The following is a 72,089-nucleotide window of genomic DNA, read 5'->3' as shown; positions in this document are numbered from 1 at the left end:
CAGACAGTATCCTCTTTGGGTTATATGTTTCTCTTTCATTGTGTTGTCACTAATAATGGAAAAACAGCTTTCAAGTTAAAGAGTAAACTGAGCAGGTATGACCTGTAGGTCATGGAGCAGATACACATATTTTATAAAAATTACCTTAATAACCAGAGCTCCAATTTCAAGACCAGCATTATACTGTATATATTTTACGTTATATTCTAGGACACGTTCTTCATTGCCTTGAAAGAAACTTGCAATTTCTGCCATCTTGTTGTATTAGCTTTGAAAATTCATTATCTGAGCAAGTCTAGGGTTCAGAGTTCAACGACCAATAGCCAGAGGCGCCATTTTTCTTCTGCTTTGTAGTTGTCTTTAAAGTGTCTTTTTGCTCTGTAGCTAGTTAGGAAAGCAAATAAGAATGAGGAAGTAAATCTTTCTGGACCGTCACCTTTCCTTTTACCCTGTTAGCATTAGCTTTAGAAGATGTTCATACAATACATCATGTAGTATGAACATGGTAAAGCACTAGGTAAATCGAGACAGCTTATTTTATAGTGTAATAAAGGTACTGACCACTCAATTCGTTATATTCTCATTCCACAGATTGGTTTCATACAATTTGTTTTGTTCTTTTTTTTTTAAATCCCAAACAACTGAGCAAGTCTACTGACATCAAATATAACCATATAGCTGTTCAAAGTGTTTAATTTTTCCCTGTAACTTAAAGTACCACCATTTTTTTTATTTCATTGCTAGAGTGGTGTTACTAACTAAAGGTCCCTGACCCTAGTCATCTATTTACCAGCTGCTGTCTTCAGCTCTTTCCAGTGCCGCTCCAGTCCCATCTTGCCATCTTGTGACCAAAACTTCTGACTGACCGGAAGTCAGAAGTAATTGTCAAAAGCTGTAAATATAATCTAAGCATAACTTCCTTACCCAACCATGGAGGAGAGGCCAAGGAGACACACAGTTGAGGCAGGGGTACACTGTGAAATGCTTGGGCCACTTTCATGACACCAGTACAACATCTTAGGCCTGATGATCAGGTATTTTTAAAAAGGAGGGAAAAGTTTTTAAAAATGGTCAAGCAATGCCTAGCTGGCATAACCAGAATACTTCCTAATTCCTCTGTGACCTTCACCTATTGGGTCTTAAACCTGGACACCTGGCATGAGCTGTCCCTCTATGTGTTGGAGGTGTTGTGCTACACTGCCAATAGCATCTAGTCTGAGTGAGTTTTTAGTGCAACAGGGGTCATAACACACAGAGAATGTGCTGACAGGCTCACTCTGATAAAATGAACAAGGCCTGGATGAGACTCAACTTTTCCACACCACCAGATGACAGGAGCACATAAAGTGTATTTAATGTTCAATAATTGAATGAAGCCCACCAGTTGTTGCCTTGTAGCATGTATAGATGACTGGATGACCCTCCTTATAATTTTACCCTTGCTTTGCACAAAGTACAAAGCCTGTATGAGGGTAAAAGTACCACAACTACTCTTTCTTAATTTTTTTATGAGGTACTCCAGTTGATGTCTTCCAATGTATACAGATGACTCAGTTTGCAATTATTGGCAAGCATTGCATGATGTGTAGAGCTTTAATTTGTGTATAAGTATCACAACTACACTTTGTTCACAATATTTAAAGGAGGCACTAAATTTGGTGTCTTCAAGAGTGTATGGATGACCCTGCTTGTAATTTTTGTAATTTTTGGCAGGATTTGGACTTAGCGCATAGCCTTTATGACTTAAGTCTAGGAGCACCACCACCTGACAATTTGAACAGAATGTGTATGAGTTCCTCCTTTATGTCTAATACATTAATAAGTGGTGTATCTGAATCCCTAAGAGTCCCTATTTTTGGTACTTCTTGCTTCCATTAAAAATTACACTGAAATTTACAATTTTTTTATAAAAAATTCAATTTTGTTTAACTGTTATGTTATTTTTTTAAAATCCTTTGTAAATTGTGCCTTATATACAAGTCATTATATTATGTTTCTTAACAAATTTTTCTTGTAAACTCCAGTTTCCTATCAATTTTGAATGTTTTATTTTCAGTCTTTAAAGTGGAGTAGAAGTGTGACACCGCTGTTCTCAGCAGTGATCTGGGAGACAGAGATGCTACCAGGGGACTTCCCCATGCTGTTCTCCTTCCATTCAGCACTTTTTCATTCATTTCAACATTTTTACTGCCCCCAAGACCTCATTGTAGGGTCAGCAGAAAAAAATACCCAGATTTCCTATTGACTCCCATAATACTCGTTATTTGAAGCGAGCACCTGAGCATTATATGTTGCGTGGTTTGAGTAACGAGCATCTGAGCATTCTAGTGCTCACTCATCTGTAATTATTAACCTTTCTTTCATGTTATGGTGTAAGAAAATGTTCTATGAAACTCAGTCTTATGGAAATGTTGGAAACAATTGCTCTTGTGTACAGTGAGATATTGATGCAAATCTTACTTTTCAAAGGAGGTGAACTCGCTTATGTTGAAAGCTGTGTGTGTATATATATCTAATATGTAAAGCTCAAAGTGTGTATTTATGTGTGTATGTATGTATGTGTGTGTGTGTGTATGTGTGTATGTCCAGGAGAGGCATCCGCACCGTCGCAGCTACAGCCACAAAATTTGGCACAGTCACACGTCTGGACCCCGAGAGCGTCCTAAGCTATGTTGTGAGGTGAAATTTTAACCCCGCGCGTTCCAATTCACCAAACAATTTTGCCCCTATCTACATACTGGGGAAAAAGTGTGTGCGCGTCAAGCCCCGCCCCTCATTGTGATGTCATAATGCCCCTATTTGCATACTGGGGAAGCAGTGTGTGCGTTTCAAGCCCTGCCCCTCATTATGATGTCACAATGGTTGCCATGGTGACGCTGATGTCATCAAAGGATGCAAGCCCTGCCGCAATGGCTGTAAATAAAGCGAAACTAGTAAATAACCCATGAAAGAATAAAGTTATGTTAAAGCAAAGCACATCATTGTTTTTCTTGTAATTCTCCATAAGTTTGATGTGTCAAATGACCCTCTTCCCATTGATAAAAAAAGTTGGATCCAAAATGGCCGACTTCAAAATGGCCTCCATGGTCACCACTCACCACCCATCTTGAAAAATTTTCCCCCTCCCATATACTAATGTGCCACAAACAAGAAGTTGATATCACCAACCATTCCTATTTTATTTAGGTGTATCCATATAAATGGCCCACCCTGTATATATACGCTAATATATAAAGCTCAATGTGGGTGTGTATGTATGTATGTCCGGGATTGACATCCGCACCGTCGCAGCTACAGCCACAAAATTTGGCACAGTCACACGTCTGGACCCCGAGAGCGTCATAGGCTATGTTGTGAGGCAAAATTTTAACCCCGCGCGTTCCAATTCACCAAACAATTTTGCCTCTATCTACATAATGGGGAAAAAGTGTATGTATTGGCATCTGCACCGTCGTAGCTACAGACACAAAATCTTGCACAGTCACACGTCTGGACTCCGAGAGCATCATAGGCTATGTTGTGAGGAAAAATTTTAACCCCATGCATTCCAATTCACCACACAATTTTGCCCCTATCTACATAATGGGAAAAAGTGAAAGGAAAAGTGTTGGAGGCAAATTGACAGCTGCCAGATGTGAACAAGGGGGACTTAAAGAATGAGAGCAATGGCGCCAAACAGTATATACCGTACAGTTGCTTAGGTGGGGCGCTCACATGGGATACTCACCACGTACGGGGATATGAACACACACACAAAATGCGCCACACACTACCACGTGCTTCAACACTTGTACCACCCTCAGCACACATTTCACCACACATACACCAACCTCGCCACATAAAAGTCGAAACACAAAAGTCGCCACTCAAAACTCGCCACGCTGTCCCAGAGCTGTTTAAAAGATGAAAAATGAGCTGTGATTGGTTGCTATCAGCAACAGTTTTCTTTGTAGACAGTTGTGGTAACTGAGGCCTATTATTCTTATCATTTCTATGGTGTAATCGTCCTTCTGTAAAGCTGGAAATAACACAATTTATTACCGTGCCAACACAGACAACCCTCTGACACAGACTGCAGGGGGAACCCAGTATCACACAGGATAGGATTAGATACACGGCTCAGCAGTCAGTATCACACAGGATAGGATTAGATACACAGCTCAGCAGTCAGTATCACACAGTATAGGATTAGATACGCAGCTCAGCAATCAGTATCACACAGGATAGGATTAGATGCACGGTTTTTATGTGCAATATAATCATTATAATTTGTTATAACTAACCACAGTTGGTTACTATGCCCAGGCAGCGCCGGACTCTTCAGCTAGTATATATATATATATAGGTTATAAAATATAGCATATAACCTGAGCATTTTACATCTACTTCTTGAAGTCAAGTTTAACAAGTATATGCGGCCTCAGGCAATAGTAATTGTAAATGCAAGCATTTCATTTTTGCAGGAACTCTGCCGCCTACAACAAAGAAAATACCCATTTAAATGACTGCATGTTGATGGTTTAATGTTGTAACTGAGTGTAATTAGAAGAATGTTCTCCATCATCTAATCAGCTTCCTTCAATCAACATCTTTCTACCTTCCATGCAACAACACATAACCTTTGTACCACATCCACATATCATCCCATCAGAAAACCTTTCAGTAATTCGTTTTGATATCATCATCCGTGCTGATGTCAAAGCTACCTTATGTCTCCAGCACATCAATGTGTGTTGAAATCTATGTGTTGAGACCTGAATAGCTCCTTTATACTTGACTGCTGAATGGAACCAATAAGTGTTGTAGTGCTACAAAACTATGTCCGTGAAAACACAATGGGACTTTTCAACAACCCTTCCTACCTGTGATGTGTTTCTTTTTCTCAGTAACATCAGTTTCCTGGTATCGGTTTCACTGACAAATGTATTGAACCTGACATTTCCATACAAAACTTTCTTCTACACTTTCCTACAGATAGCCAGAAATACTTTCTTATTCCCATTTTCTTACTGATACTTAGCTAATTATCTTGTCAATACATAGCAGTAGTTTTTGCCATTTAGCTATATCTCTTTTGTTTCCATTGGCTGATGTATCATTTGAAAAAGTTGCAGTAATTTATTTTGGTGCTGAGTCATAAAAATCAAAGAAGTTTTTTGTGTGCTTTAATGAATTTGCTATTGTCAATGTGCTGTAGGTGAGAACAATTCATATTTAAAAAAATATTAAAATATTTAGAAACTATATATATTGTGGTGTAGTGACCACTATGTCCGCTAGGGGGCGCTGTGTGGGTGCCCCAGGACGGGCCTACAGTCATATCCATTATGATAATGGGTATAGGATGCTGAAGGATCGGACTGAGCCTGAAATCATGGACACTTATGCTTGCTTTCGCCTGAGCTAAAGGCTATTCCTTGTGTTATGTGCTGCTTTATGGGTTATGAAGCAATAAACCCTGTGAACTTTTAAAAGGAAAGTGCCTCCTGGTTGCCTCCCATCGCACCTAAGCGAGTAGAATCCCTACAATTGGTGACAGACTGCGGGCAATGGTTCCAAGAAGCACATGTTGCCGTACTGGCGGCTCTGAGCCAGGAGAGCAGACGGTCTGGAAAACCATGAGTAATACTGACCGAGGTCAGAGAAAGTGACTGTGTTGATATTTGTGGGATACCTCTGAGGAGAAGTGGCGTCCGGGAACCTGTGTGGCCGTCACCAACAGGTAACAGACAGGAGTCTGTGGTATGTTGACCTGGGTCAGTGGGAAAGACTATACCTGGAGGGTTCAGTGAGTAAGGTCCTGGAGGGTCAGTGTTGGGAGATTGTAGGAGAAGAATCCTCTCCCTGGAGCACGTGGTATGACCTTGGACCTGGTGAGGCGTAAGTGTTGGGCAGTCTCATTATGATAATGGGTATAGGATGCTGAAAGATCGTTATGTATCTCAAGGCGGGTGGCCTTGAGATGAAGGCTTGCATATATGATCAGTAGAGCTGATCTGTCATTTCAATGTGTCAAGGAGAAGCCTTCAGATGATTGATGAGACGGGCGGGATCAATCATCTACAAATCCACCCAGGGGTGTGTTTAAGAGTGTCATAATAAAGTATATGTGTATGAATGCTTGAAGGACTTGTGATGAGGTCATAGCCTTGTGACCGGCTGGGCGTGGCTACGGACCATATAAGGTGACCAGTTTAGGTCACATGAGAGAGAGTGCATGGATCTGATTGGGCCATGTGGAAGGTCCCGGCAGGCCTATGTGGAGGAAGGTGTGCTACCTTCCTGAAGACCACGTGCTGAGGCTGCTGACCCGGGGAGGCCTATGGATATTGGCTGTATGTGAGGAGCGATAAGCCTCCTGTGTTTTGCTGAGGCTCCAGGACTGAGCCTGAAATCATGGACACTTATGCTTGCCTTCGTCTGAGTTAAAGGCTATTCCTTGTGTTATGTGCTGCTTTATGGGTTATGAAGCAATAAACCCTGTGAACTTTTAAAAGGAACGTGCCTCCTGGTTGTCTCCCGTCGCACCTAAGGCTGGTTTCACACTTGCGTTTTTTTCGCGGTATTTTAGCGCTAAATAGCGCATGCGTTTTTTTTTTCCTATACTTTGCATGGGATGCGCTTATGTGCGCATACACATGCGTTTGTACGTGTTTTACCGCGCATGCGTTTTTTTGCGGTATGCGCTCGGGCGCACAAAATGCAACCTGTTGCATTTTTTGTGCGTCCGACTTGCCTCAAAAAAACACATGCGCGCGCAATGCGTTTTTTTACAGCAAGACACCCAATATAAGTCTATGGGTGCGCATATGTGCGCATTGGCATGCTTATGTATGCGTTTTTTTGCACATGCGTTTTTTTGTTAACCATGGAATTTAGGGGTTTGGGTTAGAGTTAGGGTTAGTTAAGGGGGTTTAGGGTTAGGGTTAGGGTCAGGGTCAGGGTTAGGGTTGGGGTAAGGGTCAGGGTCAGGGTTAGTTAGGGTTTAGGGTTTGGGTTAGGGTTAAGTATGGTTTGGTTAAGGGTTAGGGTCAGGGTTAGGGTTAGGGTTAGGGTCAGGGTTAGGGTTAGGGTCAGGGTTAGGGTTAGGGTTAGGGTCAGGGTTAGGGTTAGGGTCAGGGTTAGGGTCAGGGTTAGGGTCAGGGTTAGGGTTAGTTAGGGTTTAGGGTTTGGGTTAGGGTTAAGTATGGTTTGGTTAAGGGTTAGGATCAGGGTTAGGGTTAGGGTTAGGGTCAGGGTTAGGGTTAGGGTTAGGGTCAGGGTTAGGGTCAGGGTTAGGGTTAGGGTCAGGGTTAGGGTTAGTTAGGGTTTAGGGTTTGGGTTAGGGTTAAGTATGGTTTGGTTAAGGGTTAGGGTTAGGGTTAGGGTCAGGGTTAGGGTTAGGGTTAGGGTCAGGGTTAGGGTTAGTAATTCATGGTTTGGGTTAGTGTGAGGGGCCACCTAATGTTGGAAAAAAACGCAAACGCGGTAAAAACGCACTAAAAACGCATACAAACGCATAAAAACGCTGCGTTTTTTCATGCATGCTCATAAAAATGCTTGAAAAAAACGCAGCAGTTGTATGCTTTTGTATGCGTTTTTTCAATGCGTTTTTTTGCGGGAAAAACGCGCTGCAAAAAAAAGCAAGTGTGAAACTAGCCTAAGTGAGTAGAATCCCTACTATATACATATATATATATATACACTGTATATAGTCCTCAAGATGAAAGCAGCACACCAAAAGAAATCCATTCAAAGTGCTATTTATTAGCCCATCTGGCTAGTTGCCCATACAGTGACGTTTCGGTCCTGGGAGTTGTGGACCTTGTGCTCAAAAGTTTACATATCCCAGCAGAATTTTTGCTTTCTTGGCCTTTTTTCAGAGAATATGAATGATAACACCGAAACTTTTTTTCCACTCATGGTTAGTGGTTGGGTGAAGTCATTTATCGTCAAACTATTGTGTTTTCTCTTTTTAAATCATAATGATAACCCAAAACATCCAAATGACCCTGATCAAAACGTCGGCATTGAGTGGATGAATGTCATCCGCTCAATGCCGACGTTTATTTCCCATTGACTTGCATTGGGGTCGGGTTTCGGACGAAACTCCGACTTTTTTTGCCCTAGTCGGACCAGTTTTATCTGACTCAAATTTTGTTTCATTCAGGTTTCACGAAACCCGATCCAACCAAAGTCGCTCAACTCTAATTACCACAATGAATTTTAAACAAAACAATTCAGATGCAGTTGAAGTTCAGACTTTCAGCTTTCATTTGAGGGTATCCACATTGAAATTGGATGAAGGGTTTAGGAGTTTCCGCTCCTTAACATGTGCCACCCTGTTTTTAAAGGGACCAAAAGTAATTGGACAGATTAAATAATTGTGAATAAAATGTTCATTTCTATTACTTGGCTGAAAACCCTTTGTTGGCAATGACTGCCTGAAGTCTTGAACTCATGGACATCACCAGACGCTGTGTTTCCTCCTTTTTGATGATCTGCCAGGCCTTCACTATGGTGGTCTTCAGTTGCTGTTTGTTTGTGGGCCTTTCTGTCTGAAGTTTAGTCTTTAACAAGTGAAAAACATGCTCAATTCGGTTGAGATCAGGTGACTGACTTGGCCATTCAAGAATATTCCACTTCTTTGCTTTAATAAACTCCTGGGTTGCTTTGGCTTTATGTTTTGGGTCATTGTCCATCTGTAGTATGAAACGACGACCAATCAGTTTGGCTGCATTTGGTTGGATCTGAGCACACAGTATGGCTCTGAATACCTCAGAATACATTCGGCTGCTTCTGTCCTGTGTCACATCGTCAATAAACACTAGTGACCCAGTGACACTGGCAGCCATGCATGCCCAAGCCATCACACTGCCTCTGCCGTGTTTAACAGATGATGTGGTATGCTTTGGATCATGAGCTGTACAATGCCTTCGCCATACTTTTCCCTTTCCATCATTCTGGTAGAGGTTGATCTTGGTTTCATCTGTCCAAAGAATGTTCTTCCAGAACTGTGCTGGCTTTTTTAGATGTTTTTTAGCAAAGTCCAGTCTAGTCTTTTTATTCTTTATGCTTATGAGTGTCTTAAACCGTGCAGTGAACCCTCTGTATTTACTTTCATGCAGTCTTCTCTTTATGGTAGACTTAGATATTGATATGCCTACCTCCTGGTGAGTGATGTTCACTTGGTTGGCTGTTGTGAAGGGGTTTCTCTTCACCATGGAAATTATTCTGCGATCATCCACCATTGTTGTCTTCCGTGGGCGCCCAGGTCTTTTTGCATTGATGAGTTCAACAGTGCTTTCTTTCTTTCTCAGGATGTACCAAACTGTAGATTTTGCCACTCCTAATGTTGTAGCAATTTCTCGGATGGGTTTTTTCTGTGTTTGCAACTTAAGGATGGCTTGTTTCACCTGCATGGAGAGCTCCTTTGACCGCATGTTTCCTTCACAGCAAAACCTACCAAATGCAAGCACCACACCTCAAATCAACTCCAGGCCTTTTATCTGTTTAATTGAGAATGACATAATGATGGGATTGCCCACACCTGTCCATGAAATAGCCTTGGAGTCAATTGTCCAATTACTTTTGGTCCCTTTAAAAACAGGGTGGCACGTGTTAAGGAGCTGAAACTCCTAAACCCTTCATCCAATTTTAATGTGGATACACTCAAATGAAAGCTGAAAGTCTGAACTTCAACAGCATCTGAATTGTTTAAAATTCATTCTGGTAATGTCTAGAACCAAAATTAGAAAAATGTTGTCTCTATTCAAATATATATGGACCAAACTGTAAATGTTGCCAAATCAGACAAGGAGATTTTCTGGATTTGTTTTCTCATTTTGATTCTCATAGTTGTGATCTACCTATGATGTCAATTTCAAGCCTCTCTCATCTTTTTAAGTGGGAGAACTTGCACAATTGGTGGCTGACAAATTAATTTTTTCCCTACTGTATATCTACAACAATTTTGCTTTTATACACACTGACGAGTAAAAGGGTAGCAATGGTTGGAACTTTTAACTTTCAGACTTCATTTCTCACCATCCACTGCTGCTTCAAATGTAAGACTACCATAATTTTATAGCCATTCATCTTGGCTATCTCATACATAAATTTGACTTTCAACTATATTGTATAAGATTAGTTATGCAGATTATTGTAATGTCTCTGCATTGTTACAGTTTTGCTCCTTGTGGTGGAAAGATGTTTTTCTTCCTGTATACTACAAATTCCAACCTGTTCTCTTATTCTCTAATATCTCAGTTTTTTAGTAGTAGACCAGCCATGAAGATTTCCCAATAAAAGAGAAACAGCACCATCCAGCTCATCGATAGCGGTCTCTCGGCCAAGAAAGTTGTCAAACTGCATCATATGAGTGCCATGATAGTTGGAAGAATGTGAAATGAAGTCCTTCCATCCATTCAAAAGCCAAGAGATGGACGTCCATGCAAAAAATTTTGGATCCAACAAGTCGGCTCATCACAAGGTTTATCAGTTCTGGGGCAACAAACACGGTAATAGTGAGATCACAGACATCATGCAAGCACAGTAAACATTGTTGCCCTTTTGCTTGTCAGTGTATTTTAAATAAATCATATATACTCTCTACATTTCACAAATATAATGTTATGAACCATAACTGTGTGTAGGAGACCCACCTCTTCAGCTCCCAACGCATTCCCAATTTTCCATTTCCACTCTATTTTCATGTAGCCAGTAAATATCCACTCATCCAAGTATTATTGGTATTATTATGGTATCTAATTTATGTGAATCAAAATTGTCTATGTTTTATTCAACCAGGACTATCCTGTGATCATTTTTTAGTCTCTCGATTCTGCTTTTGCTCTTTTTATCTAATACTTTAATGACCTAAGATTTCTCTGTCTTGAATCTGGACATTGATATATGATATAGTTGGAAACATATGAAATATGTGTCTTGTAAGACTGTTCGGAATGACCTCTCACCTTTAGGAAACAAACATAAAGATACTAAACATACATTTAGTCAAGTTTTATCAAAGAGACAAACAAAAATTATATATGCATGGAATTATTGGAAGTAAACTCAGCTCTTCCTTAACCCCTTTACGACCTTAGACATATCCATACTTTCAGGTCGCCCGGTACTTAACGACCTTGAATGCATAGATACATCATAACAATTTTGCGCTCACAGAGGCTATACACACGCAATCTTTGCCAGGTGTCAGCTAATTCTGATAAATGTCACCCACTTATCAGTGCCAGGAGGGGTGCCCGCACCGCTCCTGGCACTCTAAGGCTGTGTGCACACGCTGCGGATTTAGGTGCGGATTCATCCGCGTGGATTTTGTAAAATCTGCAGGTGAAACCGCAGGTCAAAATACCTGCGGTTTTACCTGCGGATTGCTCTGCGGTTTTGCCCTGCGGTTTTTCATCTCCTCAATGGAGGAGATGGCAAACCGCAGCAGAATCCGCAGAAAGAATTGACATGTCAATTCTTTCTGCGGATTGAAAACCGCAGATAATCCGCGCGGGAAAAATCCGCACCGTCTGCATTGCGGTTTTTGATTCCCATAGGGAATCATGGTACTGTACACCGCAGCAAAAACTGCTGCAGGTCCGCAGCGGCCAAAACCGCTGCAGAACCGCAGCAAAATCCGCAGCATGTGCACACAGCCTTACCCTCTAAATGTTACGATCGGTGCAATCGCAAATACCCGCGCAGTGCATGATCTAAGTAACTTCTGTCTGCAGGGCTGACAGGCTATAAGGTGAAGCAATGGACCTACATTGCTATACCTATAACGGCGATCAGACTGCAAAAAGTGAAAGTCCCATGGTAGAACTCAGTAAAAAAGTAAAAAAAGGGAACAAAAGTTGTAAAAATAGTTTTTAAAAAAATCACAAAATAATACTAATAAAAAACTACATTGTACTCATAAATAAATATGAATAAGAATTAAAAAAACAATAAAAGTACACGTTTGGTATCACCGGGTCCGAAATGACCCGGCCTATAAAACAGTTCCAGTAGTTAACCCATTTTTGTACACCATAAAAATAAAAAAAAGTTGAGGCATAAAATGATACTTTATCATCTACCACTGAATAAAAAGTGGAATGAAATGCAATCAAATAGATGAATGTAAATAAAAATGGTATCACTGAAAACGTCATCATGTCCCGCAAAAAACAAGCCACAGTACAGCTCTAGCAGACAAAAAATAAAATAGTTATACCTGTCAGAATAAAGCAATGTAATAAAAATTATTCTGTCTATAAAATAGTTTGTGTTGTATAAAGGCGCCAAAACATTAAACAAATATATAAATTGGGTATCATTGTAATAGTACTGACCTGAAGAATAAAGCTGCCTTATCAATTTTGCAATATGCGTAGCAGCATAATAAAGCAAACAATTCTTGAAATATTGTTTTTTGTTTATTCTACCTGCCAAAAATTGAAATAGAAAGAAATCAAAAAATGTCATGAGCTTGAAAATGGTAGCAATAAAAACGTAAATTGTTCTGCAAAAAATAAGTCTTCACATGACTGCCGGGCAAAATATGGAAAAATTATAGCTCTCGAAATATAGGAATGTAAAAATTAGTTGCTTTTTTTTTTCAAAAGTGTTTTTTAGCTTGTGACAGCAGTTAAACATAAAAAACATCTGGTATTGCTGTAATTGCACCTACCCAAAGAATATAGTGTTCTAATCATTTTTACTGTGTGAGGAATGGTGGAAAAAATAAATAAAACCAATTCTTTACCTGCTGTTGATTTGTTCATTCTGCCTCCCAAACATCACAGTAAGGCTATGTGCACACGCTATGGATTTGTTGTGAATCCGCAGCGGATTTTCCACACAGGATCACTGCAGATCCACAAGTGTGAGACTAAACAATGTTATTCAATGAGAAAAAAATTGCTGTGCACATGCTGCGGAAAATTCCACACGGAATCCACAGTGGTTTATTTTCCGCAGCATGTCAATTCTTTTTGTGAATCTGCATGCATTTTACACCCATTGAGTTAATGACATCCACAGTGGTAAAAACGCATGCCAATCCGCAACAAATCCACACTATATCCGCACAAAAAATGCACAAAATCCGCAAAAAAGCGTGGATTTCTATATGCGTTTTCTGGCAAGAGATGCAGCATCCGCTCAGGAAATTCCTGAGCCCAATCCGCAACATGTGCACATACCCTAAGGCGTGGCGCACACTTACCCTGAGCTCTGCATTGAGCACTTTCATCAGGGATTCCATTTAAATCTCTTAAATATGTGATTCAGACATAACCCCCGGCGGAAGATTTCTTATAATGAGGCAGATGTAGTGACTGCGGACACTGTCTGACCTGTGATCTAGCAGTTTCCTTTTTTATTAAGAGTGCATAAAAGTGCCATAGGCCACAGTTTTGTGCATGAAAATAGGGCACTCCTGAACTGAGGCCAAACAGAGGCAAGAGTAACTTTGATGCCTCATTATAGTGAATGGATCCCTCGGGTTTTTCATCTGTCACGTCACTCAGAGATTTAGATGGAAACCCTCAATGAAAGTGCTCAGCAAAGATCACCGGATAAATGTGATCCAAAATGTTATGTAAAATGTTCTCAATAAAAGCTTTAACTAAATCCACAAAAAAGTCCCCACTCAGGTACGTTATCTGTCACTGGAAATATAGGGGGGCTTTAACAATACTGGTAGTGCAAAGGCTGTGAAAAAGCGAAATGGCCATTGTCCCCCCCAAAAATTCAGCAAATTCTGTGTTCCTAAATCTAAATGCCTCCCTCCCCTCTGAGCCCCAGTGTGCCTAAACCACAGTTAGTGTCCATATGTTTGGCATTTCTGTAGAGAGCCCGCCTAATTTACAGGTGTACAAGCTGGGCACAATGTGCGGCACTACAACATACTGATGACTACAACGTACTGCTTATTACAACGGCAGTTTGCAATTTTCACTCAGTAACATCCACTGCTGCTTGTTTCTGGAAAACACCCATAGAATCAAAATCGTCACTACACCTGTAGATAAATTTCCAAAGGGTTAGAATGTCCAAAATGGCTACTTGAGGGGGGACTCTGCGCTTCCAGCCCTTAGGAGCTCTGTATATGGAGTCTGCAAACTGTTATAGAAAATTCTACACTCCAGGATGCCTCCTGTATAACAGTACCACTTAGCCATGCGGCGAGACTCGGGAGGGATGGAGAACTATTTGCCAGTAGCGCACTTAGCTAAGGCTAAGCAGTACTGTACAGTCACATTTGACATATTTCAGCATTCATCAGAAATTGTGGGACAAATTTTGGTGCCATTTTTACCCATTTCTTAGTGTGAAAATGTCAAATCTGGGGCTAAAACAAAATGTTGGTGGCAAAAATGTAATTATTTTTATCTTCATTGCCCAATGAAGTTCTGTGACCCCCCCTGTGGTGTCAATATTATCACTGCACCCCTAGGTGAATTCATGAGAGGTGTAGTTTGTAAAATGGGGTCTCTTATGGGGTTCTGCTGTTCTGTTTTCCCAAGTTTTATTCTTTTTCAAAACAATTTTAGTGGGGAAGGGAAAGCAAAGTTGAAAGAAATGCAAAACATTAGTCAAAACAAAGCAAAACCAGACAATAACATCGAGTCGCATCGCGGCATAAATTGACGCAACAAACGTATGATCATACGGTCGTACTATGTTGAAATCAAGTGCAAGCACAAACTAAAATGTAAGGGGCATCTATTGCAGTCATAGCAGTCATAGCAATAGGAGTAATGTATATAATAGAAAAAACGGTATATCACAAATCAAACTGAGGGGCCAAACAAAAATCCTACCAAACTCATACTAACAGGGGCGGAAAAACGTGGTCCCATTCAAACCATTTCCTGAAGAATTTGTTGAAGTGATCGTTGTGAAGAGCGAATTGTAGCTCATGTGATCTATGTTGATTGATCAGTTTAATTATGTCATTAGAACTAGGCAAAAAATTGGATTTCCAGTGATATGCTATGGTGTTCTTCGTGACGAGACATATATGATTGAAAATAGGTCTCAGAGAATGATCTATTTCGTCCAAATTTAATGAAAGCAGGGCCATGCAGGGTGTGAGGTTAAGAGGCTTTCCAATTATTTTATTGATTATAGATGAAGAGATTTGAGACCATAACAATTTTGTCATTGGGCATCCCCAAAAGACATGCAGAATGTTCCCTTTTGGCCGCATCCTCTCCAACAAAGTGGGGAGTTTGAGGAACCTATGTGAGCCAATCTGTTGGGAGTGTAGTACCTTCTGGAGATAGTTTTATAGTGGGTCTCCTGTAGTGGGATGGACATTACAGACTGGTAAATGGAAGATAGAGCATCCTCCCAACTTTCAGCAGAGAATGAAGAGTTGAGATCCTTCTCCCAACTCAACATTGAGGGATGTTTAAGTAATAATGTGTCACTATTAAAATTATCATATATGAAGCTGTGGCTCCAAAAGATCTGATGTTCATGATTGTTCAATAACTTTACAGATGCTTCAGAGAAATTTAATTTTAGGTCCAAAAAGGATTGTATGGTGTCTTTAAGAATTTGGTACTCTAGGAAAGAGGATGAGGAAATATTATATTTTCTCTTGAGAAAAAGAAAACTCGAAAATTTGTTTTCGTGGAAGATGTCTCTTAGTTTGAAAATATTGGAATCTGCCCAGATAGGAGACAAGGTACGGTTGACGAGATTTGCTATGAAGGTAAGGGGGAGTTTGTTTTGGATTTTAATTTGCTGAATTTTTAGTCTTGTTTTTGAGAACTTATTCCAGGCCGTAGCAATGGCCTGGAAGATTGGGTGAGCATTCATGTTGGGGAGGTTATTGGTAATAGCTTTGATAAGTATGGCTTTGGGGTATACATTGTTATTAAGAGTAGTTTCCAAATCAAGCCAGGCTGGGCTGTGTGTATCGTTTAGCCAGTGAGCACTCTGTTTGATTAAAAGCGTGTTATAGTGAGCTGTGATATTTGGTATGCAAATGCCTCCGTGTATTTTCTTTTTATATAACATTCTTGTTGCAATTCTTGGCTTCTTATGGCTCCATATAAAGGAATTTATCTGTGATTGCATGTTGGTAAGGTGAATAGAGAATATTGGGAGAGGAAGACATCTAAGTATGTGAAGAAGTTTAGGTACAGTGAACATTTTCATTGTCAAGATCTTCCCCCAACAAGTTAAGTGTTTGGTTTTATAGGTGGCATTATCTTTATTAATGATTTCAGTCATTTTATTAAGATTAGATTTGACCATCTGTGTGAGGTTATTGGAGATGAGTATACCTAGGTAGGGAAGAGTTTTATTGGTCCAATTAAGAGAAGTAACTGTTTTGATATAAGAGACTGATTCTTCATTAACGTTAATCGGGAGAATATATGATTTTTGGTGGTTAATTTTAAAGTTAGATATGGCCGAGAATTGGTCAATTTCAAGGATAGTTTCAGGGATGGAGATGCAGGGGTCCGTAAGAGTAAGGAATAAGTCGTCAGCATAGAGGCTAATTTTATATTGGCGGTTTTGCGTCTCTATACCTTTGATAGAAGGATGGTTTCTAATTCGTTCTGCTAGGGGCTCCATGGCAAGATTGAAAAGGAGAGGTGAAAGGGGGCAACCTTGCCTAGTGCCGTTTTTTATTAGGAATGCGTCAGATACATGGTTATTACAAACTACTCTGGCTTTGGGGGATGAGTAAAGAGGCATTATGGAGGTTACTAGTGAATCATTGAATCCAAATTTAGTTAGGGTTTCTTGAAAGAAGGGCCAGCGTAATCTATCGAACGCTTTTTCTGCATCGAGCGATATTAGAGTCATGGGATGTTTGGTAGCATTAGCCCATTTTATGGAGTTTATCAGTCTCCTTGTGGCATCCGCTCATTGCCTTCCTTTGATAAAGCCTGTCTGATCATTGTGAATAAGCCTAGGGAGAATGGAGCTAAGTCAGTTCGCTATAATTTTAGAATATAATTTAACATCAGTGTTAAGGAGGGATATGGGTCTAAAATTCTCGATAGCCTCTGGATCTCCTTTGTTTTTAGGTAGAACTGAGATGGAAGCTTCCAACATCTCAGAGGAAAATTGACCTGTATTGGAAGCTTGGTTAAAAGCCAAGGTAAGGTGGGGTGAAAGGATAGTGTTGAAAGTTTTATAATATGTATTGGTGAACCCATCGGGGCCTGGAGATTTGTGGAGGTCGGGCTTGTTGATGGCTTCCTCAATTTCTGATTTGTCTATTGGGGTGGATAAGAATGAGAGGTCATTTTCAGAAAGAAGGGGGAGGTTAATAGATGAGAAGTAATTGGCAATTTCTACTGTATTCTGAGGCGAAGATGTGTGGTTGGTATTTATGTTGTAGAGATTGGCATAAAATTTTGCGAATTCATTTAAAATCTCTTGAGGATTAGAAATTTTGGAGTTTCCTAGATTTGATTCTGTTTATTTTACTTTGAATTCTGCTATTTTTAATTTTGTTGGCCACGTATTTTGTGGGCTTGTTTAGAGAGGTATAGTAATTGAATTTGGATGATCTCACTGCGGCTTCTTAGGGGGCCTGAATTAGATTCCTAAGGTCAATTCTGAGTTTTGATAGGTCCGATTAATGTTGTGTTGATGGCGAGGGCAAACCAATTATATTATTCTCTATTTTCCGAATTGATTTTTGGATATTGGAAATTTTTAGGTTATTTTCCTTTTTGTTCTTAGAGGAAATCTCTATTATAATACCCCTTACCACCGCCTTGTGGGCGCACCAATTTATTAACGGACTGGTGTCTTCTGACTTGTTCTCATTAAAATACAGTCATATGTTAAAGTTTGGGCACCCCTATTAATGTTAACCTTTTTTCTTTATAACAATTTTGTTTTTTGCAACAGCTATTTCAGTTTCATATATCTAATAACTGATGGACTCAGTTATATTTCTGGATTCAAATGGGGTTTATTGTACTAACAGAAAATGTGCAATATGCATTTAAACAAAATTTGACCGGTGCAAAAGTATGGGCACCTCAATATAAAAGTGACATTAATATTTCGTAGATCCTCCTTTTGCAAAAATAACAGCCTCTAGTCGCTTCCTGTAGCTATTAATGAGTTCCTGGATCCTGGATGAAGGTATTTGTGACCATTCCTGTTTACAAAACAATTCCAGTTCAGTTAAGTTTGATGGTCGCCGAGCATGGACAGCCCGCTTCAAATCATCCCACAGATGTTCAATGATATTCAGGTCTGGGGACTGGGATGGCCATTCCAGAACATTGTAATTGTTCCTCTGCATGAATGCCTGAGTAGATTTGGAGCGATGTTTTGGATCATTGTCTTGCTGAAATATCCATCCCCTGTGTAACTTCAACTTCGTCACTGATTCTTGCACATTATTGTCAAGAATCTGCTGATACTGAGCTGAATCCATGCGACCCTCAACTTTAACAAGATTCCCGGTGCCGGCATTGGCCACACAGCCCCAAAGCATGATGGAACCTCCACCAATTTTTACTGTGGGTAGCAAGTGTTTTTCTTGGAATGCTGTGTTTTTTAGCCTACATGCATAATGCCTTTTTGTATGACCAAACAACTCAATCTTTGTTTCATCAGTCCACAGGACCTTCTTCCAAAATGTAACTGGCTTGTCCAAATGTGCTTTTGCATACCTCAGGTGACTCTGTTTGTGGTGTGCTTGCATAAACGGCTTCTTTCGCATCACTCTCCCATACAGCTTCTCCTTGTGCAAAGTGCGCTGCATTGTTGACCGATGCACAGTGACACCATCTGCAGCAAGATGATGCTGCAGGTCTTTGGAGGTGGTCTGTGGATTGTCCTTGACTGTTCTCACCATTCTTCTTCTCTGCCTTTCTGATATTTTTCTTGGCCTGCCACTTCTGGGCTTAACAAGAACTGTACCTGTGTTCTTCCATTTCATTACTATGTTCCTCACAGTGGAAACTGACAGGTTAAATCTCTGAGACAACTTTTTATATCCTTCCCCTGAAAAGCTATGTTGAATAATCTTTGTTTTCAGATCATTTGAGAGTTGTTTTGAGGAGCCCATGATGCCACTCTTCATAGGAGAATCAAATAGGAGAACTACTTGCAAGTGGCCACCTTAAATACCTTTTCTCATGATTTGATACACCTGGCTATGAAGTTCAAAGCTCAATGAGGTTACAAAACCAATTTAGTGCTTCAGGAAGTCAGTAAAAAGTAGTTAGGAGTGTTCAAATCCAGAAAATGATAAGGGTGCCCATACTTTTGCACGGGTCAAATTTTGTTTAAATGCAGATTGCACATTTTCTGTTAGTACAATAAACCTCATTTGAATCCAGAAATATAACTGAGTCCATCAGTTATTAGCTATATGAAACTGAAAAAGCTGTTGCAAAAACCAAAATTGGTATAAAGAAAAAGGTTAATATTAATAGGGGTGCCCAAACTTTAACATATGACTGTAGTTGTTGATAGCATTTTGTAATGTAACTTTATGAATGGGGTTGTTGACAATGTTGGCGTTACATCTCCAAAGTTTGGCATATCTTAGCGGAGGACCTAGAAAAATTTTACCAATAACCGGTGCATGGTCGGACAATGTTCTGTGGCCAATAGAGACATCTTCAAATCTGGTAAGAGAAAAAACATCAGAAACGATGAGGTCGATTCGCGACGCGGATTGGTGGGTATCGGAGAAATATGAAAATTCTACTGATGAAGAATTAAGGCATCTGTAAGTATCGAGCAACTCATTTTTATCAAGCCAAGTGTTTAGATTATCAGTAATGGGTCTGGATAGTGAGGATGAATCTATCGTGCTGTCTGAAGTGAGGTTAAAATCGCCCAAGAGAAACAAATCTCCTCTCCTCACAGATGATACCTTTTTCATCAGCTTATTGAGAAACTTATGTTGGCCTCAATTGGGTGTGCACAAATTGACTAGTGTGCAGACCTGATTGTTCAATTTGCAAACTAATACGTGGAACGTACTCTCCTCGTCACCATGTTCCTCTAAGGCCTCGAAGGGGATAGATCCACTAATCAGCGTTATAACCCCTGCTTTCTTGCTAGAATTGCAAGACTCATAAATATGAGGATACTTGCTGTGTTGAAAGTATGGGTGGTTATCCCTAAGGAACTTCGACTCTTGAACACATGCAATGTCAACCCGTGCATTTATCAACTCTCTCAAAAAAGTATGTCTTTTCTTAGGGCTGTTTAAGCCTCTGACATTGTAAGATAAAAATTTAAGACTCATATCTGAGGAACAACAGGAACGGACCACTGATATGAGGAGGGAGTTGGTAAGTGATTTAGGTTGGAAGCTAACAAAGCAACTAGATCAATTAATGAAAAGAAATAACTATCAAATGTTATTTCAACTTTTGCTTCAAACTAGATATAATGGAAGAATTTGAACTGTGAAACTGGTCAAGTAGTTCAAAGCAAAGAAACTACCTCTATAATATCGGGGGTAAGTCCATGAACTGGAATAGGAGGGTATACCTCCATTACAAGAGACTACAGGCCTGAGTACCTGTGGAAGAAAAGGTTAATAAGCAGGCAGGCTATGCATAATTAAATCAGTTATTATGCCTGGGATGACTGTTGCTAATTGAATCCAAGAAATCGGCTCCTTCCTCTGGAGTGAAGATGGGGGTCGTTCTCCCTCTATAGTTTACCAGCAGTTTGACGGGAAAACCCCATTTATAGGGTATGTCCTTGTCCCGAAAGGCTGCAGTTATATTGTGAAAGGACCGACGTAATTCCAGCATCTCCTTGGATAAATCCGGGAAAACTTTGAGATCTTTGTATGGGTCAGCGAAGGATTTGTTGATCTTGAGATAATTTAGGATCCTTTCCTTAGTCTGATAGAAATGGACTCTGAGAATTGTGTCTCTTGGAAGTTCCTGAGAAATTTTTGGCGGGCGAGGAAGCCTGTGTGCTCTGTCTATTATCAAGTCCGATTCAGATAGGTCAGGGATGTTTAGCTTGAAAATTTCTTGGATATGACTTGTAAGATTTTCTTGGAGGATGCTTTCGAGGATCCCCCAGATTTTAATATTATTCCTCCGTCCCCTATCATCTAAGTCGGCCATTTTGACTCTCAGTTTTTGTACTTCGGCTGATAAGTGAATGTCGATTGAGGACTCCTTCGACTTTCGTTCAAGTTTGCACAATCTTTCTTCATGATTGGCTAGTTGCCTGTCGATGGTCTCACAATATTTTTTAAAGTTATTGTCCTTTTTTTGGCTTAATAGCTCAAAATTTTTGTTCATAGATTTAAACAGTTTACTGAGCATGTCTTGGTTGGGGTCTTGAGGGCTAGCAGATTGCTGAGATGGTGGGTGGTCAGATCCTGGATCCAGAGCAGATTTTCCAGGTCTAAATTTGGTTTTAGCGGGAGTTGGATTAGGTGATGTGTCGCTTGACACTCCTTCGGAGTCCGAGATCTCCTCTTGATTTGAGCAAGATTTGGCCCGTGCTCCTGGAGTTCTCCTTTTTTTGCTGTAGGAGGTATCCATAGTTTCCGCTGAATAATATGTTGATATCTGTTTCGAATTAGGGGTATTGAATTGAGAAGACAGATTTGTTCTTCTAGCTTGACTTGAAGTAGGAGAAATGTCCCTTGTAGGAGACCTGGATCTCAATGGGCTTGAGGTATTATCTTGTGGTCTAGTTTGATGCCTGTTCCAGGAGGAAATTTCCATCTTTCGTAGATTTTGTGACTTGGGAAGAGATGGAGTAGAGAGTTAACTATGGACTTGGAATTGCTCATAATGATAATAAAATTTTGTTGAGATGGAGAAGCAGAAATAGAAAAGATTTGCGGCATCACGGTAACGATCTCAATTGGAGTCGCATAGAAGTTGTAATGAGGTAAAGACTCCGCGAGGGTTTTTGGTGCGATGCCGAAGGATTGCGATGTGAAAGGAAGACTTATTAAAATCCTGTTTAAGGACGCCTGGTTCCACTGCGTCTCGTTAGGGAGCTTGCGAACAGAGATGGGGTCTAGTGGAGACCAGATAAGGACACTTGAATCTTCGGCAGTAAGAGAAATCGCAGGGGGGATCGCGGAACCTCACAAAGGTAGGTCGCAGCTGCGTCCCGATTTGCTGATATCTACAAAAAGAGGTTGTAGCTGCGTCCCGATTATGGAGCTTGCAGAAGGTCACAGCTGTGACCTGATTCTTTGTGGCAAAAGAGTGCCTCTCTGCTTACCAATCAGTCCCGTTCTGTGTCCGCGGTCCTGGTGTGTCTATGAGATGTTTATGGTGTGTGGTCTGGACCAGGAGGGCCTGTATTTTTGGCTCCGGTCGCAGTTACGATGAGGCCGCTTGTTTCCGGTCTTCTCCTGCTAGTCCACACACGTGCGATGCAGGATGCACTCTGGTCGGGTATTTATTCCCGGAGGTGGACGTTTATTATTAGCGCTCCTTTCCATAAAGATATGACGCACACCGGTTAGTGGCGATTTGCACTTGATGTTTCTACACAGCTCCACACGATCGGCTCTCTTACTTTTTGCTCCCTGCTGCTCTGGCCCACAAGGTCTTTTGTGAGCATTGACAAGATTATTCCCATGTCTGAAGAAGGTCCAGTGTAAGGACCGAAACGTTATATAAGATTACATGTCTTGTGGAAAATTAAAAGCTGTGAATAAAACGAAAATTTCTTTTCTCTGCAATTGGGAGTGCCAGATTTCCTATTTTTATATTGTATTGGGATTGGTACCCTTTTTCTGTGCACCCCGTATCCATACTCGGAGTGACGTGCCTTTTATTAGGACTGGAAATGAAATCGGCCGCTACCAGCTACTTTAGCCCCCGGCTTTGCGGCCTAGCAGCCGTTTTAGGCCTCAATCCTCTGTAGTGCCCCTAAAGGTCTGAAGTCAATTTTTACCAGGCCTGAAGTGATCTCTTGGGTGTCAGAAGTATGTTATACACAGATTTAGTGCTGAATTGCCTGTTTTAGCCACTGTGGAAGTCAGTTTAGGGAGGTATACTCTCCAGAGCTCCAAAACCTACATCCACCTCATGTGGGATCTAGGCCACGCCCCCGGTTCTGCTGTTCTGGCTCCTCAGGGGCTCTGCCAATATGACATGGCATGCTCAAACCAGTCCAGCAAAATGTGAACTCCAGATGAGATGGCAATAGGGTCCTTAAGCTTAAGGAAAGAGAAGCCTTCTGGAAGCCTTCATAAGTTGCAAATGTTGCTTTTCTCTTGCCTTTTTTTAAAATTTATTTTACTCATTTATATAGTGCCACTAATTCCACAGCGCTTTACAGACCAGATTTCACCAAGCTCTGCACCTTTTCTCCCCATCTGTGGCATTCGTCTGGAGCTGCATCTAAACTCCTAAAGCTGCGCATGGCTGGCACTCCTCTTTGACCGTCCTAACTATTGCCTGAACTTACAGACATTATTGGCATTGTTACCGATGGGGCTCGCAATCTTAATTTCCTATCAGTATGTCTTTGGAATGTGAGAGGAAACCAAAGTACAAGGAGGAAACCCATTCAAACACGGGGACAACATAGAAACTCCTTGCAGATGTCCGATCCACTCCTTTTCCTTTTTTCTTCCTTTCCTTCCTTTGTCCTTTCATGTGAATACTTCCTTTCCCCTTCCCAGGTCTTTCTTGTTGTTCCTGTTCTTATTTATTTTACCTGTCCGCTGTTTACGTGGTTACAATATTTTCTACTGCACATGCTTTCTGGTGCAAGCGCACCAAGCACTGACCTCCTGGTTCTACAGCACTGTACCGCACTTGTCAATTTTTCCTTCGGCTGATTGCGGCCTTTTCTGACTGAAGGTGACATCATGTGCATGCTCAATGGCTACTTCTCATGTTTCTTTCACTCAGCTGATGCTGACGATTTAATGCACTAATTACCTGTCTTCTCTTCCTACTTAATTCCCACTTTATGCTTCGAGCAACACATGCAAACATACTGTGACACCCTCTTCACCTCCACACTATATCACACAAGTGGAGAGGTAACTATGATTGCAACAGAAGTGATTCCTTCTTCTACTTCTGTTTACTTACACTTTTTATATAATTTTACACTTGTGGCTTTCCTTTGTTCCTCACTTAACCATTCTAATACGTTTTCACAGATGGTCCTGAGTTCAAATCCCACCAGGGACAACATCTGAAAGGAGTTTGTATGTTCTCCCTGTGTTTCCAAGGGTTTCCTCCGAGTACTCCGGTTTCCTTCCACATTCCAAAGACATACTGATAGGGAATTTAGATTGTGAGTTCCACCGGGGACAGTGCCAATAATGTCTGTAAAGCGCTGTGGAATTAATGGTGCTATATAAATGACTAAAATAAATAAATAAATATCTCCTCTTGTACTGACAAGCACATGCACAGGTAGCCATGTTTAATCCTATATCCTATCTGCCACTTATTGACTGTGCTTTTGGATACTTCTCCACATCTTTTATCAGTGTGCTATGTTCTTTCAGATACCTCTGGCACACCTGACCTGCAATGCATTTTTAATTTAATTTTAAATTTTGTTTTATTTTTCATTTGAGATGTTGAATATAATACCTCAGACCTTTTCTTCTTAATGTTACATGAAATATTTTCTTTACTTGAAATAGCGGTTTGTAGAAATCTGAATGGAATTATTTACAGTATTAAAGAGACTCAGTATATAATCAAAATTATATACATTCATACCTTTATGTTTTTAGCCTTGGTACAAGTCTACTTTCAGTGTTTTTGATGTTGATTATGTTTCTATATATCCTGTACAGACAACCTTGATAAAGGCCAGAAAGGCCAAAACGTGAGTGAAATATTTATCCATCTATAAGGGCTGACTAAACAGTTTTTGCAAGTTCATCTCGATTTAGTGGGAAAGTTTTTTAATTACAAGTGATTCTTTCTGTCACTTACTATTTTAGTCGTGGGGACCCATTAATATTACAATAAATCTTTAGAAGCTTTCATTTCAATTACAGTATTATAGGAAGATAAAGATCCATTACTCTGCAGCAGTGATTGCCCAAACTCCTTGCTAAATACCAGCATGAAATTATGGGCAAAACTCTTAGCTAAGAATTAGCATTGTTCTACCTCATATAATCCACACTGACCAAGCTGGTTCTGTTAAAAACAGAGAAGGAAAGGACAATTCTGCTAAGTATTTACATTCAATTTTTTATGCTAAAAAAAAGGCTCCCCCTGACGCTTGTCTCAAATGATGCTGAAAAAGAATTTGATAGAATTAACTGGAGCTTTATGGAAAGAACTTAGAAAAGATTTGCATTTATCAACACCATTCTAACATTCTATTCTCAAACCTTAGGGAGAATCAGAGTTAACAACTTCTCCAAGCCATCCTCATACCCCTTATGTTCATCTTTCTGGCAGCAAAGCCACCTCCTCAAGTAATATGGGTTAATTTAATAAATTTCATCATCATCTACTGTGGTGAACTCACTCTTTTTCACAATGCTGAGGTCATCGCAGTTCAGGGGCCCTTCTGGTAACACAGCCTTAAGGCCCCTTTACATTTAGCGATGCATCAGTGATCCGACCATGATACGACCCGGTCAGGATCGCTGGTGCATCTCTAAATGGTCGCTAGTGAGCTTTCACACAGGCAGATCTCACTAGCGATGTAGCGACGCAGCAGCGGTCGTTACCTTTCAGACGCGGCGATGCTGACGTCCTCCCACCCGCATCCACGTGTTGCTCGTCGGCGCCAGCAGGAAGCCCAGCAGGAAGCACCCGACGAGAAATGGACCCAGCCGATCTCGCGTGATCAGCGACAGACAGCGGGAGAGCCAGTTGGAGGTAAGGTTCACACATAGCGATATTGCTAGCAATATCGCTGCTGCGTCACAAAATCGGTGATGCTTTAGCAATATTGCTAGCGATATCACTATGTGTGAAGGCCCCTTTAGTGATCGGCGGTAATCTTGATGACGTCAACAGCTCATTCCTCAGTGGTTGTCAGCCTCAGTGGTCACATCTTGGTATTACTTACACTGAAACTATTTATCCTCAAACATGGATTACGGAATGGGACAGAACAACAAACAATTGAGGTATATGGTTGTTTTTTAATTTTGTTTCATTAAATGAGATGAGGACTTCAATGGAATGGGCACTAAGTGAGTATAACTGTGTTTGTTATTTTTAAATAAAAAGGAAAAGTGTGCTCTTGTTTTTTTTTCAAACAAAGGACTTTATTCTGGCTGTGTTTTTATTTACAATATTAACTGTAATCTTAGTAATGGATAGATGTCTTACAGATGCCTCTCCGTTACTAAACCGTGGGCTTAATATCACCGGAAAATACAAAGGTGACATCAACCCCACAAATATGAACCCCACTTGCCACCGCCACAGGGCAAATGGGAAGAGCAAGGCAAAGTGACACCTAATAGATGCGCATTTTCTGGGGTGACTGCGGGGTGCTATTTTCAGGCTGGGGTTGTCAATATCCATGTCTCCTTACCAGCCTCAGAATACCAGCCCCCTGCTCTCAGTTTTGCCTGACTGTTATCAAAAACACAGGGGAACCCCATGTCATATTTTAGGGGGGCCCCCATTATAATAACCAGAAAAGCCTAGAGCTGTGAGTTAATATTAATAGCCTGGGAACCTTTACGAATATTGTTTCTTTCCCAGAATAATAACACCAGCCCTCAGTGGTCGGCTTTCACCCAGCTGTTTATAAAAATTATGGGGGAGCGTTCTCCTTTTTTTGTTTATTTTATTTATTAATAAGTACAGTAAAATACACACCCAAGTACCCTTAGTTCACAGCCTTCAGGAAAAAGGAAAAGGGAAAACTGGAAACTTCAGTAACCTTAAAGTGTCCCTCACAGTTTCATATGAGGTTTCCGGGTTTTGCAGTTTCAGGCTACCAGTGTTTATAGCCACCAGGTCTCAAAAATCCCACCAACCGCCGCATGCTCTCACTGTTAACAGTTGAATACAGCTCTCAACATAGTCCCCTGAAAGCACTAATCACAGCGCAAGCAGGTGACAGTGATGTGAGCTGTCTTCACTTCAGCAACTGGTGCCCGAGAACAGCACAAACCGTTCCACTGATTTTCAGGTGTCGGTACATGTCACACTGATGACATACGGATATCATCCATGTGTTATCAATGTGCACGTGTACAGGATGTTTTGCTGCCCAATCTGCTACTGGAAACACTGACATCTGAAAAAGCACTTAGTGAACTTGATCATTTCCGAAACAAAACTTTGGCTGACTTTTGGCTATTTATTTGAAAAATGCTTGGGAATCCAAACACGAATCCAAATATGAAACATTCGTGCCAAAGTTGAGATTGGCGAATGTGTTGAGAACAAGTTTGCTCATCTCTACATCCTAGACTTGTGATTATGCTCAATTGTTCATTGCACATGGAGCAGCAATTGTGCACAGAGATAGAACATGTCTTTCAGGATCCTCCGGGTTGATGTTTTGAATGGTAGTGAAGCAGTCAAAACAGGTCGTGTCACCATCACAGTTCACCCCATGTGCATCTGCATCAATGGACATCTCTATGTCTTCTGGAACTACAAAGCATAATGCTTTATCCATTTTCTGTTTTCAAACTTTTCTTTCTTATAAGCTAAAGCACTTAAGCACTTATCCGTTATCTATGTGTTTTCCTACGTGCTTATTATAAGGGATATCTTGGGAAGAAAGGGATAGCCTTTGTTGAGTGGGGCGCCAAAAATCATGCTCTAAGGGTGCCAATCTCCACTGCTAGGAAGGAGTCATTGAGGATTGTTGTAGGGCCTTTGTAGATACTCTGTGTTATCATTTTGGTCCATGCTTACATTGCCATGGTCTTTAAACAATTTGTTTGTTACTCTGGGTAAGTGTTTTTTTAAATACTTATAGAATAAAATTGTTTTTTAAGGTATTACATGTTCACATATAATTATTGTAATTGCTTTATTGAGAATATAAAATCTTCATACCATCAGTAGAGTTGAGCGATACCGTCCGATACTTCAAAGTATCGGATCGGAATGGATCGGCCGATCTTAAAAAAAAAGTATCGGTATCGCCGATTCTGATACCGGAAGTCCCATTCAAGTCTATGGGACTTCCGGTATCGGAATAAGAAAAACCCTGTTTTTGCCTTGTACAGCCTCTCTGGGGTCTGTACGGGCCTTTCGGGGGGCTGTGCCGGCCTGCCAGGGGGTCTGTGCAGGCTCCGGTGGTCTGTGCCGGCCTGCCGGGGGGCTGTGCCGGCCTGCCGGTGGTCTGTGCAGGCTCCGGTGGGCTGTGCCGGCCTGCCGGGGGGCTGTGCCGGCCTGCCGGTGGTCTGTGCAGGCTCCGGTGGGCTGTGCCGGCCTGCCGGGGGGCTGTGCCGGCCTGCCGGTGGTCTGTGCAGGCTTCGGGGGTCTGTGCAGGCATCGTCCGATGGGACTACAAGTCCCATCGGGTGATGCCGGCTACCATGACAGTGATTGACACATTAGCCAATGATGGGACAGTAGTAGTCCCATCATCCGGCTAATGTGTTGAATGTAAAAAAAAAAAAAATTACATGCTACATACATGCTACATACATACAACATGCATACTACATACATGCTACATTCATACTACATATATACTACATGCATGCAACATGCATACTACATATATACTACATGCTACATACATACTACATATATGCTACATACATACTACATATATACTACATGCATGCTACATACATACTGCATGCTACATACATACTACATGCTACATACATACTACATGCTACATACATACTACATATATGCTACATACATAGTACATATATACTACATGCTACATGCTACATACATACTACATATATGCTACATACATACTACATATATAATACATGCATGCTACATACATACTGCATGCTACATACATACTACATGCTACATACATACCACATATATACTACATACATACTACATGCATGCTACATGCTACATACATACCACATACATACTACATACATACTACATGCATGCTACATGCATGCTACATGCTACATACATAACACATATATACTACATGCATGCTACATACATACTACATGCTACATACATACCACATACATACTACATACAGTACATACTACATACATACTACATGCATGCTACATACATAATGCATGCTACATACATACTACATATATACTACATGCATGCTACATACATACTACATGCTACATACATACCACATACATACTACATACATACTACATACATACTACATGCATGCTACATACATACTACATGCTACATACATACCACATACATACTACATATATACTACATGCATGCTACATACATACTGCATGCTACATGCATGCTACATACATACTACATGCTACATACATACCACATATATACTACATACATACTACATACAATACATTCATACAATACATACATAGACATACAGTACATATAACATAGAGTAACATACTTACCAATACTTGTCACATTGTTCCCCGAAGCCATTGTCTTTTACGGAATAAATATTAACATAACAAACCACAAAAATACTCACCCACGATCCGAAGCAGTCCACGAGTGTGTCCCACGACGATCTTGGGTAGAGAACTGCAGCATCAGTTGATGCTGCCGTTCTTTACGGGCTGCAGGAATCCAATGACGGAAGGTAGGTATCCTTCCGCACTGTATTCCTCCGCCACTTAAAAAAAAAAAGTCCCTAGTCTCACTTTATGCCATTGCTGTGTGGGAATTTCGGACGATGCTTGCACAGACCCCCGGACATCAGCACAGCCCCCTGGCAGGCCGGCACAGCCCCCCGGCAGGCCGGTACAGACCCCCACAGGGTGCACAGACCACCGGCAGGCCGGCACAGCCCCCCGGCAGGCCGGTACAGACCCCCACAGGGTGCACAGACCACCGGCAGGCCGGCACAGCCCCCCGGCAGGCCAGTACAGACCCCGGGCAGTCCACACAGCCCCCCGGCAGGCCGGCAGAGACCCCCGGAAGGCCCGAAATGACGGCGCATCATGATGCGCACACACCGCGCATCATGATGACGTCAGGCTGTCAATCAACTTTGAACTTCCGATTCCGATGCCGACTTCCGATATTGAAAAAATATCGGAAGTCGGTATCGGAATTCCGATACAGCAAGTATCGGTCGATACCCGATACTTGCGGTATCGGAATGCTCAACACTAACCATCAGGTAAAAACGACATAAAGAGGTGTATGGAGGGGAGCAATTGGAAATCCATACGCCTCTTTATGTCGTTTTTACCTGATGGTATGAAGATTTTATATTCTCAATAAAGCAGTTATTATTTTATCTCCTGGAGACGCTGGAAAAATCCTTCTTTATGTTGTGCATGCACTATACACCCGGGTCAGGGTGTTTCCGTGCGTCGGAGGTGTGATCAGGAGTGAAGAAGGGTGAGCTGAATACTTATTGTTTGTGCACATATAATTATTATTTCCCAGTCTGTGTATGATCTCTTTTGTCCATATATATATATATATATATATATATATATATATATATATGATATTTTAGATTATTTATATTTTGATCCGTTTTGCGGGCTATTATGGCTATTTTACCTGTTTATTTTGTCCTATTCGGATTTATTCTCTAAACATTTATCAAACGTGCTCCATTTAATTCAGTTGTCTATTATTATTTTATTATTGAATATATATTTTAATAAAATTAATTTTTAATATATTATATTACTTTGTTCTTATTGCACGTTTTTTGTAGGATTTTATTTGAGACTGGACATTGTAGTAAGTATCAATGCCCTGCATATTGTGGCTTCACTGTTTGGATAAATCAGCACATAATTTCTACCTTTCTTCCATGACAAAGCATGGTCTCAGGCTGTACATAAAGAAAATGGTGTGCTTGAGCACCACTTGATTTAAGTGGAGACTGTATCATGCAGCAGACAAACTGGAGCTTTTATAAGTTATTTTATGTCCTGAGTCTGTTTGGACTCTCGCTGACAATGTCACTTGCCACAGGATATGGAGAAAGCTTGCAGCAAGTGGACTTGTAGGAGAACAATGAGTTATCACTGGCACAGGCAACGGACGACATGAACTTTTACTGTGAAATTGATGATGTCAATGATGCTGTCTATGATGACCGAGAAACTAAAAGTGCCCTCAGCCATGTGGGAGAGCATGGAAGGCTGCATGCTTGATTACTTTTTTGCTGACTGTCATATTGTTTGCATGAAGTAAAGGATGACTATTTGTCAAGTTTTTAGACCCTCACAAGATGGGGGAATTTTCTTCAGCTATCAAGAAGAAATTACCACCAGGATAAGCTTTATTACCTCTTTGACACCTGCACACTACATTTCTCACTGGGAGACTCCTCTATGCTCCTCACCAACCCAACACTTCCCTATTCGTGGCAGCACTATCAATATAACAAGCAGGTGAGTAATCAGCTGCTGCAGCAACCTAATGCACATCAGCAAAAATGAGGCACACCCCTTGAACAAATAGGTTGTCAGTGTTCTTTCTCATGATAATACTGTGAGCCATGACCACATAGATATCTGGGTCTGCGTATTTCAGCTGGGTAAAGCACTGGCCCAGTTTGCCATGAGTGCTTTATCTTGTCCAGTTTCAAGTGTATTGTCAAATAGGGTATTCAGTGCAAAAGGAGACTTAGTCACACTGAGGTGGACCAGATTATTTTCCACAAGTTTGGAAAATGGTACATTAGTAATAAAAAATCAGGCATGGATCAATGAAGATTTTCAATTACATACAGCTAATGCCAATGATTAGTTCAGCTGTAGCATCGGCATACCTGTTCATTATTTTTATACTGTTGTACTTCTGCCAGTACTGATGCTCCAGGGCAACTCCGGCATGTCTATTATATTCTATGAATACTCTGCTGCTTCAGCACAGGCCTTGCATAGCTAGAAATTTCCTGCCATTCCATCTATTGTTCACTAAGCTGCTACTGCCACTGCCGTTAAATAGCTACACATTCCTTCCTATTTATTGTGTTGCACAGCATATCTATACTGTACCGCTGCTGAGAACCATAACCTTAAATAGGTAGCTATAAGAAATTTGAAACTGCTCTTAAGTAAAAGAGACGTGTTTAGTTCTACTTTTTACTTTATTGGAGATACAACAGTTGTGTCTTATGTTCCCCCCAAAAAAACATATAATTCTAATAAGCACAATGCACCATGACAATGCAATAAGTAATCGAGAAGACAGAAAGCTGGACATGATATTAGATTATAATGCCACAAAAGGGGCAGTTGATACGCTAGATCAAGCAATACCAACATACACATGCAAACGCAAAACTAATCGTTGGCCAATGATAATATTTTACAACATTCTGGATGTTTCGACATACAACACATTTGTTTTATGGAGAGAAATCGATCCCAAATGGAACCAAAATAAGCTGCATAAAAGAAGAATTTTACTGAAGAATTAGGAAAATCTCTAGTTAGGCCATATATTGAAGCCAGAAAAGTAAGCCCAAGAAGTAAAGGAGCAGCAGCCATTGTGAAGAGTGTCCAGCAGCATGCTCAAGAACGAGACTCCACGGTCTCCACCAGCACAGCTACCAGCCAAAAAAGGAAGAGATGTAGCTACTGCCCATCTTCTTGAGACAATAAAACAAATGTGACATGTGCTGGGTGTGCAAAATATCTATGTAAAAGTGCATGTGTTTTATTATTGTGTTCAATGTAAAAATGCATAAACCTGTTCAAACTTTTTAGAGATAAAAAAAACCTGAAGTTTTCATTATTTTTCATTTGTTGTTTTATAAAATATGTTAATACAAAGTTATATTTAGTTAGATTTCATGTTATAGCAATAGAAATCTAAAGCATGTTTTTTATTTGTGTGCTGAGTGCTATGAAGAGAACATAATTGCAAACGGCCTGTGTAACCGTTTTCTGTTAAAAAAATAAATAAAAATTTAAGTTTTACTTTCATTTTTCAATTGTTTATGATCAGTAGAGTTGAGCGACTTTTGGTTTTTTAGGGTCGCGTTTCGTTTTGTGAAACTCGACTTTTCCAAAAGTTGGGTCGAGCAAGATCGTCCGATTATAGGGAAAAGTCGGGGTCGTCCCGAAACACGAAACCCAATGTAAGTCAATGGGGAATAAAAGTCGGCAGTGAGAGGAGGACAGGAAACACACCTACAGTGCCCATTTGAATGCCAAAAGCATCAATTCTTCTTACTTAAGCTTGTCAACCTTAATTAACTTCATAATACAAGTTACGCACTGAAAAATGGGGGTTATTTGGCTAAAGTTGTGGGGGGGGGAGGGCTGGCTGCAGGTTTTCATGTGCCCTGGGCGAAAGAGCGCCCCTTTAACACATACCACAACTCATCATGCTCCGATACGGCAGAGAAATAGCGGTATAGTACAATGAAAAATACCTCACTTTTTACATCTCATGACGAGGCCCATCTATTTCTCCATACAGAATCATTGGTCCCATATAATGTTTGAAACAGTATATGATGAGCTCCACATAATGCTACAGTATATGTTGGTCCCCATGGATGAAGCTCCACTGTCTTATGGGCCCAAATAATGCTCCAAACATAATGGGCCCCATTTCTAATGCTCTAGTGTATAATGGGCCCTGTAAATGCTGCTCCAGTGTCTGATGTCCACCTTTGGAATGTTCCAGTGTTTGGTGGGCCCCATCTATCATTCTCCAGAGTATAGTGCTCCCCAAAAATTGCTGTCCCAACATTGAAAACAATCAAATAAGTCTCCTCGCTAGGGAATCCCTGTACTTGTCTGGATTCCTCGTCGTCCCCATCTTCCATCTCACTGCACAGTATTTCAACTTTGCAAGTGCAGTGATCCTGAGCAAGCAGGGGGGGCCCACTCGTTGGCGACGGCACTGGCACAGGGCCCCTGATAGTACGGTGGTGTGTCTGATGGCAGGTGGGCCGAACCTGCACTTTCATCTGCAGCTTCCTCTTTGTCACCGTGTAAGATGGAACTGTATATGGGAAGGGTAACCTGAGTTTCATCAGGGTCAGATTCAGGTCGTGTAGCGTGCGAGGGGAATGTAGTGGTCTGGGTCAATGTACCAGCAGATTCATCGAGCAGTGGCTGGGCATCAGTGCACTTGTGTCGCCCCCAGGAGTACGGTCGCCACAGTGGCATTACCTTCTTCCTAGGGAGTGTGATGTCATGCTTGGGAGCAACGAAGGATCTCTCTAGCAGGTTAACTGATTGGGCGGCGTTATTCCCAAGAGTCATGACCCTCCAAACAGCGTTCATGAAGGCAAAGTGTTTGTTTTACGTGGGCAGTATAGTTGCAAAGCTGAACCTTAAAGGAATGTCCAGAAGGGCACCACCAGGAGTGGAGCCTACGGTTAAATTCGACTCCACCTGGGAAACCTCAACCATGCCAGCTACAGAACAGATGCACACATTGCAAGCTTAATTCCGTTAACGAACGAGACTCCGTCATGCCCCGCGGTCCGAGTCCGGCTTACTAGAGGGACACATGAGGCTCTGGCACATGAGATTGGCCAATAACTGGTGTGTCATGCCCTTACATGTCCGTGGCTGCATGTGCGCTACACTGAAAAGGCCAGCGTTTGTCGCTTACAGGTGCAGATAACCCGCTGAACAACGTTAGTGATGGGGATCACTGATTACAATTATTACCCGCGAACAATGATTTCCCAGTAAGTGCAGGTCAACCGCAGTTCCGGAATTAGGCCTATCCGTCATTCCTGAAAAAATGAAAAACTTACATGTGCAAACCACAGGTGCTGTAGCTTGCTTAACAGCTCGCCAGCCGTTCTCACGCCCAGTATGGATTACACGTGATTGCACAAAGGTGAGAAAGGGTACCGTATCCCCAGATAACATGTATGGATAGCGTACACATTCAAAATATATGTCCATACATCAGGAGGCAAGCTCAGACGGTGTTAGGCCCAGTATGGATTGCACGTGATTGCACAAAGGTGAGAAAGGGTACCGTATCCCCAGATAACATGTATGGATAGCGTACACATTCAAAATATATGTCTATACATCAGGAGGCAGGCTCAGACGGTGTTAGGCCCAGTATGGATTGCACGTGATTGCACAAAGGTTAGAAAGGGTACCGTTTCCCCGGATAACATGTATGGATAGCGTACACATTCAAAATATATGTCTCAGGAGGCAGGCTCAGATGGTGTTAGGCCCAGTATGGATTGCACGTGATTGCACAAAGGTTAGAAAGGGTACCGTTTACCCGGATAATATGTATGGATAGCGTACACATTCAAAATATATGTCTCAGGAGGCAGGCTCAGACGGTGTTAGGCCCAGTATGGATTGCACGTGATTGCACAAAGGTTAGAAAGGGTACCGTATCCCTGGATAACATGTATGGATAGCGTACACATTCAAAATATATGTCTCAGGAGGCAGGCTCAGACGGTGTTAGGCCCAGTATGGATTGCACGTGATTGCACAAAGGTTAGAAAGGGTACCGTTTCCCCGGATAACATGTATGGATAGCGTACACATTCAAAATATATGTCTCAGGAGGCAGGCTCAGACGGTGTTAGGCCCAGTATGGATTGCACGTGATTGCACAAAGGTTAGAAAGGGTACCGTTTCCCCGGATAACATGTATGGATAGCGTACACATTCAAAATATATGTCTCAGGAGGCAGGCTCAGACGGTGTTAGGCCCAGTATGGATTGCACGTGATTGCACAAAGGTTAGAAAGGGTACTGTTTCCCCGGATAACATGTATGGATAGCGTACATATTCAAAATATATGTCTCAGGAGGCAGGCTCAGACGGTGTTAGGCCCAGTATGGATTGCACGTGATTGCACAAAGGTTAGAAAGGGTACCGGATCCCTGGATAACATGTATGGATAGCGTACACATTCAAAATATATGTCTCAGGAGGCAGGCTCAGACGGTGTTAGGCCCAGTATGGATTGCATGTGATTGCACAAAGGTTAGAAAGGGTACCGTTTCCCCGGATAACATGTATGGATAGCGTACACATTCAAAATATATGTCTATACATCAGGAGGCAGGCTCAGACGGTGTCAGGCACAGTATGGATTTGACGGCCCAGACTACACAGCGGAGGAGCAGGGAGAGGTAAAGATTGCAAATGCTGGGGCCCTGCCCAAGCAAGGGGGGCCCACTCGTGGGCGTCGGTACTGGCACTGGGCCCCTCATAGTACGGCGGTGTGTCTGACGGCGGGTGTGCACCACCATCGTCAGAGACACTTGATTGCACTATGAAGGACCCTGTACCAGTGCCCGCGCCCAAGAGTCGGCCTACCCACCTGTCCAGGGCAACGGCACTCGCACGGTGTCGTGCGCTAGGTGGTGACCCCGGCTATGGGGGGGGGGAGGCAGCACAGTTAGGGAGTTTTAGAAAGTGGCATATGTTGATGTTGGACATTCAGCTGATGCAAAAGGTGAAATAGGTCAAGTCCCAGGAAGAGGTGGACCAAAGCAAGCCATTTTTCTGTCACCCTATGTGTCATCAGAGGAAGGTGGGACAAAATCCTTGGAAACCCATGCGTGGTTCATTTTAATGAAGGTTAGATCATCCACATTTTGGGTTGACAGACGGGTCCTTTTTTCTGTCAGGATTGATCCAGCTGCACTGAAGACTCTTTCCGATAGCACACTTGCAGCTGGGCAAGCGAGCTCCTGTAAGGCATATTGTGCCAATTCAGGCCAGGTGTCCAGTTTAGCGGCCCAATAGTCAAAGGGGAATGACCTGTGTGGGAGAACATCGATATGGGAGGAAAAGTAGTTTGTAACCATAGTTGACAACTGCTGTCTCCTGTCACTTTCCATCGATGCAGTATTACCAGTTGTGTGAACGGTACTTGAAAAATCAGTCCACAACATTGTCATGAAACCCCTGTCTCCAACGCCACTTCTGCTGTGTGCACCACGAACACCTCTGCCAAGCTGCCCCCGGCCCGTATGGCTCGTGTGAGAACCATCACCGCTGCTGTGTGCTGGGAATGCCTCAAGCAACCGATTTACCAGAGTTGCTTGTTTATTAGCCAATATTAGGTCAAGGTTCTCCTGTGGCATGATGTTTTGTAATTTGCCTTTATAGCGTGGATCCAGGATGCTGGCCAACCAGTAGTCGTCATCGTTCATCATTTTGGCAATGCGTGGGTCCCTTTTTAGGATCTGCAAGGCATAATCTGACATGTGGGCCAATGTTCCCGGTGTCAATGATGCACTGCGAGTGCTGGTTGGAGGAGCACTTTCTGGCAAATCCACATCCCTCCAGTCACGCACAAACCCTGTACCAGACCTTGCCACGCCAACATTTTCACTTGCCCCACGAGATGCATCCTCCTCCCCTAAGTAATCATCCCCATCATCCTCCTCCTCCTCCTCTTCTTCCTCCACCTCGTCCTGGAGAGGTCCCTGAGCAGACAATGGCTGAATGTCATCAAGGATTCCCTCCTCCTCTTCCTCATCATCAACATTGGCTGCAGACGCCTGCTCCTTAAGGTGCATCAAAGTTTGCATGAGCAGACGCATAAGTGGGATGCTCATGCTTAGGATGGCGTCGTCTGCGCTTACCAGCTGTGTGCATTCCTCAAAACACTGAAGGACTTTACAGAGGTCTTTCAGCTTCGACCACTGCACACCTGTCAACTCCATGTCTGCTCTCAAAGTGCCTGGCCGTGTATCCTCCCACAAATGCATTATGGCCTGCCTCTGCTCGCACAGCCGCTCCACCATGTGCAGGGTGGAGTTCCACCTTGTTGCAATGTCGATAATGAGGTGGTGGTTGGGAAGGTGGAGCAATCGCTGCAGCTTCTGCATACGAACGGAGTGTACAGGCGACCGGCGGATGTGCGCGCACAGTCTTCGCACCTTCTGGAGCAGGGCTGTTAACTCCGGATAATTTTTGAGGAAGCACTGCACCACCAGGTTCAAGGTGGGAGCCAAGCAAGGTATATGGCTGAGTTTTGAAAGGGCTATGGCTGCCACAAAATTACGGCCGTTATCACTAACTACCTTGCCTGCCTCAAGATGTACACTGCCCAGCCATGACTCAGTTTGTCGCTTCAAGTACTCGGCCAGCACCTCGGCGGTGTGTCTGTTGCCCAAACACATCATCTGCAACACAGCCTGCTGACGCTTTCCACTAGCTGCTCGATAGGGGGACACATCGTGTGCAACAGTGGCAGCTGCAGATGGAGTGCTCGTACGACTGCGCTCTGTGGACGAGCTTTCGCTTCTGGAGGAGGAGGAGGAGGAGGGTCGAACGCCTACAGCCAACTGTTTCCTATACCATGGGCTAGGCAGCACTGTCCCACCACTGCTGTCCCCTGTGGACCCTGCATCCACCACATTAACTCAGTGCGCAGTGATGGACACGTAACGGCCCTGGCCATGCCGACTGGACCATGCATCAGTTGTGAGGTGCACCTTTCCGCTCACTGACTGCTTGAGTGCATGGACAATGCGGTCTTTCACATGATGGTGGAGGGCTGGGATGGCTTTGCGAGAGAAGAAGTGGCGACTGGGTAGGTCATAGCGTGGTACTGCATAGGCCATGAGTTCGCGGAAAGCTGTGCTTTCCACCAACCGAAAGGGCATCATCTCAAACGAGATTAGTTTGGCAATGTGGGCGTTCAAACCCAGTGTACGCGGATGAGAGACTGAGTACTTTCTTGACCTACTCATAGTGTCTGGGAGGGTGAGCTGGACTTGAGAGCTGCATATGGTGGAAGTAGCGGTGGACAGGGCGGACTGAGAGAGGGTTGATGATGGTGATGGAGTTGGTGTTCTTTCTGATTGCCTAGAATCAGTCTTTCGTTGATATAACAGTGGGATTCCCTGACTGCTGTGGCCTTGCAATGACACCTCAACATTTGCTGCTGTGCTAACCGGTGGGCTTACAGGGGGGGAAACAATGTAGCGTTGCTGACTACCTTCGTTGTGATCAGTTGCACATGTGGCACTTGAGGTTTGGTGTTGTGTCCACGCTTGCAAGTGCATGCTGGTTAAATGTCTAAGCATGCAACTGGTATTCAAATTTTTCAGATTTTTCCCTCGGCTAAAGGTCTTTGCGCACTTCTTACAGATATCCTTGGCCTGATCATGAGGATTTTGTTCAAAAAAGTGCCACACTGCACTCTTCCTACTTTGGCAGACATTTTGCGGCCTAGCACGCTGTGATCTTTTGACCCTCTGGACAAGCTGTCCAGCAACTCTTTTGATGTTTGGAACCTGTCTTTGGAGTGCTCCGGGCCTGCCAGATAACAGCTGTTGCGATGTCGATGTCTGCTGTGGATGCTCCTCATCTGAGCTATTGGAAGCAGCACCCTCTTCCCCCAATGGATGCCAATCTGGGTCAACAACTGGGTCATCCATCACCTCCTCTTCAATGTCATGTGCACCTTCCTCTGTGTCACCGTGTATGCTGGTATAGTGTGCGGGAAGGGGCACCTGAGTCTCATCAGGGTCAGAATCTGGCTCTGTACACTGCGAGGACAATGTAGTGCTCTGAGTGAATGTACCAGCAGAATCATCCATCAGCGGCTGTGCATCAGTGCACTCCATGTCAGATTCATCTTGGCCTGGGTAATTCACCATTTCACTTGATAATCCAGGCATGGTATGTGAAAACAGCTCCATGGAGTAATCAGTAGTATGGCCTGCGTCATCCTTCAATCTTGGTTGGGGTGAAGGACACAAGGAAAGGTGTGGTTCATGAACATGAGCCTCCAATGACGACTCAGTGCTTTTACTTTTTACAACTGAAGAAGAGGAGGCGATAGAGCTGGAGGCTGAGTCAGCAATGTAAGACAAAACTTTTTCCTGATGCTCTGGCTTTAAAAGCGGTTTGCCAACTCCTAGAAAACTAAGCGTTCGAGGCCTTATGTAGCCAGACGATGACGCAGGCTCAGCACCTCCTGCATTCGGTCCTATTTTGCTCTTGCCACTACCATCAGATCCACCACCAACACCATCATTACCAGCTGCCAACCCCCGCCCAATTCCACGGCCTCTTCCACCAGCCTTCCTCATTTTTTGTAGAAATGTAGACAAAATCCAACAAACTATATAGTAATGTAAAACAAGGTACAAGGTGTCTATAGGACAGGGGAGGTTTTGAATTTCTGCAGACACTTGTGGACACAGGAAACTTTTGGATTGTGTGAGGCCCACTGATATCTGAGCGCTATGTGACAGGCTCGATGGCACAGCTGTGACCAAAGTGACTAGAGGATAAGGGAGATTTTGAATCTCTGCACACACTTTTGGACACTGGACACTTTTGGATTGTGTGAGGCCCAATGAATATCTGAGCGCTATGTGACAGGCTCGATGGCACAGCTGTGACCAAAGTGACTAGAGGATAAGGGAGATTTTGAATCTCTGCACACACTTTTGGACACTGGACACTTTTGGATTGTGTGAGGCCCAATGAATATCTGAGCGCTATGTGACAGGCTCGATGGCACAGCTGTGACCAAAGTGACTAGAGGATAAGGGAGATTTTGAATCTCTGCACACACTTTTGGACACTGGACACTTTTGGATTGTGTGAGGCCCAATGAATATCTGAGCGCTATGTGACAGGCTCGATGGCACAGCTGTGACCAAAGTGACTAGAGGATAAGGGAGATTTTGAATCTCTGCACACACTTTTGGACACTGGACACTTTTGGATTGTGTGAGGCCCAATGAATATCTGAGCACTATGTGACAGGCTCGATGGCACAGCTGTGACCAAAGTGACAAGAGGATAAGGGAGATTTTGAATCTCTGCACACACTTTTGGACACTGGACACTTTTGGATTGTGTGAGGCCCAATGAATATCTGAGTGCTATGTGACAGGCTCGATGGCACAGCTGTGACCAAAGTGACTAGAGGATAAGGGAGATTTTGAATCTCTGCACACACTTTTGGACACTGGACACTTTTGGATTGTGTGAGGCCCAATGAATATCTGAGCGCTATGTGACAGGCTCGATGGCACAGCTGTGACCAAAGTGACTAGAGGATAAGGGAGATTTTGAATCTCTGCACACACTTTTGGACACTGGACACTTTTGGATTGTGTGAGGCCCAATGAATATCTGAGCGCTATGTGACAGGCTCGATGGCACACCCGTGACCAAAGTGACTAGAGGATAAGGGAGATTTTGAATCTCTGCACACACTTTTGGACACTGGACACTTTTGGATTGTGTGAGGCCCAATGAATATCTGAGCGCTATGTGACAGGCTCGATGGCACAGCTGTGACCAAAGTGACTAGAGGATAAGGGAGATTTTGAATCTCTGCACACACTTTTGGACACTGGACACTTTTGGATTGTGTGAGGCCCAATGAATATCTGAGCGCTATGTGACAGGCTCGATGGCACAGCTGTGACCAAAGTGACTAGAGGATAAGGGAGATTTTGAATCTCTGCACACACTTTTGGACACTGGACACTTTTGGATTGTGTGAGGCCCAATGAATATCTGAGCGCTATGTGACAGGCTCGATGGCACAGCTGTGACCAAAGTGACTAGAGGATAAGGGAGATTTTGAATCTCTGCACACACTTTTGGACACTGGACACTTTTGGATTGTGTGAGGCCCAATGAATATCTGAGCGCTATGTGACAGGCTCGATGGCACAGCTGTGACCAAAGTGACAAGAGGATAAGGGAGATTTTGAATCTCTGCACACACTTTTGGACACTGGACACTTTTGGATTGTGTGAGGCCCAATGAATATCTGAGCGCTATGTGACAGGCTCGATGGCACAGCTGTGACCAAAGTGACTAGAGGATAAGGGAGATTTTGAATCTCTGCACACACTTTTGGACACTGGACACTTTTGGATTGTGTGAGGCCCAATGAATATCTGAGCGCTATGTGACAGGCTCGATGGCACAGCTGTGACCAAAGTGACTAGAGGATAAGGGAGATTTTGAATCTCTGCACACACTTTTGGACACTGGACACTTTTGGATTGTGTGAGGCCCAATGAATATCTGAGCGCTATGTGACAGGCTCGATGGCACAGCTGTGACCAAAGTGACTAAAGGATAAGGGAGATTTTGAATCTCTGCACACACTTTTGGACACTGGACACTTTTGGATTGTGTGAGGCCCAATGAATATCTGAGCGCTATGTGACAGGCTCGATGGCACAGCTGTGACCAAAGTGACTAGAGGATAAGGGAGATTTTGAATCTCTGCACACACTTTTGGACACTGGACACTTTTGGATTGTGTGAGGCCCAATGAATATCTGAGCGCTATGTGACAGGCTCGATGGCACAGCTGTGACCAAAGTGACTAGAGGATAAGGGAGATTTTGAATCTCTGCACACACTTTTGGACACTGGACACTTTTGGATTGTGTGAGGCCCAATGAATATCTGAGCGCTATGTGACAGGCTCGATGGCACAGCTGTGACCAAAGTGACTAGAGGATAAGGGAGATTTTGAATCTCTGCACACACTTTTGGACACTGGACACTTTTGGATTGTGTGAGGCCCAATGAATATCTGAGCGCTATGTGACAGGCTCGATGGCACAGCTGTGACCAAAGTGACTAGAGGATAAGGGAGATTTTGAATCTCTGCACACACTTTTGGACACTGGACACTTTTGGATTGTGTGAGGCCCAATGAATATCTGAGCGCTATGTGACAGGCTCGATGGCACAGCTGTGACCAAAGTGACTAGAGGATAAGGGAGATTTTGAATCTCTGCACACACTTTTGGACACTGGACACTTTTGGATTGTGTGAGGCCCAATGAATATCTGAGCGCTATGTGACAGGCTCGATGGCACAGCTGTGACCAAAGTGACTAGAGGATAAGGGAGATTTTGAATCTCTGCACACACTTTTGGACACTGGACACTTTTGGATTGTGTGAGGCCCAATGAATATCTGAGCACTATGTGACAGGCTCGATGGCACAGCTGTGACCAAAGTGACTAGAGGATAAGGGAGATTTTGAATCTCTGCACACACTTTTGGACACTGGACACTTTTGGATTGTGTGAGGCCCAATGAATATCTGAGCACTATGTGACAGGCTCGATGGCACAGCTGTGACCAAAGTGACTAGAGGATAAGGGAGATTTTGAATCTCTGCACACACTTTTGGACACTGGACACTTTTGGATTGTGTGAGGCCCAATGAATATCTGAGCGCTATGTGACAGGCTCGATGGCACAGCTGTGACCAAAGTGACAAGAGGATAAGGGAGATTTTGAAACTCTGCACACACTTTTGGACACTGGACACTTTTGGATTGTGTGAGGCCCAATGAATATCTGAGCGCTATGTGACAGGCTCGATGGCACAGCTGTGACCAAAGTGACTAGAGGATAAGGGAGATTTTGAATCTCTGCACACACTTTTGGACACTGGACACTTTTGGATTGTGTGAGGCCCAATGAATATCTGAGCGCTATGTGACAGGCTCGATGGCACAGCTGTGACCAAAGTGACTAGAGGATAAGGGAGATTTTGAATCTCTGCACACACTTTTGGACACTGGACACTTTTGGATTCTGTGAGGCCCAATGAATATCTGAGCGCTATGTGACAGGCTCGATGGCACAGCTGTGACCAAAGTGACTAGAGGATAAGGGAGATTTTGAATCTCTGCACACACTTTTGGACACTGGACACTTTTGGATTGTGTGAGGCCCAATGAATATCTGAGCGCTATGTGACAGGCTCGATGGCACAGCTGTGACCAAAGTGACTAGAGGATAAGGGAGATTTTGAATCTCTGCACACACTTTTGGACACTGGACACTTTTGGATTGTGTGAGGCCCAATGAATATCTGAACGCTATGTGACAGGCTTGATGGCACAGCTCTGACCAAAGTGACTAGAGGATAAGGGAGATTTTGAATCTCTGCACACACTTTTGGACACTGGACACTTTTGGATTGTGTGAGGCCCAATGAATATCTGAGCGCTATGTGACAGGCTCGATGGCACAGCTGTGACCAAAGTGACTAGAGGATAAGGGAGATTTTGAATCTCTGCACACACTTTTGGACACTGGACACTTTTGGATTGTGTGAGGCCCAATGAATATCTGAGCACTATGTGACAGGCTCGATGGCACAGCTGTGACCAAAGTGACTAGAGGATAAGGGAGATTTTGAATCTCTGCACACACTTTTGGACACTGGACACTTTTGGATTGTGTGAGGCCCAATGAATATCTTAGCGCTATGTGACAGGCTCGATGGCACAGCTGTGACCAAAGTGACTAGAGGATAAGGGAGATTTTGAATCTCTGCACACACTTTTGGACACTGGACACTTTTGGATTGTGTGAGGCCCAATGAATATCTGAGTGCTATGTGACAGGCTCGATGGCACAGCTGTGACCAAAGTGACTAGAGGATAAGGGAGATTTTGAATCTCTGCACACACTTTTGGACACTGGACACTTTTGGATTGTGTGAGGCCCAATGAATATCTGAGCGCTATGTGACAGGCTCGATGGCACAGCTGTGACCAAAGTGACTAGAGGATAAGGGAGATTTTGAATCTCTGCACACACTTTTGGACACTGGACACTTTTGGATTGTGTGAGGCCCAATGAATATCTGAGCGCTATGTGACAGGCTCGATGGCACAGCTGTGACCAAAGTGACTAGAGGATAAGGGAGATTTTGAATTTCTGCAGACACTTGTGGACACTGGACACTTTTGGATTGTGTGAGGCCCACTGATATCTGAGCGCTATGTCACAGGCTCGATGGCACAGCTGTGACAAAAGTGACTAGAGGATAAGGGAGATTGGATTGCTTTTAAAAAAGCAGTTTGCAGAGCAGTGGGTAAACAGCAATGCCAGCCTGTCAGGAAGCCTTAAAAGGCAGCCCAACAACCAACACCACTGATACACCACAATATAGCCTCCCCTTGCACTGCACACACAGTGACTGGTGTGTTGTGCAGGCCAAATTGCTAGCAGCAGAAGCAGTTTTTTTTTCTTCTCAGCAGGACAAAAAAAAAAAATTGGGATTGCTTTTAAAAAAGCAGTTTGCAGAGCAGTGGGTAAACAGCAATGCAGGAATGTCAGGAAGCCTTAGAAGGCAGCCCAACAACCAACACCACTGATACACCACTATATAGCCTCCCCTTGCACTGCACACACAGTGACTGGTGTGTTGTGCAGGCCAAATCGCTAGCAGCAGAAGCAGTTTTTTTGTCTTCTTCCCTGCCTAACGCTCTCCCTACAGAATCAGCAGCAACCTCTCCCTATACTGAGATCGGCAGAAGTAAGATGGCGGTCGGCGTGCACGCCCTTTTATACCCCCTGTGACGCCCACCAAAGCAAGCCAATCACTTGCATGCCCTTCTGAAAGATGGTGGTGACCCCTGCCTATGTCATCACGCTGCCCACAGTGTCCGTGGATCCTGATTGGCTGAAAAAGAGCGCAAAACAAACTTTTGAAACGCGACTTTGGCGCGTAAGTCGCCGACCTCGTGGCCAACCTCATCCTAGGGTCGGGTATCGTTTCATGAAACCCGACTTTGCCAAAAGTCGGTGACTTTTGAAATTTTTCGACCCGTTTCGCTCAACTCTAATGATCAGCTATGTTCACATACAGTTTAATAATGAAATAGGTGTTCAAATAAAACACAGTAGCTAAAATCAACATTTTAATAGGTCGGGTCATATTGACCTGAAACAGTAAAAGTGTATAGTTAATGCAATCAGTACAGCAGGGGTTAATTAACACATAGCAACACACCAGCGATCCCAAAAATGATATGACCTTGTCGCTACATGATCGCTGGTGAGCTGCCAAACAGGCAGCTTCACCAGCGATCAGCACCAGCGACACGGGGGTAACAAGCGACGCACGTCGCTTAGTTACCCACTGTGTACCTTAGTTACCAGCGTGCTGGTGCAGGGAGCTGGTAACTAAGGTACACATCGGGTTTCTAAGCGGCGCGTGGCACTTAGAAACCCGACGTGTACCTTGGTTACCAGCTCCCTGCACCAGTGCGCTGGTAACTAAGGTACACATTGGGTTTCTATGTGCTGCGCACCGCTTAGAACCCGATGTGTACCTTAGCTACCAGCGCCAGCTCGCTGATTGCTGGTCTCCCACCTGCCACACACAGCGATGCGTGCTGGCCAGCGGGAGACCGGTGATCAAAAAAATGTCCTGGCCATTCCAGGACGATCAGCAATACCCGGCAGGGGGAGGGGGGCCGGTCGTTGGTAAGTGTCACACACAGCGATCACGCTGGTGAGATCGCTGTTGCGTCACAAAACTTGTGACTCAGCAGCGATCTCACTAGCGAGATCGCTGTGTGTGACGAGGGCTTAAGGTGAACATAAAGGCTATATAATTTTAGTTTAATAACACTAGGTAAACAGTTAGATTACTCAGTCAAATCTGTAATAGACTTTGCCTATTAAATATTCAGTGCAACTTTTAAAAAGTCTAAGTGTTAAAAAGTTTGTTTTAAAAACTTTAAAGGGGTTTTCCCACAAAATTATTTTAATCAATAGCTTGTTAAATAAAAGTAAGTTCCACAATTGAGCGTATTGAAGAAAGATTTTTCTGTGCTGAGATAATCTTATAAATGTGGCCATGCTGTGTACTGTGTAATGGCTGTGTATGACCATGCAGGAACATGATCTGACCACACCACATTTCCTGGGCAGTGAGGGGGGAGCAAAAAGTATACAGATAATGCAGCAGGGGATTACAGCTGATTCTTTCTGTGAGGTAAAGCATTTTCCGCTTTTTTTTTAAGCATGTTTAACATCACAGAAAACAGCATTTGCGATCCCATCAGGCACTGTCTTCTGCTTCCTCCCATGTCCCAGAGATGTGGTATAATCAGACCATGTTCCTGCACAGTCAGGCACAGCCATTACTGAGTACATAACAGGAGAACATTTCTAATATTATCTCAGCACAGAAACACTCTTTTAACACATCCAATTAAGGAACTTATTTTTATTCCAAGATATACAGTATTAATTAAAATGCACTTTGTTCATGTGATAACCCCTGTAACTGACTTTAAAAATATAAAAAAGTAACAAAAATAAAAGTTTTTATATACACTTCTCAAAAAATAAAGGGAACATTTAAACAACACAATGTAACTCCAAGTCACTCCCACTTCTGTGAAATCATCCCATCCAGTTATGAAGTATCTTTTGTGAATCAATTTCTGCTGCTGTTGTGCAAATGAAATAGTTTAAAGGTGGCATTAATAGGCAATTTCCAAGACAACGTCTATAAAGGAGTGGTTCTGCAAGGAGTGACCACCGACTATTTCTCTGTTCTCATCCTTTTTGGCTGTTGTTTTGGTCACTTTCACATTTTGTAATTGCTCTCTCCCCAAGAAGTACTGTACAGTGGCATTAGGCAGTTTCTTCTACACACAGAAGTTGCTCAGGTAGTGCAGCTCATCCAGCATGGCACATCAATGCAAGCTGTAGCAGGAAGGGTACCTGTGTCTGTCAAGACAGTGTCCAGAGCATGGAGCAGATAAAAAAAAGACAGGCCAGTACAACAGAAGGAGTACCGCTACCTCCTCCTTTGTGCAAGGAGCAACAGAAGGATCAGTGCCAGAGCCCTGCAAAATAACCTCCTACAGGCCAATAACATCCACATGTTTGCTCAAACTGTCATAAACAGACTCCATGAGGGTGGTATGAGGGCCCAACGTGCACAATTGGGTGCTATGCAGGCTGTGCTATTCATGGGTGAGACCAGGTTCACATTGAGCATATGTGACAGATGTGATAGAGTCTGGAGATGCTGTGAAGAATGTTTTGCAGCCTTAAACATCCTCCAGCATGACGTGTTTGGCAGTGGGTCAGTAGTGGTGTGGGGAGGCATTTTCTTGAGGGCTGCATAGCCCTCCTTGTGCTAGCCTGAGGTCCCCTAACTGCCATTAGGTACCAGGATGAGATCCTGAGACCCATTGTGAGACCATATGAAGGTGTTGTCGGACCTGGGTTCCTTCTGATGCATGACAATGCTAGGCCTCATGTGACTGAAGTGTGTCAGCAGTTCCTGCATGATGAAGGCATTGATGCTATGGACTAGCCTGCCCGTTGCCCAGACCTGAATCTAATCAAGCACATCTGGGACATCTTGTCTCATTCCATCCACCAATGACACGTTGCACTACAGATTGTCCAGGAGTTGACTGATGCTTTAATCAAGGTATGGGAAAAAATTGCTCAAAAGAAGATTCATCGCCTCATCACAAACATGCCCAGGCATTGTGGGGAGGTCATACAGGCATGTGGAGGCCACTACTGAGCATCATTTCCTTGTCTTGAGTCATTTCCAGTGAAGTTGGATCAGCCTGTAATTTGATTTTCCACTTTTAGTATCAGTCCAAATCCAGACCTACATGGGATAGCAATTTTGATTTACGCTGATCATTTTTATGTTTGATTTTTTTCAAAACATTCCACTATGTAATGAATAAAGATTTGAAAGTCAAATATTTCATTCAGTTATATCTAGGATGTGGTATTTTAGTGTTCCTTTTATTTTTTTGAGCATTAAATATTAGAGTTGAGCGAAACGGGTCGAAAAATTTCAAAAGTCGCCGACTTTTGGCAAAGTCGGGTTTCATGAAAGGAAACCCGACCCTAGGATGAGGTCGGCCACGAGGTCGGCGACTTACGCGCCAAAGTCGCGTTTCAAAAGTTTGTTTTGCGCTCTTTTTCAGCCAATCAGGATCCACAGACACTGTGGGCAACGTGATGACATAGGCCGGGGTCACCACCATCTTTCAGAAGGGCATGCAAGTGATTGGCTTGCTTTGGTGGGCGTCACAGGGGTTATAAAAGGGCGTGCACGCCGACCACCATCTTACTTCTGCCGATCTTAGCATGGGGAGAGGTTGCTGATTCTGTAGGGAGAGCGTTAAGCAGGGAAGAAGAAAAAAAAACTGCTTCTGCTGCTAGCGATTTTGCCTGTACAACACACCAGTCACTGTGTGTGCAGTGCAAGGGGAGGCTATATTGTGGTGGATCAGCGATGTTGGTTGTTAGGCTGCCTTCTAAGGCTTCCTGACAGCTGCATTGCTGTTTACCCACTGCTCTGCAAACTGCTTTTTTAAAAGCAATCCCAATTTTTTTTTTGTCTTGTTGAGGTACTGAGCGTGCATTTTTTCACACCATACAGCGTCAGTGGGCCTCACACAATCCAAAAGTGTCCAGTGTCCACTAGCGTGTGCAGAAATTCAAAATCTCCCTTATCCTGTAGTCACTTTTTTCACACCTGTGCCATCGAGCCTGTGACATAGCGCTCTGATATTCAGTGGGCCTCACACAATCCAAAAGTGTCCAGTGTCCACTAGTGTGTGCAGAAATTCAAAATCTCCCTTATCCTGTAGTCACTTTTTTCACACCTGTGCCATCGAGCCTGTGACATAGCGCTCTGATATTCAGTGGGCCTCACACAATCCAAAAGTGTCCAGTGTCCACTAGTGTCTGCAGAAATTCAAAATCTCCCTTATCCTTTAGTCACTTTTTTCACACCTGTGCCATCGAGCCTGTGACATAGCGCTCTGATATTCAGTGGGCCTCACACAATCCAAAAGTGTCCAGTGTCCACTAGTGTGTGCAGAAATTCAAAATCTCCCTTATCCTTTAGTCACTTTTTTCACACCTGTGCCATTGAGCCTGTGACATAGCGCTCTAATATTCAGTGGGCCTCACACAATCCAAAAGTGCCCAGTGTCCACTAGTGTGTGCAGAAATTCAAAATCTCTCTTATCCTGTAGTCACTTTTTTCACACCTGTGCCATCGAGCCTGTGACATAGCGCTCTGATATTCAGTGGGCCTCACACAATCCAAAAGTGTCCAGTGTCCACTAGTGTGTGCAGAAATTCAAAATCTCCCTTATCCTGTAGTCACTTTTTTCACACCTGTGCCATCAGGGCCTGTGACATAGCGCTCTGATATTTAGTGGGCCTCACACAATCCAAAAGTGTCCAGTGTCCACTAGTGTCTGCAGAAATTCAAAATCTCCCTTATCCTGTAGTCACTTTTTTCACACCTGTGCCATCGAGCCTGTGACATAGCGCTCTGATATTCAGTGGGCCTCACACAATCCAAAAGTGTCCAGTGTCCACTAGTGTCTGCAGAAATTCAAAATCTCCCTTATCCTGTAGTCACTTTTTTCACACCTGTGCCATCGAGCCTGTGACATAGCGCTCTGATATTCAGTGGGCCTCACACAATCAAAAAGTGTCCAGTGTCCACTAGTGAGTGCAGAAATTCAAAATCTCCCTTATCCTGTAGTCACTTTTTTCACACCTGTGCCATCGAGCCTGTGACATAGTGCTCTGATATTCAGTGGGCCTCACACAATCCAAAAGTGTCCAGTGTCCACTAGTGTCTGCAGAAATTCAAAATCTCCCTTATCCTGTAGTCACTTTTTTCACACCAGTGCCATCGAGCCTGTGACATAGCGCTCTGATATTCAGTGGGCCTCACACAATCCAAAAGTGTCCAGTGTCCACTAGTGTCTGCAGAAATTCAAAATCTCCCTTATCCTTTAGTCACTTTTTTCACACCTGTGCCATCGAGCCTGTGACATAGCGCTCTGATATTCAGTGGGCCTGACACAATCCAAAAGTGTCCAGTGTCCACTAGTGTGTGCAGAATTTCAAAATCTCCCTTATCCTGTAGTCACTTTTTTCACACCTGTGCCATCGAGCCTGTGACATAGCGCTCTGATATTCAGTGGGCCTCACACAATCCAAAAGTGTCCAGTGTCCACTAGTGTGTGCAGAAATTCAAAATCTCCCTTATCCTGTAGTCACTTTTTTCACACCTGTGCCATCGAGCCTGTGACATAGCGCTCTGATATTCAGTGGGCCTCACACAATCCAAAAGTGTCCAGTGTCCACTAGTGTCTGCAGAAATTCAAAATCTCCCTTATCCTGTAGTCACTTTTTTCACACCTGTGCCATCGAGCCTGTGACATAGCGCTCTGATATTCAGTGGGCCTCACACAATCAAAAAGTGTCCAGTGTCCACTAGTGTCTGCAGAAATTCAAAATCTCCCTCATCCTGTAGTCACTTTTTTCACACCTGTGCCATCGAGCCTGTGACATAGCGCTCTGATATTCAGTGGGCCTCACACAATCCAAAAGTGTCCAGTGTCCACTAGTGTGTGCAGAAATTCAAAATCTCCCTTATCCTGTAGTCACTTTTTTCACACCTGTGCCATCGAGCCTGTGACATAGCGCTCTGATATTCAGTGGGCCTCACACAATCCTAAAGTGTCCAGTGTCCACAAGTGTCTGCAGAAATTCAAAATCTCCCCTGTCCTATAGACACCTTGTACCTTGTTTTACATTACTATATAGTTTGTTGGATTTTGTCTACATTTCTACCAAAAATGAGGAAGGCTGGTGGAAGAGGCCGTGGAATTGGGCGGGGGTTGGCAGCTGGTAATGATGGTGCTGGTGGTGGATCTGATGGTAGTGGCAAAAGCAAAATAGGACCGAATGCAGGAGGTGTTGAGCCTGCGTCATCGTCTGACTCCACAAGGCCTCGAAGGCTTAGTTTTATAGGAGTTGGCAAACCGCTTTTAAAGCCAGAGCTTCAGGAAAAAGTTTTGTCTTACATTGCTGACTCAGCCTCCAGCTCTATCGCCTCCTCTTCTGAAGTTGTAAAAAATAAAAGCACTGAGTCGTCATTGGAGGCTCATGTTCATGAACCACACCTTTCCTTGTGTCCTTCACCCAAACCAAGATTGAAGGATGATGCAGGCCATACTACTGATTACTCCATGGAGCTGTTTTCACATACCATGCCTGGATTATCAAGTGAAATGGTGAATTACCCAGGTCAAGATGAATCTGACATGGAGTGCACTGATGCACAGCCGCTGATAGATGATTCTGCTGGTACATTCACTCAGACCACTACATTGTCCTCGCAGTGTACAGAGCCAGATTCTGACCCTGATGAGACTCAGGTGCCCCTTCCCGCACACTATACCACCATACACGGTGACACAGAGGAAGGTGCACATGACATTGAAGAGGAGGTGATGGATGACCCAGTTGTTGACCCAGATTGGCATCCATTGGGGGAAGAGGGTGCTGCTTCCAATAGCTCAGATGAGGAGCATCCACAGAAGACATCGACATCGCAACAGCTGTTATCTGGCAGGCCCGGAGCACTCCAAAGACAGGTTCCAAAAATCAAAAGGGAGTTGCTGGACAGCTTGTCCAGAGGGTCAAAAGATCACAACGTGCTAGGCCGCAAAATGTCTGCCAAAGTAGGCACTTTTTTGAACAAAATCCTCATGATCAGGCCAAGGTTATCTGTAAGAAGTGCGTAAAGACCTTTAGCCGAGAGAAAAATCTGAAAAATTTGAATACCAGTTGCATGCTTAGACATTTAACCAGCATGCACTTGCAAGCGTGGACACAACACCAAACCTCAAGTGCCACATGTGCAACTGATCACAAAGAAGGTAGTCAGCAACGCTACATTGTTTCCCCCACTGTAAGCCCACCGGTTAGCACAGCAGCAAATGTTGAGGTGTCGTTGCAAGGCCACAGCAGTCAGGGAATCCCAATGTTATATCAACGAAATACTGAATCTAGGCCATCAGAAAGAACACCAACTCCATCACCATCATTAACCCTCTCTCAGTCCGCCCTGTCCACCGCTACTTCCACAATATGCAGCTCTCAAGTCCAGCTCACCCTCCCAGACACTATGAGTAGGTCAAGAAAACCCTCACTCTCTCATCCGTGTACACTGAGTTTGACCGCCCACATTGCCAAACTAATCTCGTTTGAGATGATGCCCTATCGGTTGGTGGAAAGCGCAGCTTTCCGCAAACTCATGGCCTATGCAATACCACGCTATGTCCTACCCAGTCGCCACTTCTTCTCTCGCAAAGCCATCCCAGCCCTCCACCATCATGTTAAAGACCGCATTGTCCATGCCCTCAAGCAGTCAGTGAGTGGAAAGGTGCACCTCACAACTGATGCATGGTCCAGTCGGCATGGCCAGGGCCGTTACGTGTCCATCACTGCGCACTGGGTTAATGTGGTGGATGCAGGGTCCACAGGGGACAGCGGTGGTGGGACAGTGCTGCCTAGCCCACGGTATAGGAAACAGTTGGCTGTAGGCGTTCGACCCTCCTCCTCCTCCTCCAGAAGCGAAAGCTCGTCCACAGAACGCAGTCGTACGAGCACTCCATCTGCAGCTGCCACTTTTGCACACGAGGTGTCCCCCTATCGAGCAGCTAGTGGAAAGCGTCAGCAGGCTGTGTTGCAGATGATATGTTTGGGCGACAGACACACCGCCGAGGTGCTGGCCGAGTACTTGAAGCGACAAACTGAGTCATGGCTGGGCAGTGTACATCTTGAGGCAGGCAAGGTAGTTAGTGATAACGGCCATAATTTTGTGGCAGCCATAGCCCTTTCAAAACTCAGCCACATACCTTGCTTGGCTCACACCTTGAACCTGGTGGTGCAGTGCTTCCTCAAAAATTATCCGGAGTTAACAGCGCTGCTCCAGAAGGTGCGAAGACTGTGCGCGCACATCCGCCGGTCGCCTGTACACTCCGTTCGTATGCAGAAGCTGCAGCGATTGCTCCACCTTCCCAACCACTGCCTCATTATCGACATTGCAACAAGGTGGAACTCCACCCTGCACATGGTGGAGCGACTGTGCGAGCAGAGGCAGGCCATAATGCATTTGTGGGAGGATACACGGCCAGGCACTTTGAGAGCAGACATGGAGTTGACAGGTGTGCAGTGGTCGAAGCTGAAAGACCTCTGTAAAGTCCTTCAGTGTTTTGAGGAATGCACACAGCTGGTAAGCGCAGACGACGCCATCCTAAGCATGAGCATCCCACTTATGCGTCTGCTCATGCAAACTTTGACGCACCTTAAGGAGCAGGCGTCTGCAGCCAATGTTGATGAGGAGGAAGAGGAGGAGGGAATCCTTGATGACATTCAGCCATTGTCTGCTCAGGGACCTCTCCTGGACGAGGTGGAGGAAGAAGAGGAGGAGGAGGATGATGATGGGGATGATTACTTAGGGGAGGAGGATGCATCTCGTGGGGCAAGTGAAAATGTTGGCGTGGCAAGGTCTGGTACAGGGTTTGTGCGTGACTGGAGGGATGTGGATTTGCCAGAAAGTGCTCCTCCAACCAGCACTCGCAGTGCATCATTGATACCGGGAACATTGGCCCACATGTCAGATTATGCCTTGCAGATCCTAAAAAGGGACCCCCGCATTGCCAAAATGATGAACAATGATGACTACTGGTTGGCCAGTATCCTGGATCCACGCTATAAAGGCAAATTATAAAACATCATGCCACAGGAGAACCTTGACCTAATATTGGCTAATAAACAAGCAACTCTGGTAAATCGGTTTCTTGAGGCATTCCCAGCACACAGCAGCGGTGATGGTTCTCACACGAGCCGTACGGGCCGGGGGCAGCTTGGCAGAGGTGTTCATGGTGCACACAGCAGAAGTGGCGTTGGAGACAGGGGTTTCATGACAATGTTGTGGACTGATTTTTCAAGTACCGCTCACACAACTGGTAATACTGCATCGATGGAAAGTGACAGGAGACAGCAGTTGTCAACTATGGTTACAAACTACTTTTCCTCCCATATTGATGTTCTCCCACACAGGTCATTCCCCTTTGACTATTGGGCCGCTAAATTGGACACCTGGCCTGAATTGGCACAATATGCCTTACAGGAGCTCGCTTGCCCAGCTGCAAGTGTGCTATCGGAAAGAGTCTTCAGTGCAGCTGGATCAATCCTGACAGAAAAAAGGACCCATCTGTCAACCCAAAATGTGGATAATCTATCCTTCATTAAAATGAACCATGCATGGGTTTCCAAGGATTTTGTCCCACCTTCCCCTGATGACACATCGGGTGACAGAAAAATGGCTTGCTTTGGTCTACCTCTTCCTGGGACTTGACCTATTTCGCCTTTTGCATCAGCTGAATGTCCAACATCAACATATGCCACTTTCTAAAACTCCCTAACTGTGTTGCCTCCCCCCCCATGGCCGGGGTCACCACCTAGCGCACGACACTGTGCGAGTGCCGTTGCCCTGGACAGGTGGGTAGGCCGACTCTTGGGCACGGGCACTGGCACAGGGTCCCTCATAGTGCAATCAAGTGTCTCTGACGGTGGTGGTGCACACCCGCCGTCAGACACATCGCCGTACTATGAGGGGCCCAGTGCCAGTACCGACGCCCACGAGTGGGCCCCCCTTGCTTGGGCAGGGCCTCAGCATTTGCAATCTTTACCTCTCCCTGCTCCTCCGCTGTGTAGTCTGGGCCGTCAAATCCATACTGTGCCTGACACCGTCTGAGCCTGCCTCCTGATATATAGACATATATTTTGAATGTGTACGCTATCCATACATGTTATCCGGGGATACGGTACCCTTTCTCACCTTTGTGCAATCACGTGCAAGCCATACTGGGCCTAACACCGTCTGAGCCTGCCTCCTGATGTATAGACATACATTTTGAATGTGTACGCTATCATACATGTTATCCGGGGATACGGTACCCTTTCTCACCTTTGTGCAATCACGTGCAATCCATACTGGGCCTAACACCGTCTGAGCCTGCCTCCTGATGTGTAGACATATATTTTGAATGTGTACGCTATCCATACATGTTATCCGGGGATACGGTACCCTTTCTCACCTTTGTGCAATCACGTGCAAGCCATACTGGGCCTAACACCGTCTGAGCCTGCCTCCTGATGTATTGACATATATTTTGAATGTATACGCTATCCATACATGTTATCCGGGGATACGGTACCCTTTCTCACCTTTGTGCAATCACGTGTAATCCATACTGGGCGTGAAAACGGCTGGCGAGCTGTTAAGCAAGCTACAGCACCTGTGGTTTGCACACGTAAGTTTTTCATTTTTTCAGGAATGACGGTTAGGCCTAATTCCGGAACTGCGGTTGACCTGCACTTACTGGGAAATCATCGTTCGCGGGTAATAACTGTAATCAGTGATCCCCATCACTAACGTTGTTTAGCGGGTTATCTGCACCTGTAAGCGACAAACGCTGGCCTTTTCAGTGTAGCGCACATGCAGCCACGGACATGTAAGGGCATGACACACCAGTTATTGGCCAATCTCATGTGCCAGAGCCTCACGTGTCCTTCTAGTAAGCCGGACTCGGACCACGGGGCATGACGGAGTCTCGTTCGTTAACGGAATTAAGCTTGCAATGTGTGCATCTTTTCTGTAGCTGGCATCTTTGAGGTTTCCCAGGTGGAGTCGAATTTAACCGTAGGCTCCACTCCTGGTGGTGCCCTTCTGGACATTCCTTTAAGGTTCAGCTTTGCAACCATACTGCCACGTAAAACAAACACTTTGCCTTCATGAACGCTGTTTGGAGGGTCATGATTCGTGGGAATAACGCCGCCCAATCAGTTAACCTGCTAGAGAGATCCTTCGTTGCTCCCAAGCATGACATCACACTCCCTAGGAGGAAGGTAATGCCACTGTGGCGACCGTACTCCTGGGGGTGACACAAGTGCACTGATGCCCATCCACTGCTCGATGAATCTGCTGATACATTGACCCAGACCACTACATTCCCCTCGCACGCTACATGGCCTGAATCGGACCCTGATAAAACTCAGGTTACCCTTCCCATATACAGTTCCATCTTACACGGAGACAAAGAGGAAGCTGCAGATGAAAGTGCAGGTTCGGCCCACCCACCATCAGACACACCACCGTACTATCAGGGGCCCTGTGCCAGTGCCATCGCCAACGAATGGGCCCCCCCTGCTTGCTCAGGATCACAGCACTTGCAAGGTTGAAATACTGTGCAGTGAGATGGAAGATGGGGACGACGAGGAGTCCAGACTAGTACAGGGATTCCCTAGCGAGGAGACTTATTTGATTGTTTTCAATGTTGGGACAGCAATTTTTGGGGAGCACTATACTCTGGAGAATGATAGATGGGGCCCACCATACACTGGAACATTCCAAAGGTGGACATCAGACACTGGAGCAGCATTTACAGGGCCCATTATACACTAGAGCATTAGAAATGGGGCCCATTATGTTTGGAGCATTATTTGGGCCCATAAGACAGTGGAGCTTCATCCATGGGGACCAACATATACTGTAGCATTATGTGGAGCTCATCATATACTGTTTCAAACATTATATGGGACCAATGATTCTGTATGGAGAAATAGATAGGCCTCGTCATGAGATGTAAAAAGTGAAGTATTTTTCATTGTACTATACCGCTATTTCTCTGCCGTATCGGAGCATGATGAGTTGTGGTATGTGTTAAAGGGGCGCTCTTTCGCCCAGGGCACATGAAAACCTGGAGCCAGCCCTACCCCCCCACAACTTTAGCCAAATAACCCCCATTTTTCAGTGCGTAACTTGTATTATGAAGTTAATTAAGGTTGACAAGCTTAAGTAAGAAGAATTGATGCTTTTGGCATTCAAATGGGCACTGTAGGTGTGTTTCCTGTCCTCCTCTCACTGCCGACTTTTATTCCCCATTGACTTACATTGGGTTTCGTGTTTCGGGACGACCCCGACTTTTCCCTATAATCGGCCGATCTTGCTCGACCCGACTTTTGGAAAAGTCGGGTTTCACGAAACGAAACTCGACCCTAAAAAACCAAAAGTCGCTCAACTCTATTAAATATATATAAATATATTTAATATATAAAGCTCAATGTGGATGTGTATGTATGTATGTATGTATGTATGTATGTCCGGGATTGGCATCCGCACTGTCGCAGCTACAGCCACAAAATTTGGCACAGTCACACGTCTGGACCCCGAGAGCGTCATAGGCTATGTTGTGAGGTGAAATTTTAACCTCTCGCGTTCTAATTCATCAAACAATTTTACCCCTATCTACATAATGGGGCAAAAGTGTATGTATGTATTGGCATCTGCACCGTCGTAGCTACAGCCACAAAATTTTGCACAGTCACACGTCTGGATCCCGAGAGCGTCATAGGCTATGTTGTGAGGCGAAATTTTAACCCCGCGTGTTCCAATTCACCAAACAATTTTGCCCCTATCTACATAATGGGGAAAAAGTGAAAAGAAAAGTGTTGGAGGCAAATTGACAGCTGCCAGATGTGAACAAGGGGGACTTAAAGAATGAGAGCGATGGCGCCAAAGAGTGTATACAGTACAGTTGCTAAGGTGGGGCGCTGACATGAGATACTCACCACACACGGGGATATAAACACGCAAACACAAAATGCGCCACACACTACTACGTGCTTCAACACATATACCACCCTCAGCACACATTTCACCACACATACACCAACCTCGCCACATAAAAGTCGAAACACAAAAGTCGCCACTCAAAACTCGCCACGCTGTCCCAGAGCTGTTTAAAAGCTGTGATTGGTTGCTATCAGCAACAGTTTTCTTTGTAGACAGTTGTGGTAACTGAGGCCTATTATTCTTATCATTTCAATGGTGTTATCGTCTATTAGATACATGGCTCAGCACACAGTATCACACAGAATAGGATTAGATACACGGCTCAGCAGTCAGTATCACACAAGATAGGACTAGATACACAGCTCAGCAGTCAGTATCACACAGGAGAGGATTAAGGCCCCTTTACATTTAGCGATGCACCAGCGATCCCGACAACAATGCGACCCGGTCAGGATCACTGGTGCATCGATAAATGGTCGCTAGTGAGCTGCCACACAGGCAGATCTCACAGCGATGCAGCGATGCAGCAGCAGTCGTTACTTACCTTTCATATGCGGCGATCCTGACATCCTCCCGCCCTCGTCCACGCGTCACTCGTCGGCGCCAGCAGGAAGCCCAGCAGGAAGCGCCCAACGAGAAATGGAGCTGCACGATCTCGCGCGATCAGCGACAGACAGTGGGGGAGCCGGTCGGAGGTAAGTATCACACATAGCGATATCGCTAGCGATATCGCTGCTGCATCACAAAATCCGTGACGCTTTAGCGATATCGCTAGCGATATCGCTATGTGTAAAGGCCCCTTTAGACACATGGCTCAGCAGGCAGTATCACATAGGATAGGATTAGATACACAGCTCAGCAGTCAGTATCACGCAGGCTATGAATATATATATGGCTCAGCAGACAGTGTCACACAGGATAGGATTAGATACGCAACTCAGCATACAGTATCACACAGAATAGTATTAGATACACGGCTCAGCAGTCAGTATCACACAGGATACGATTAGATGCACAGTTTTTATGTGCAATATAACCATTATAATTTGTTATAACTAACCACAGTTGGTTACTATGCCTATGCAACGCCGGGCTCTTCAGCTAGTAAATATATATATATATATATATATATATATATATATATATATATATGTATTTGCATGTGGAATATGTAAAAATGTAAAAGTCCAATCTATCAAAATATAAAATCAAATAACCTGATCATTAGGCATAATGGGAAAAAAATCTAAACTACCAGAAGTGCAGTTTTTCGTCCGCCTCAACACTGCAAAAATGCACTTAGAGGCAATCAAAACATCGTATCCATCTCAAAATTGAATCACTAATAACAGCAGCTCAGGGAAAAAAATAAAGCCCTCACAATGCTCCATTAGACAAAAATTTTAAAAGTTATAGGTCAAGGAATATGGAGACAGTAGCAATTTTCTTCATGAATTTTCAAATATTCTTTTTAACCCCTAAAATAAAAATAAAACTTATACGTGTTTGATATCATCATAATCATACTGACCTGGATAATCTTTTTGCCAGATCAGTTTTACCATACAGTGAATGCTGTAAAAGCAAAACCCAAAAATCAATAGTGAAATTTTGCTTTTTTGATCAAATGTATGGTGCCATTCAACAGTTCACCTAGTCCTGCAAATAAGCAAGCCTTCATATGGCTATATAAATGAGAAAATTAAAAAAGTTATTGCTCTTAGAAAAAGAGCCACTGACTTAGGCATTCTTCACACGCTAGTTTCTCCATTACCTGTGGTGACAGTTTCCATATGTTCTGGAGACACTTAAACGTAGACCCATTCAAATCAATGGGTCTGTGCACATGTCAGTATTTTTCTATGGACCGTGTGTACAAAACATGGTGACATGTCCGTTTTTTGCCTGCAGCACAGTCCGCAAAACATCATGCACATGGATAGTCTTAAGCATCCCTGTGAATGCAGAGGATGCCCACCATCCTCCAAGGGATCAATTGGAGAGGGAGTGTGACCCTCACCAGGGTCAGCAAACTCCCTAAGTCTAGTAGTCCAGTATTTTGCAAACTATCATCTTTTACAGAAAAACTTGAGGCCCGTCGCCAGGTGGACAGTCCATACTGCAAGCCGGTTATACGTACAATGAACACCGGCAAATGGACAAATGCTATAGTCCATTTGCTCGGTGTTCAGGGGACAATGGGCAGCTATATGACCTCTCAAGCGACATCAACAGCAAATTATGTCCCCTGATGAGACCCTCAGCATGGCCTCCGCAGCTCCCCAGTATGTAGTGGGTTGCCACCCTAAGGAACCGCCAACTGCCATATACATTACGACTAATCCGACCAAGTCATCGGCATTCTGAGGATCTTCCTGGGCAACCCAAGTCTGCATCGAGCTTGGAAGAGAGTGCACAAAACGGTCCATTTCAACTTGCTCTGCCATCTGCGCTGGGGTAGAGGATTCTGGCTGCAGCCAATTTTGGACAAGGTGCAGCAGATCAAACATTTAGGAGCAGGTGGTTTGTCACAGTGATATGCCAAGCAGTGGACCTGTTGTGCCCTGACAGACATTGTCACCCCTAGGCACGCCAAAATTTCTGTTTTCAATTTTGCATATTCTTTGGAGTCATGTAAGGCTAAATCATAATAGGTATTTTGTGGCTCCCCTGTTAAGTAAGGCACCACAACTACTACTTAATGTTCTGGCGTGAGTTTTTCCCTATCAGTAACACTTTCAAAAATGGTTAAAAAGGCCCCTATATTATCACATGAGATCATTTTCTGCAAGGCTGTCCTCATCGTCTTCCGGATAGAAGAATCATCAGCTGACCTTGTAGTCAGAGCTGCTGCCGTTCCACTAATGACCTCAGCTATTGCTGCTGTCAGTGCTGTTGCTGGTGCTGCAGGATCTGTTGCATAAGCAACTTACTTGTCTCCTGTTATGCCAGTCATTGTTGCTGTAGCTTTTGGGCTTGCACCAGGTGTTTAATCAGGTCCTCCATGATGTCTGATGCTGCTTCCTGGCCTAGATTTGACTTTACCCATGAGATGCAGTACTTCTGTAATAGTGACATGAGTTCCCTGGAAACGCTGCTTACACTTTTAACACCAAATGTAACAATGCTACTTACTTGGCAGGTTTATTTCAGTACTCATAAACCACATCACAGGTAAACTTAAATGCAGCCTTTGTCCTGGCACAAAATGAAACATAAAATAATAGGTCAATACATTTAGTGATGGTTAAAGGGAATCTGTCACCCATTTTTAGTGATATCATGTAAAGATATCATTCAATTGTGTGTCACATAAGGATTCTGTTTGATGCGTAAATACCTTTTTTATCTTGGTTGAAATGTATGTAAATCGCCGAGGTCCGGTCCGATGGGCGAGGCTTATTCGCCTTCTTCCCCCCTCCTCGGCTTGCTGAACGTAACTTCATCTGTGAATATCACAGATGCGGTAGTTTTTCCGCGCTTGAGCATTGAAAAGGCCTCCGGTGCTTGCGCAGTATGCTTTGCCCAACTGTGCACAAAGTATATAATCGGTACTGAGCATGCACCGGTATTTTTCAGCGTGATCTATGCCCCGGAAGTCTTCACAAGCAGGACACTCTTCCTGGATGCCATGTGCATGCTGAAAAATACCAACGCATGCGCAGTACCAATTATATGCTTTGCCCACAGTTGGGCAAAGCATACTGCGCAAGCGCCAGAGGCCCTTTCAATGTGAAAGCTCGGAAACACTATGTGAATGCAGGAAGAAGAACGAAGAAATGCATAGAGCAAGACAGGGTGGGGGATGAAGGTGAATAAGCCCCGCCCATCGGATAGCACCACGGCAATTTGCATACATCTCAACTGAGATAAAAAAGGTATTTATGCATGATAGGTGCGGGGTCAGGGGGAATCAAAAGTCCTAATAGAATCCTTATGTGACACACAATTGAATGATATCTTTACATGATATCACTAAAACTGGGTGAGGGTGACAGATTCCCTTTAACTCACCTGGCTCAGAGTCCAGCTTCATAGTCCTTTAGCAAAGGCACTCAATCCAAGAGATTTGAACACCTCCAAACACACAGACATGTATGAGACAAACAGGCATCAATTTACATTGTGAACCACACCCAGGGGTAGAGCTATTGTGATCAGCCATTTTTACCAACTCTTCAGCATCTCATAATCAAATTGTCATGGCCAATTAACTCCTTTTTGGCCTAAATGTACTAATGCATTACTCTATCTTTATCTCGCAAGTACTAGAAATTCCATAAGTTCTATGCTAAATTATTGGCTAGCTTAACAGGCTTATTACCCCATTAATAGAAAGATGCACTAAAATGAACTTAAACCTGATAAAATTTATATTTTGCAGATTACATTAACAGGGAGAATCATTTTTATTTTCAATGTTTTGGTAACTAGGGAGATTTTAATTATTTTGCCACGGTAACTTATTTCTATAGTTACACTGATAAGACTTGCTTTTAATATTTTAATGACTATTTCATTTTATTCAGAATCATTACCATAATTGGAGATGATATTTACATTTATAAAGGAAATAATAGTTCTAAAACCATTTAAGATTATTGAGTATTTTTTATAAGAGGTCTATAAAATGTATAATTTAGACACAAACATTTAAGAGAATGGAAAGTCAGGTAGAAAAAATGCAGCCACATTTGTATATACATATACAATCTGTAGGGGTTGCATGGATGGAAGTGTTCTGCTATGGCCCTAGACACCTTTGAGATCAATGTCTGATGTTATTTGCTTCTGATGTTTCACACTCATGCCACATACCCTCAGATGACATAGGAAGCCCAGACGCAAAGCAATAGCAAAGGCGGATTCAGTCCATTTTATAAACATAAAGTGAACTTTTCTTGTTGAATTGGTGAAACATGTAAGCAGTAGGTAGCTGGAAGACATTTTTGTTGTCCTCACTTTTTGTTTTACAAAGAGCCATAGGCATTTTGGTCACATGTGATGGCACATCAGTTGTTAGCAACTTTTCAGCAATATGGCATGCCTGACTTAAATACCACATTCTTTCTATCTGTCCTTACCTGACCACAGTCCTTTTCTGTGCGGTAGCCGTGCCTCAGCCTAGCAAGTCCAGTATATCTTCAATAAAACTCCCAGGTGCAGCTCACATGTTGCCTCTTCAGCCCCAACTCACCAGTGGTGTCTGAGTATGTTTACCCGTAACCCACAGCTAAACTTCTTGGGCTCCCAGCAATAACCACTGCATCTGAGCCCTGCTTTCTTGTCTGTTCCACTTCCCAGGAAGTCTGGTTGTATTAGATTGCAGACTGCCACTTTATCCAGAACAGTTACTACCTCAGAAAATCTCTTCTTTTTAAGGCTGGTTTCAGACTTGCGTTGAGGAGGGCTGCGGATGGCAGCTTACTTCCTCCTTTCTTCCTCCGTGAAGCTCGCCCACGCTCCACCTAATGCCACATGCATCCAGGATTTCCCTGCATACCTATCTTTCACAATGGGTACTCAGGGACATGAATTTTATGCGGATGCATCCGCATGCAGTGACTTGACGTGTGCGGCGACTGCATGGAAATGCAAAATTTTGCATTTCCTTGTGGTTGCCGCACACATCAAATCGCCGCATGCGGACGCATCCGCATACAACGCATGACCCTGCATACTCAATGTTAAAGATGGGTACACAGGGAAATGCTGTACGCCTGCGAGAGTAGGCGGAGCTTGACAGAGGAAGAAAGGAGGAAGTTCAGTCCTCCTGAACGCTACTGTAAAACTAGCCTAAGAAGCACACCTTAGTAATGCTACTCACTTCATATCTCCTACACAACTTCTAATTGACCCAACCAGCAATCACTTCCTTCTACTTCCTAAAACTTCTACCATCTGCAGATTTGGCTGTTAACTCTTCTATGCCCTGCATCTACACTGCACCTTCACTTTCCCAACATAATTGAATTAACCATAATTTTGCTGAGCATAATAATGCCAAAACATTTAATGAAACAACACATATAGAGCAGCAATATAACACATTACAGTCATTATAATATCTTGAAGGGAATTGCTCTCAATTTCCTCTCCTTTACAACTATGTGGTGCTGCATTTGGTGCTGCAAGGCATAAATGAGCATGCATGAGCAGTTGATATATTACTAAACTATATTATATTACTATTTATTTTGTTTAGTAATTTATATAGCGCCAATAATTCCACAGCGCTTTACAGACAATATAGTACACTATACAAAGTGCGTCATTATTTTGTGTAAGGGCCCCGTTACATTTAGCGATGCACCAGCGATCCCGACAACAATACGACCCGGTCAGGATCGCTGGTGCATCGCTAAATGGTCACTAGTGAACTGCCAAACAGGTAGATCTCAGCAGCGACACAGCGACGCAGCAGCGGTCGTTACTTACCTGTCAGACACGGCGATGATGACGTCGTCCGCCTGCGTCCATGCGTCACTCGTCGGCGCCAGCAGGAAGCCGGTGACGAGAAACAGCCCAGGACATTCTCGTGCGATCAGCAATAGCCAGCGGGGGAGCCGGTCGGAGGTAAGTATCACACATAGCGATATCGCTAGCAATATCGCTGCTGCGTCACAAAATCGGTGACGCTTTAGCGATATTGCTAGCGATATCGCTATGTGTGAAGCCCCCTTTAATGATGAAGGCTAAACTGAAATGAGCATTGGGGTAGACACATGGAAATCAGGAGCCCCTGCATGCATTGGTGTCAGTCTTAGATATTATATTGTTTATGCATTGTGGCTCAGTGGATAGCACTGTAGCCTTGCAGCGCTGGAGTCCTAGGTTTGAATCCCACCAAGGACAACATCTGCAAGGAGTTTGTATGTTCTCCCAGTGTTTGCGTGGGTTTCCTCCTGGTTCTCCGGTTTCCTCCCACATTCCAAAGACATACTGATAGAGAATTTAGTTTGCGAGCCCCATCGGGGACAGTGATGATAATGTGAGCAAACTGTAAAGCGCTGCATAATATGTTAGCGCTATATAAAAATAAAGATTATTATTATTTATCATCTACCTGGAAGTTTATATATATATATTACACCATCGGTCTACATAGATTTATGACTGTTTTATTTTTTTGACACCTGACCACTAGGTTTAAGTGCAGGATACCTGATCATGTGTCACATTGATATTTATAATTATGAGGATTATCTTGTGGATGACATGATTTATTTAAATACATCTACACTCCTGCCCTGTGTGCTCTCTTTTTCTTTGTATTTTGTAATCTAAAAAAGTTGTTTTTTGCGAATGTTTGTTTTTTTGCCAATTTTTGTTTTTTTGCCTTGTCATATATTCCCATAATGATTTGTTTGTATGCATTATACAGTAGTTCTGCAATAATCAGCAAGCTAAACCTTAAGGCTAAGTTCAAACATAGCGGAATTCCCACAGAAGTTACCGTGGGAATTCCGGAATTCCATTCCACGGGAAAATCACATTTTAAATTCCCACGATTTTCCCATGGAAAAACTAGCGTTTTGCAAGCGTAATTAGCTTGCAGAATGCTAGCGTTTTCCAAGCGATCTGTAGCATCGCTTGGAGAACTGATTGACAGATTGGTCACACTTGTCAAACATACTGTTTGACTAGTGTGACCAACTTTTTACTATTGAGGCTGCCTATGCAGCATCAGTAGTAAAAAGATCTAATGTTAAAAATAATAAAAAAAAATAAAAAATCGGGTTATATTCACCTTCCAATATCCCTCACAGCGTCCTTAGACCTCCGCGATGCTCCGACAGGTCCCATTCCCAGTGATGCACTGCGGCAATGACATTTGATGACTTCGCGGTCTCGCGAGACCGCTTACAGCATCACAAGACGCAACGTCAGCAAAGGTCATCGCAATGCATCACTGGGAACGGGACCTGCCGTGTGTATCGCTGAAGCCTGGGGACGCTGCGCGGGACGTCGGAAGGTGAATATAACCAGATTTTTTTATTTTAATTCTACAGTCTCCTCTCCTCCGGACCGTGGGTACCATCCGCAGATGTTCTGCTTATTTTTCGTATGGTGGGCACAGCCACATGCGGAAAGTAAGCAGAACAATGCATTCCTATATGGGCGGAATCGTCACAATTTCGCAAATTAATGAGCATGCTGCGGATTTTTCGGCGATGAGATTCCGCCGCGGGAAAATCCGCAGCATTAGCACAGCATTGCGGAATCCCATAGGATTGCATGGGATGCTTTTTTTTTGCGTTTTCGCGGCAAAAACCGCCACGAAAATGCAAAAAAACCTGAACGTGTGAACGCAGCCTAAAAGGACTTCCAGTTTGTCAAAAGTGCAAACAACCTATAAGTGTAACAGGCAATATTGTAACAGAACGCCTGATCCTCTGTTTAGAAATATGTGTCACAGCTTCATTATTTGAATATATGGGACAATATTCATGCCAAGTAAATTAGCGACTGTCTGCACAAATAGAGTAAGTACTATACTATATTAATACAGTATAGCTTACTCTAACTTATAAGGATTGCTTCATATCTATTTATTAAAATTTTTTCAACTTTTCAAAGCAGGATATACTACTTCCATACCATTTTTAAATAAGTAAATTTTTGGCAAATTCACTTTGTCAGTCTTATTTTTAGCTTGAATTTAGACCTACTTTTTTGCAGATATGCAAACAATGAAACACTTACTAAGCACGCACACACATACATATTATTTTTAAATAAATTTATACCTTTTCAAGCCTATACAGAACTGTCCTGGTTTGCTGGTGTTAAATCTAACTTTTTTATTTTTTAATAATGTAAATTTCCAAAAAAGCAAAAGCAGCTAAACAACTTCATGTCTGCACCTTAGTTAGTCCACTAACTAATATTGAATTTCTGCTTTTAAAATTAATATTTTGTCCTTAAGTTTAACTCTTTATGCAAGAGGTTCTTAACAGAAATACCTGTTATCTGTAATACTGAAATACTGTTTTAAATCTACCAGATCGCTCTTTGTTTAAAATAAAAAAGATGCCTGGAACTAGAGGCATTAGTAGTATGAGATGGATCATAAGCCAATTTGTCCTGATTTTACAACCTTCTTTCTTCAGCACTGCTTAGAAACCTAATCATATTTGGTTGTTGAAACGTAAAGTAGGACTTCTAAGTTCCTTTTACGGTTCATGAAACACTTTAAGCAAGCATTGAACAAACAATAAATCTCTGTAGATTTTGAATGAAATATGATGAGAAAAGCATAAAAGCTAATAAATTAGCTGGAAAAGAACAAAAGCAAGGTATAATAAAACACATAATGCTATACAGATTGGTTGGATTAAAAGTGCTAAATCCAGCCTTTTAAAGAAGACTTTATTGGCCACAGAGTATGAGGTAAAGAAAAGGTAAAAGAAATATAAAACTATATTATTAAAGAGATGCATGCATGTGTCCTCAAACCTTTACTAACATATTCTTTAAATATTTTTGCTCCCTTTTTAAAGGCAACATAAATAAAATGTGTCAGATAAACATGGTGGTCTACCAGTTTTGTAACATTAAAAAAATTAATGAAGATGAGCCTGGCAATCATCATGTAAGCACATGTGTGATTGACAACAGGGGTCCTTGCTAACAGCAATGGGGTGCAGGTTGACTGCAGGACTCTAATCTCTTACCACGGCAGCTGAGGAATTACCAAATAACCATTGTTTGACATAGATAAATGAAAAAAATGGACTAATTACAAAAAAATGTAATAGATATTTATTGATTTAATAGTAAGGGTATGTGCACATTTTAAGTATTTGCTGAAGAAATTTCTACAACTCTCGACAGACAAAATGTACTGTAACCTGGGCGGACACCTGGATGTTCAGGTTTGACAGGTTAGTCCGAACAGTTACAAAACGTTTGGATTCGGGTACCAGAAGAGTACCTGGACCCGAACCCAAACTCGGATCCCTTTAACTTGAATGGGGGCCCGAACATCTAGTGTTTGCAAGGCTGTCAAGTGCATAATAGCGTGGGAAATATTAGTTCTGATTGGCAGTGAAATCATCCCCGCCGGTCAGAGAGTCACGGTTCTCATGCTGTCAAAAGACAGCATAAACGCACAGCTGTGATCAAAGGTATAAATTTTACCTCTGGTCACTGGTGTCAGCTGATGGGACTACAGCTCCCATCACCCGACACCTGCTGCCACTAATAACAGTGAGAGCAGGAGCGGCGAATGGGTGTATTCATCAGCAGCTCCTGCGCTGTAAATTAAACAATTTTAAAAAATACCTGTGTGGGTTCCCCTGTATTTTTGATAATCAGCCAGGCAAAACCCACAACTGAGGGCTGCAACAAGGCTGGTTATCAAGAATAGAGGGGTCCCCACGTTGTTTTTTTTAAATTATTTAAATAATTTATAAAAACGGCATGGGGTCCCGCCCATTTTTGACAGCAAGCCTTGTTAAAGCAGACAGCTGGGGGCTGGTAGTCTCAGGCTAGCAAGGGGTCACGGATATTGCTACGCCGTTTTTTTTAAATTATTTATTTAAATAATTAAAAAAAAACAGCATGGAGACCCCTCTATTCTTGCTAACTAGCCTTGCTGAAGCTGACAACTGAGGGTTGTAGCCCTCACCTGTGAGTTTTGCCTGGCTGGTTATCAAAAATGCAGGTGAACCCATGACATTTCTTTTAATTATTTATTTACAGTGCAAGAGCCGGCTGATGAATACAACCATCAACCTCTCCTGCGCTCACTGTTATTAGCGGCGGCAGGTGTCAGGTATTGGGAGCTGTAGCCCCTTAAGCTGACACCAGTGATCGGCAGTAAACCTTATACCTCCGATTACAGCTGAGCACTCACACTGTCTCTTGACAGAATGGGAACCATGGCTCTCTGACTGGTGTGGATTGTTTCACCACCAATAAGAAGCAGTATTTTCCATGCTGTCATGTGCATGACAGCGCAGCAAACACCCGTTGTTTGGGCAGCCAAATCAGAACAGTAATACGGATTTCCTGGTGAAGTCTGTGTTTGGTGTCCCTGCCTGAACAGTAAGTGTTTGGTACGGATGGCTTACTTTACTGTTCAGGTTCGCCCATCTCTATTGTTGACATGTTTTGAGCTACTTTTTTACTTGCATTTTGGTGCAGATTTTTCCCCACTTATTAGTATGGGTGAAATCAACAGCAAAAATGCTGAAAGAATCGACATGATGTAGATTTAAATCTGCACCAAATCTGCAAGTCACAAATAAGCAACATGTGCATAAGACTTCAGGATTGCAATGCACTTTGCTGGCGTCAGGAAACCCTTCAGGTATTGTGACAAATCTACACTGAAAAAATGCAGCAAAAATTCAACATGTGCAAACAGCCTAATAGTACACCAAGAAAAATATGTTGCACAGCAAATGACATAAAGGGAAACTCCAAAGAATGATTGCATATGATTTTTTCTTTTCCACCCTAAAAAAATTACAATAGTTAATAAATAAATTCTGTGGGCCCCAAAAAAATGACAATAATTACGACTTGTAATGCAAATAAATATGCTCCTTAAAAGCTGATGTTAGTTAGAGAAAAAGTTTTTGTAATATGTCAACACAAAAATATTTTTTAACATGTTTTATTGTTTTGGTCTTATTGTAATCTTAGTAGAACGTTAAATAATATAATTTATAATAATATTAGAATAATATAATATTTATAATATCTTAATTTTCCAAAAAGTTCAAAATAAATAGTGAAAAATCGCAAATGTATTAAAAAAGTTGTGTATTTTCTTTGAATATAAAAAAGAAAAGAGGTAGAACAAGGTAATTAAATACCACCGAATTGTATACATAAATGTATCCTATTAAATAGATAATTAGAACAATATCAAGGTGTAATAACAGCTTAAATCATCATTCATTGCTTATCTTCAACAGCAAAAGTTCTCACAAAATGAGTGAAAACTCCTATTACATAAATATGGGATATTTCCAGGTGTCTAGCTTAAAAGCAGCTGTGAAATGTCAAGGGAAATCATGTTTTTGATATATTATATTTCTAACCTATACGTGACCTACCTAGTTGGTATGTATCCACCTTGTAGTGCACGCTTCTATTAAATGGAAGCCATCTGTAAAACAGGAAAAGGCTTTAAGGAGTCATATATGAATAAGGAAATATGACAAGCTGAGCTTCATTATACTTTTGAAGTACATGTGTGCAAAAACTTATACCATGTCTTGGGTATATACTAGGAGCTACAGCATAAACTGTTTCCCTGAGAACACAATTTAGGATGAACTTCTTAATAGATTAACGTTTCTATTGTCAGTTTGATCAAATTTGACTTATGCTTTGTATATTTGTATTTGATATTTAAACTACAAACTCCACATATGTAGACTTGGATCAATCTACAGGAAGAGAGATTGTGTACAGATGGAGGAGATTGAAGACTACTACTATCTTTCACTGGAGTGAAAGACTAAAACAGGTCTCCAAAAGCATTGCATCTAATAGACCATGAGATCACAAAGAAAATCAAAGTATCCTCTAAGCAACTAAAGGCCTCTCTCACATTAACTAGTGTTAAGGGGAACCTGTCACCTCGTCTTTCTGCAATAAGCTGTGGCCACTGCCTTTCGGGCTTATCAACAGCATTCTAGAATGCTGTAGATTAGCCCCTGATCTAACCTGAAAGAGAAGAAAAACAAGTTATATTATACTCACCCAGGTGGCAGTCCAGTCCGATGGGTGTCACAGGTCCAGGTCCAGCGCCTCCCATCTTCATGCAATGTCGTCATCTTCCTTGCTTTGTGCCACGCTTTTGCACAGGAGTTCTGATCTGCCCTGTTGACCACATAGTATAATAGGGACCAACAGGTCTTCTTCTAAACCCAATCCAGCAGATGGACACAAAGCCAGGATTCTTCACATTTAAACATATGAGGGCCTTTCACCACAGAAGTGGCATCAATTTCATGAGTAGAAATAGTATAATACTGACTGAGAGGTTTTCCACTACATCCAATCCAACAGATGGACACCCAACCTGTAGTGTTCACATTTGAACAAATGAGGGCCTCACACCACAAAAGTGGCATTAATTTCACGAGAGTAGAAATAGTATAATAGGGACCGACAGGTCTTCCACTACATCCAATCCAGCAGATGGACACCCAACCAGGAGTGTTCACATCTTCAAAAATTACTGGCAGACACCACCAAAGTGGCATCAATTTCACAACAGTAGAAATAGTATAAAAGGGACAGGCAGGTCTTCCACTATGCCCAATCCAGCAGATGGACACCCAACCAGGAGTGTTCACATTTAAACAAATGAGGGCCTTACACCACAGAAGTGGCATCAATGTCACAACAGTAGAAATAGTATACTAGGGACTGACAGGTCTTCCACTACACGCAATGCAGCAGATGGACACCAAACCTGTAGTTTTCACATTTTAAAAAATGAGAGCCTGACACCACCAAAGTGGAATAACTGTCATGAGAATAGAAATAGTATAATTAGGATCAACACGTCTTCCACTACAGCTAAACCAGCAGATGTAGACCAACCATGACTATTCACATTTTCACAAATTTGTGTTAACATCTCCAGCAGTAGAAGCCATAGCAGGCACAGAAGCCACATTAAAGATATCACAGAGTACAGTTACGTGACATTAATGCACCCACTCTAAAAATTGCAATATCACCTAGTCTGTAAAGTCTGGGGTGCAAAAGTCCTTGGAGATCCATGACTTATTCATCTTGCTGAAAGTTAGGCAATTTACACTTTCAGGGGACATCCGGCGGTGGTAA

Source organism: Dendrobates tinctorius, unplaced genomic scaffold, assembly GCF_039654945.1.
Source record: "Dendrobates tinctorius isolate UK_male_01 unplaced genomic scaffold, ASM3965494v1 ptg000174l, whole genome shotgun sequence".
NCBI classification, from domain to species: Eukaryota; Metazoa; Chordata; class Amphibia; order Anura; family Dendrobatidae; genus Dendrobates; species Dendrobates tinctorius.
Note: the sequence above shows the minus strand (reverse complement) of the source record.